This window comes from Microcaecilia unicolor, chromosome 11 (genome assembly GCF_901765095.1).
Source record: "Microcaecilia unicolor chromosome 11, aMicUni1.1, whole genome shotgun sequence".
Taxonomy (NCBI): domain Eukaryota; kingdom Metazoa; phylum Chordata; class Amphibia; order Gymnophiona; family Siphonopidae; genus Microcaecilia; species Microcaecilia unicolor.
In genome coordinates, this window is record NC_044041.1 from 108,965,250 (window position 1) to 109,037,338 (window position 72,089).

At 43.9% G+C, this 72,089-nt stretch overlaps 2 protein-coding genes across 3 annotated transcripts in view; both read left to right on the forward strand.

Annotated features, from left to right (window-relative positions):
* Positions 1 to 14,792: 14,792 nt before the first annotated feature.
* LAMTOR5 (late endosomal/lysosomal adaptor, MAPK and MTOR activator 5) lies at positions 14,793 to 42,198 on the forward strand. 2 transcript variants are annotated; one of them, XM_030218992.1, is made up of 4 exons: positions 14,793 to 14,911; positions 26,063 to 26,124; positions 38,384 to 38,501; positions 41,583 to 42,198. In XM_030218992.1, exons 1-4 carry the CDS (start codon positions 14,877 to 14,879, stop codon positions 41,641 to 41,643), a joined length of 276 nt encoding a protein of 91 aa, XP_030074852.1. In that variant the 5' UTR covers positions 14,793 to 14,876; the 3' UTR covers positions 41,644 to 42,198. The 2 variants fall into 2 exon arrangements, with proteins under 2 accessions (XP_030074852.1, XP_030074853.1); XM_030218993.1 differs by lacking the exon at positions 14,793 to 14,911 and adding an exon at positions 22,666 to 22,718.
* A 23,585-nt stretch (positions 42,199 to 65,783) lies between these two features.
* Positions 65,784 to 72,089, forward strand: part of PRR22 (proline rich 22) — a 14,017-nt gene continuing 7,711 nt past the window's right edge. The window contains exons 1-2 of the mRNA XM_030219759.1: positions 65,784 to 65,847; positions 70,453 to 70,515. Coding sequence (XP_030075619.1) covers positions 65,784 to 65,847; positions 70,453 to 70,515 — 127 coding nt within the window. The remainder of the gene's footprint in view (positions 65,848 to 70,452; positions 70,516 to 72,089) is intronic.

A 72,089-nucleotide genomic window follows, 5' to 3' on the forward strand; every position in this document is an offset into this window, starting at 1 on the left:
GCTGGGATAAATGGTCGCACCTAAATGTAGTCATGGTTCCTGGCACTAAGCGCAATTTTTTTCAGCATCAATTTTTTTTAGGTGCCATTTATAGAATTTAGTCCTAAATTCTTTATTCAAATTGCTATACTGCTGTGACTGAAAACAGAACTAAGCGGTGTACAGACTAAACGTAGCAGGATCGGAACTCCATAAAGTAGACAGAAAACCATAATATTTACACCCTCTTGCCACTCCTTACCTCTACCACCTTCCTCCCTTACCCATCTTACTTACCCACTTTCTATTCTCCACCTCTTTATATATTATATTCAGCTGTTTTATCTACTTTGTGTTATCTTGTATACCTGTTATATTTGTAAGCCGCATTGAACCTGCTAATAAGTGGGAAAGCGCAGGGTATAAATGTTACAATACAATACAATATCCAACACAGGTTAAACTAAAGAAAAAACAAACAGAGCAAAAAAAAAAAAGAGAGAGGGAGACAGAAGAGAGGAGACAGATATAGAATCCCATACCGATACTTCTTACTGTATTTGTCACTGTAATAGTACCCCTATACTGTATTTGTTCACACTGGAGTCTGTAACCACCTCTCCAGAACTATGTAAGCCACTTTGAGTCTACTAATAAGTGGGGAAAGGTGGGATACAAATGTAACAAATAAATAAATAAATAATCGCTGCTATTCATTACACTCCACCAAAGGCTAACAAAGGGTGATATATGAAGTGCTGTATAAACATAAGTCTACTGCTCTGTTCCCTCTGTGGACACAGTGTTCACAGATGCCAGGTTCCAAGCAGGGGCGTAGCCACGGGTCACCCACTTTCCCTCCAGGCCCGCCCCAACATCGTCGTACCAAGGCGGGGCGATCCGCCCCGCCAGCGTCGCAGCTCCGTCGAGGAGCAGACCACCCGGAACCCAACCTTAAAAGACGAATCGGACTGTGAAGCGCCTCGCGTTAGCTGCTCTCTCTGCCCTGCTCTGCGCTGCTGCAGCTGTAAAGCGATTTGCTTGTCGGCCCTTCCTTCACCGTGTCCCGCCCTCTGATGTAACTTCCTATTTCCGCGAGGGGGGGACACGGTGAAGGAAGGGCCGACGAGCAAATCGCTTACAGCTGCAGGCAGAGCAGGGCAGACAGAGCAGCAGACGCGAGGTGCTTAAGATGGAGCATTAGCAGCAGTGGGGTGTCAGAGGGAGGGGAAGGGAAAGAGGTCAGATGCTGGAAGGAAAGGGGAAGATGGCAGAGGGGACAGGAGCTGGATGGGAGGGTCAGAGTGAGAAAGGGAAGGGACATGTGCTGGTTGGAAGGAGGAAGAGAGGGGCTGGATGGGATCCTGAAAGAAAGAGTCAGAAAGAAGGGGAGGAGGAAGATTTGGAAGAGACAGTTACTGAATGGAGAGTGGGAAGGGACAGGTGCTGGTTGGAAGGGAGAGAGCTACTGGACATGGGAGGGAGAGGAAGAAGGGACTGGGGGGAAGGGAGAGAGCTGCTGGGACATGGGAGGGAGAGGAGGAAGGGGCTGGAGAGCTGCTGGACAAGGGAAGAAGAGGAAGAAGGGACTAGAGGGGAGAGAGCTGCTGGACATGAGAGAACAGGGAGAGAAAGAGGGGAGATGGATGAAAGGATGCAGAGAGAAAGGGGAGAAACTAGAAGGATGTGGAGAGAGGGAGGAGACTGAACAGAAAAGGGTAGAGAGATAGACACTGGATAGAAGGAGAGGGGAGATAGAGACACTAGATGGAAGGATCAGGAGAGAGGGTAGATGAGTGGAAGGATAAGGAGAGAAAGAGGGAAGACACTGGATGGAAGGGTAGGGAGAAAAAGGAGACGCTGGATGCAAAAGAAAGAGGAGAGACACTGGAAGGATGGGGAGAGAAAGAGGGGAGCTGCTGGATGGAAAGAGGGAGAGGACAGAGTAGGGAAAGACTGGAGAATAAGAGAAAGGGGCATGTGGAGATCAAGGGTGAGGAAAAGATGAAAAGCCATAGGTGACGAATGGACAGGAAACCCTGGCAAAAGAAAGACGAAGGAAAGCAGAATCTAGAGACTGGGAGCAACACAATGAGAAAAAGTAAATGGCCATACAACAAAGGTAAAGAAAATAATTTTATTTTTAATTTAGGATAAAGTAATATGGTACCTGTGTTAATAAAGGTTCAGAGACCAATACTTCCTTCCTTAGGTCAGGAGAGGATACCATAACAGCGTTATACTGACCTGAGGCAGGAGGTTTTGGCCTCTGAAAGCTCATTGAAAAGGGTGTTAGGCTATTAAATAAATTATTTTCTGAAACCTGATGCACTGAAAAGCAGCACTTTACCCCTGTGTTACAAATGCATCTGATTAGTGTGACTACATTTTGCTGGGGAAGGGGGGTAGAGAGAAAATTTTGTGCCCACCCACTTTAGGTTCAGGCCCATCCAAAACTGGCAGTCTGGCTACGCCACTGGTTCCAAGAGGGACATTAAGGACTGGCCTGGATTTCTGACAACCCCATTCTGACAAAGTACCTCATGAAAGACTCCAGAGGAAACTGGAGAGTCATGGGATAGGAGGTACTGTCCTATTGTGGATTAAAAACTGGTTAAAAGATAGAAAACAGAGAGTAGGGTTAAATGGTCAGAATTCTCAATGGAGAAGAGTAGATTGTGGGGTTCCCCAGGGTTCTGTGCTTTTTAACATATTTATAAATGACCTAGAGATGGGAGTAACTAGTGAGGTGTATATCACATAGGCCATGGCAAGATGCAAACCATCCATATTTCTAGTTTTTATTTTAATATAGCTATTTTGCTTTTCTTGAGCTGGGAGCAGACCTGGAATTGCAAGACAGCTAGAAGTGTATTTTTCTGGTAACTACCCTGTAGATAGAATGTATTTGGATACAGGCAGCAGATGATGTTTTGTATATTCCTGAGAATCTAGCATGTGATGTTTTTGTTCTTTCCTGAGAAAGTAGCAGAATAGCAGGTGATGTTTGTACATTCCTGAGCAGGTTCACGAGCTGTTCATGTAGAGTTGTTCTTGTAAGCAATGCATGATCATGGTTGTGTAAGCAAAATGTAACCAATAGTAATGATAATACATGTAATATCCATGAATATTCATAGAGTATATAAGAAGGGGATTGACTCCCAAATAAAGAGTTTTTTGCCCAGACACACGAGAGGAGAGTTATTTTGCAACATCTGGTGATCCCCGACGTGATCGGTGAAAACGTGACGTACTTACTACGACTGGAACAGTCAGCGCGCCATTCCTTCTACGGAACACTGTAAGTATGGGGGGAAATTTAACATCATCACATAAACAACATGCACAGGAGCTATATACTATAACGCAAAGATATGGTTCCTCCCGAAATCCAATAACTCTTAAAGATATAGAGCGTTTAATTGAGGAAATAGTTTGTCAATGTCCCTGGTATCCAGAGAAGGGATCATTCGATCCTCAAACATGGGAAAAGATAGGGCAGCAGTTTCGTTTAGAGCCTAGAGTTTCGACTCCTATATTATTGACTTGGAGAGAGATATATTCTACTATAGTAATTCTCTCTTCTGGATTGACAGGCATTACTAACGAAAATATATCCAACAAATTGCCAGGCAAGACCTGGTCTCTTTTACCTCCCGCGACTCTTGGACCTACACCTTCTCCTCCTTCTTGTCGGCTGGCCACCGATATGGGAAGGGAAGAGCAAAACAAAACTCCTGACTTTACTACTACTACCCCTAATAAACCAATTGAAAATATCCAAAACAACAACGCTAATGATAGCGTTATTATTACCAAAACACCAAAGAGCGTAGAACGACCTAGTTTAATTCAATTAGGTATACAGCAAGCACGAAAAAATGGTGAATTCATTTGGAACGATGATCTATGGGATAATTCGGAACCTAATCCTAATTTATACCCAGTTACTAGAACTACAACAATAGAGGCAGGGAACGAAACACATCATGCAGAATGGACTGCTCTACCTTATCAAGTTTTGAGAGAATTACGTAGAGCTATCGTAGAATCAGGTTTAAAAAGTTCATTTGTTCAAGGCATGATAGAAGGGATTAGTAACGGTTACTTAATGACTCCAAAAGATTGGAAAGACCTTTTCCGTATGCTGTTAACTCCTGCGCAATATGTAGTGTGGGATAATGAATATAAGCAAGCAGCACAACTTATCACTGGGACTAATTTGGTGCCTGATCAAATTTATGGATCGGGACCATTTTCAACCCTTGATATGCAAATTCAACAAAACGATACCTGTTTTCAAGCCATAGGCACTTGTATCTTGCGAGCATTTAAAAGAACACCAGAAGGGAATAAACCAACAAAATCTTTTGCATCAATTAAACAGGGTGCAACCGAATCTTACCTTCAATTTGTTAATCGATTGCAGGAAGCTGTAACTAGGCAAATTGATAATCTTGATGCGCAAACAGAGTTATTGATTAAATTAGCCCAAGAAAATGCAAATTCAGATTGCAAAAAGGCATTGCAGACTGTAGCTCATCGCCCAGGAATTACTTTAGCAGATTTATTGAGCGCATGTGCAGATGTGGGGACTCATGGTTATTCTATGAATTTGTTAGCAGGAGCTATACAAAAAGGTAATAAGCCACAGGGGACGTGTTTTAATTGTAAGAAACCAGGACATTTTCGAGCTCAGTGTAGAGCCCCAGGAGGGGGTGCCAACTTTGCAAAAGGACCTTCTCGACCTTCTCGAAAATGTCCTCGATGTCAAAAAGGATATCATTGGGCCAATCAATGTCGCTCTAATCCAATTAATTCCACACCGCCACCCCCAAAAAACTTTGCTCCGGGTTAACTCCTAACCTCGGTCCAAAGGGAGTGCAAGGGTCTTTTGCTCATAGTACTACTGCTACACAAGGTAGTGCAGGAATTGACCTTATTGCAGCGGAATGTAAAACTGCCATCTTACCTCATGAAGTTTTGGTATATAATACTACCTTTAAAGGACCCATTCCAGCGGCTACTGTAGGTTTAGTATTACCTCGCTCCTCTGCATCGAAGGCAGGTATTCATGTTATCCCTGGAGTTATTGATGCTGATTACACAGGCATTGTTAAAATTCAAGTATGGTCCTCATCACCTTTAACAATTTCTCCCGGGGACTCGTGGGCACAATTAATTATTTTACCATATTTTACAGCACCTATTCCTTCTACTGTCTCTCGTACAGGGGGCTTTGGATCTACGCGACAGGTAAGTGCAGTTTTAAAACCGGTTTCTAATGCACGACCCACTGCTCAATTTTTATTGCAACAAAAGCCCTTTGTTGGTATATTAGATACCGGGGCGGATGTTTCTGTCATAGCTTATAAACAATGGCCTGTGGAATGGCCCATTGAAGATACTTCACATGTGACAGGAATAGGGGGAACTCAGTCAGCCTCCCAAAGTTCTCAATGGTTATCTATTACATATCCTAACGATACCAAGGTTCTAGGACATATTAAGCCCTGTATTTTACAAGTACCCTTTAATTTATGGGGTCGTGACCTTTTGGAACAATTAGATGCATCATTGATCCTACCTGATTAACAGTTCATAAATATGTCTTTTTCTCTTCCTTTGGAATGGAAAACTGACAAACCTGTTTGGGTAGAGCAGTGGCCGATTACCAGAGAAAAACTGTTGATTTTACATCAATTGGTGGAAGAACAATTACAATTAAATCACATTGAGCCTACCAATTCTCCATATAATACTCCGGTATTTGTGATCAAGAAAAAATCCGGAAAATGGAGATTTTTACATGACCTACGAGCTATTAATGCGATTTTAGAACCAATGGGCCCGTTACAATGTGGTATTCCAAATCCTAATTTGATTCCTTATGATTATCAATTAGCTATTATAGATCTGAAGGATTGTTTTTTTTTCAATTCCTCTCCAGGAAAAAGATTATAAATACTTTGCTTTTACTGTACCTGTTTACAATAATGCACACCCTACTACTAGGTATTGTTGGAAAGTTTTGCCCCAGGGAATGTTAAATTCACCCACTATTTGTCAATACTATGTTCATCAAGCCTTGCAACCATTTCGTGCCTATTTCCCTCAACTTTTGGTATATCATTATATGGATGATATACTAATTGCAGGGATAACTCTTCCCCCTTCTTGGAAATCTACTTTAATTTCTATCTTGGCCTCCTCAGGATTAACAATTGCCTCAGAGAAGGTTCAAGAAAAGGAACCCTATGTATATCTAGGTTTCCGTATGACTAAAGCTGCAGCCCAACCTGTCGCTCCTCATCTCAATTTACAGTCTCCCACGACATTACATCAATTACAAGAGATTTTAGGAAATCTCAATTAGTTACGTCCCTACTTGAAACTTCCTACAGAATTTTTACAACCCCTGTTTCTCGCATTAAAAGGTCATAAAACACCTGCTGAATTAATTACACTCACTGCATCGCAACAAACAATTCTGTCACAATTGGATCAAATCTTACAAACAAAATGGACAGATAGACGAGATGCATTTGCCCTTTTTTGTTTTTGCGTTCTCAAAGACCCCACCCACCGACAACCGTTTGGTGTCTTATATCAAGATACAACTCCTCCGAAATTGATAGAATGGGTCTATTTACAGAATACTCTCCATTCTACTATTACACAATGGCCCCAGCAACTAGCCTTGCTGATTACTAAAGCTCGAGAGCGAGCAACATTCATGACTGGTTTCGACATTCTTAAACTCATCATTCCTCATTCTTTGTGGCAGTGGGAAAAAATGATTCAGTTCTCCGACGACTTGCAATTTATTTTAGCCACTTATGTTGGTATTATAGATTGCCACTATCCTAAAGACCCTCGCATACAGGGCACATCCATTTTGCCAATCACTCTTCATGATCCCATTTCTTTACGTCCACTCCCTACTGCTCTCACCGTCTTTACAGATGGTAGTCCCACTCGTGGGGTGGTTACTTGGTACAATCTGAACAAATGGCACGTCAAATTTACCTCTCCACAAACCTCTGCTCAACGTTCAGAGCTTGCTGCCATCATCCTGGCTCTTTCTTTATTTTCAGATCAACCACTGAATCTTATTGTTGACAGTCAATATTGTGCTAATCTTGTCCGTCGCATGCCCGACAGTTATGTATCATTCAAAATGGATGCCTCTTTTATGCTTTACTGTTAACCCTCCAAGGTTACTTGGAGAATCGCCTTTCTTCTCTCTTTATAGGTCATATCCGCAGTCATCAACCTTTTCCTGGTGGTCTGTCTGAAGGGAATGCTCGAGCGGATCGCCATCTTCATTTTTTCTCCACAGCACACTGCAGTCATGAACTTCATCATCAAAATGCACCTAGCCTAGCTCGCCAGTTTCAAATTTCTTTAGAAGAAGCTAGAGCTATTATCAAAAATTGTCCACAATGTTCCTTTTCAGCTCCTACTACCTTTTTTCCTGGAGTTAATCCTCGTGGTCTGGAAGTTAATAGCCTCTGGCAAATGGACGTTACTCACTTTCCCCCTTTTGGTCAATGGTCTAAGCTTCATGTGGTTGTTGATACTCATTCTGGATTTTTGTGGGTCACTGCACAAAAAGGGGAAACTACATCTCATGTCCGCTCTCATCTTCTCCAAGCTTTTGCGGTCATGGGTGTTCCTAAAACTCTCAAGACAGACAATGCCCCTGCTTATACTTCCACCTCCTTACAGGAGTTCCTGACCCTCTGGCATATTGAGCACCTTTTTGGTATCCCCTATAACTCCACTGGTCAAGCTATTGTTGAACGTGCTAATCGCACACTGAAAACTGCTTTAAGTAATCTGACTACAAAAAAAGACGGTATTCTCCGTCATAGAGTAAGCATTGATGAATGCTTAGCACAAATCCTTTACACACTGAATCATCTCAATCTCATCAATAATCCTGCTACAAAAACTTTTTCTTCCAGATTTGAACAACATTTTCGTACTCCTGCCCCACCTTTATCTCGTCCTTTGGTCATATACCGACAACTACCTTCTGATCAGTGGAGTTCCCCTGTGCCTCTCCTTACCTGGGGTCGTGGTTACGCTGCTGTTCAAACAGATTCTGGCCCGGTGTGGATTCCAGCAAAGTGGGTGAAACCTCATGTCGTGGCATCAAGGTCTTCACAACCCAATTCCCAATTTCACACTCACCCTTCAAGGACCGCAGATGCAAACACGCAAACGGTCAGTGACTCGTCAACCTAATGCTCCTGTTACTTGGGGACAAATTAAAGCCTTGAGTCAACAAGCTACAGAGACTTTAGAAAAAGCTCATATTGAAAAGACTGATGATAACTTCGTAGTGGCTATTATTGCAGCGCTTAATGCTAATTCCATTACATTGCTTCTACTGTGTTGTTGTTTGTACATACCTTGTGGACAGTCACAATTACTTCCCACAAAAAATATTTGGGAAGCGTTTGCAATTTCACTGAACCAAACTGATTTCTGTCTTTCTCATCAAAAGGCAGTTGGAGAAGTTTTGGCAACTTGCCTGATTCCAGTATGTCATGATCCTAAAGATATGCAAAATGATACTTGGTTTTATTCACAGCTTCCTGTTAATTCATCCTATCGAAATGCTTCTTATGAATACCATAATTGGGGAACACAAACCCTGTTGCCGCCTACTTTGGCAATGCATGTGAGAACCAATCAAATAGCTAGTATCAATATGACATGTGCTCGTATGGTTAATTGTACCCGATCAAATTGTGTTAATTTTGGACCAACTTTGTTAAATTGTAGCTCCTACGAAAATGTTTCATATATTTATAAATTTACTCATTTACCCCCTGGCTGGTTTTGGTCATGTGGAATGTATACCTTTAATTATATTCCAGCTAATATATCTGATGGTACTACATGCTGTCTAAGTCGACTCACTATGGTACTTCCCAGTAAACATATTTTATTTTCTAACTCCTCACATATGCGATCCAAGCGTATGACCCTTGCTGCCAATTGCAATGATAATGTTAAATTTCTGAGTCAAACTGAATATCTGGCACTTGCATTTTCATTAATAGGTGTCCCTGCATTGGCAGCGGCAAATGCAAAAAATATTCGTGAATTAGCCTGTTGGGCAATTAAATCAATCAATGCAACCTCCACTGCTATTAGTTTACTTAATGCTGAGCAACAGCAATTACGTCATGGAGTTTTACAAAATCGAGCAGCCATTGATTATCTTTTATTACTTAACCATCATGGTTGCGAAGAGTTTCAGGACATGTGCTGTTTTAATTTATCTGACAATTCAAAGGCCATTGACAAACAATTAGCTTTCCTACGGAATTTAACTACTCATATTACTATTCATAATAACCTACTCTCTGATGTATGGGATCAATTGTGGCAATGGATCCCTTGGACCTGGCTCCGCCCTATTATCCAGTATTTAGTCATTGGTATTTTTGTTTTCACTATTTTTTGCTGTTGTATACAATGCATTCCTAACCTTTTTTCTTTATGTTTTCCTCGTCCATTCGCTTCAACACGTCACTCTGCTCAATATGTTTATAAGCTATTACAAACATCTCCACCTCCATCTCCAGCTGGCACACCACGGAGATTTCATTAAAAAAAAAAAAAAAACAAAAAAAAAAAAAAAAAAAAAAAGGTGGAGATGTAGATAGAATGTATTTGGATACAGGCAGCAGATGATGTTTTGTATATTCCTGAGAATCTAGCATGTGATGTTTTTGTTCTTTCCTGAGAAAGTAGCAGAATAGCAGGTGATGTTTGTACATTCCTGAGCAGGTTCACGAGCTGTTCATGTAGAGTTGTTCTTGTAAGCAATGCATGATCATGGTTGTGTAAGCAAAATGTAACCAATAGTAATGATAATACATGTAATATCCATGAATATTCATAGAGTATATAAGAAGGGGATTGACTCCCAAATAAAGAGTTTTTTGCCCAGACACACGAGAGGAGAGTTATTTTGCAACACTACCCTTCTGAGGCTGTAGAAATTTGTGGGTTGACATTTGGCCTATGCTAATGTGATAAGTTGCTGGTCAGCAACTAAAAGACAGAGACTCCTATGACTAAGGACACCTGCAGTATTCCAGATAAACAATCAAAAGGAGAAGTAAGTGGGTGTGGGTGAAATTGCAGCTTCAGCAAGAGGGTGGAGGCATTAGCATGATTACTATGCTTAATAAGGACATAGGTCAAACCATTATCTAATGAAAAAGTATGCTTATGTACAGGACAGGCCCTAACTGTTCATGCAATTAGGGAATAAATGATAGGAGTTGGTAGATGGTAGAAAGTGCTGGAACAGGATTCACCATAAAAGGAAATAGAATGTTCTGGAAAGATGCATATTCATTAGGTATGAAGGGTAATTATAATTAAGATACTAAAGAAAGAAAGGTATATAAGAGGGAAAAGAATTGAGGATGGCGAGCCTACACTAGCAGGTGGACATATTGACAGCTCCCAGGGAAAACTCTGTTTGCTTATTTGCTACATATTATACTCAATTGGGGGTTTTATTTTCTCTAATATCTGAATAATTACTTATTGGCTTCTTTGACAATTTGAATAAACATTTATTAAGGCTAATACTTATTTAGTAGCCAGAGTTTTTCTTGCCTGGGGTTCTGCCTGGGTGAGATAAGATTTACTCGATGGTCCACCCTAGAGGAGACCTCCAGAAGGCTACTCCTGTCCCCAAGGCAAGGGCAGGATTGCAGAGTTAATTAAATCTGCTGACAACACAATGTTATTAAAAGTTGTTAAATCGCAAGAGGATTATGAAAAATAACAAGAGGATCTTACGAGACTGGGACACTAGGCATCTAAATGGCAGATGATGTTTAAAATGAGCAAGTGCAAAGTGATGCATGTAGGAAAGAGGAACCCAAATTATACCTACATAATGCAAGGTTCCACATTAGGAGTGACCGACCAGGAAAGGGTTCTAGGCGTCATCGTTGATGATACATTGAAACTCTCTGCTCAGTTTGTAGCAGCAGTTAAGCAAATAGAATGTTAGGTATTATTATTTGGCACACCATGGATCTGTATGGCTGAAAAGGAGAATCTGGCACATCCCACTGAGCCTGAATTATGTCCCAAATGTCCTGATGCATTGGAAAAGTTTTCCCAGAACATCTAATGCCCTTCACCAGCAGATCCACCTTACAAACCTCAGGAACCAAAGGTGGCTCATCCTCAAAATGCAGGGTGGAGGCCACCAAAGAAATACGTTCCTGAAGATCCTCCTTATGGAAGATCCAGACACAGAAGGATCTTCTCCCAGGGGAAAGGAGTCTACCCCTGTCTCAGAAGAGGCCAGGTCCTCCAGGCCTTCAATCTTCTCCAAAGAGGGTATATCTAAATCTGTGTCCGAAGCCAGGTCTTCCTCCAGATCCCAGGATCCCCTAGTCCTCTAAGCAGGGGCTACCACTCTGGACAAGGTACCCTCCAAAGCAGTAGCCCCAGTGCCCAACCTCTTTAACAAAAAAGCCTGATACATCTGGAGGACAAACTCAGGGGGAAATCCTCCCTCTTGGGGTCCCAAAGAATAAAACTGCTGAACTCTCTGCTGGCCTGTGGTAAGAAAGAAGCGACCCAGCACCCCCAGGCACTGGCAAAAAGGCGTTTTTTCCCACCAAGAGAGAAGAGCTGGCCAACTCCACAGTGGGAGCCGATGGCGCCAATGGAGCCGCGACCACTGGAGGGGCCAAAGTACCAGCCACGGGGTTGACGGCAGTTAAATACTTGCAAACGCCATTCATGCCTATCTCCCGCCACTGACAGACACTGCACCTCCTGAGTTTTTCAGCCATAGCGCGGCTTGAGCGTTTTTTTTTTCAAACAATGAAGAACCACACCACCGCAGTAACCAAAGGGGGAATCCAAATGGTGCTACTCGGGGCGACGACAGGGAAATCTTTTTTTTTTCCAATTTAGAAAGTGGCTACCTCTCCCAAAGCTCCAACACCTTTCCGCCGAAAGGACTGAGCTCTTCCCTGCATAAAAGCGACAAACGCTTGAGGGAAAAAACGGGAGGAAGGAGGGGGAAGGACCCAAGAACCTTCCCCCCCCCCCCCCCCCCCCCCGAGTTTAACACCTCTGAGGCTCAAGAAGATCCCCACGGACCTCAGCCTCTACAACACAGAAGTCCCTGGTACACAGAATAGCGTTTTATTTTTTTTTCAACCCTAAAGAAAACAGAGAAAATAATAGAGAGAGAGACTAAAGGGTCACTTCCTTCCACCTGTTGGAGACTGAAAATACTGAATCTAGGGTCACATGGTCAGGGTTCTTATTGGCTCTCTAAAGTCAGAAGTTCTCAGTCTCCACATGCTGGAAAGAGTGTATAACCCATCAGTCTAATCCTGGGCTGGTCCGGAGAGATGCTAAGGAAAATGGACGGTGAAGCACATAAGTATTGCCATACAGGGAAAGACCAAAGGTCCATCAACCCCAGCATCCTGTTTCCAACAGTGGCCAATCCAGATCACAAATACCTGGCAAGATCCCAAAAAAGTACAAAACATTTTATACTGCTTATCCCAGAAATAGTGGATTTTCTCCAGTCCATTATAAACGGTTTGTGGACTTTTCCTTTAGGAAGTCGTCCAAATCTTTTTTAAACTCCGCTAAGCTAACCGCCTTTACCATATTCTCTGGCAACGAATTCCAGAGTTTAATTACACGTTGAATGAAGAAAACATTTCTCTGATTCGTTTTAAATTTACTACATTGTAGCTTCATCGCATGCCCCCTAGTCCTAGTATTTTTGGAAAGCGTGAACAGACGCTTCACATCTACCCGTTCAACTCCACTCATTATTTTATAGACCTCTATCATATCTCCCCTCAGCCGCCTTTTCTCCAAGCTGAAGAGCCCTAGCCGCTTTAGCCTTTCCTCATAGGGAAGTCGTCCCATCCCCTTTATCATTTTCGTCACCCTTCTCTGCACCTTTTCTAATTCCACTATATCTTTTTTAAGATACGGCGACCACAATTGAACACACTATTCAAGGTGCGAATATTGCCAGGTACTTGTGACCTGGATTGGCCACTGTTGGAAACAGGATTCTCTTGATCGACCTTCGGTCTGTCCCAGTATGGCAATATTTATGTACTTATGTATTGGGGAGAGCTGCAGAAGTGCTTTCAATACGTAAAATCAGGGGCTACAAACACAACACTATTTTGGGATGAAAAGTTCCAAACCAGAACTAACCAAAAAGTGTTCCTGCTGGAACTGAATAGCTTGGCAGCTCTAAATACCTGTAATTGTTGGTTTAATTGATTATTTGCATCTGATATTTTCCATTCCGTAAAGCTTTAAAAACTTATGTGTTTAAAAAATATTTCTCTATGTAATCATTAATTGTAGAATTATTATTCCACTATATATACACTGTTATATTCACTGTTTTATTGTAAGCCACATTGAACTGAAATTCACTTTTTGGATAATGTGGGATATAAGAAAGAATAAATAAAGAATTACCATAGAGTTACAGATCTTCAAGAACTGCCTGAATCATCTTAGTTAATGTCCACCCTGTACCTGGTGATTTTATTTTAACATTAATAATACTAACACTTTATCCAGTCAATATTCAGCCAGCATTTCTTTAAACACTGACTGCTGCAGGTAGAAATAGGCTCAAGGTAAGGTATACAGAAAAAGTAGCACATATGAGTTTCTCTTGTTGGGCAGACTGGATGGACCGTGCAGGTCTTTTTCTGCTGTCATCTACTATGTTACTATGTATGTAATGCCAAGCTATGTCCGAGCACTGACATTGAATATAAGTGTCTGGCCAGGCTTGCTCAGGTCGGTGGCTCTTATGCGGGTCCTGGCCAATATTCAGCTGGGACCCCATAAAATACTTATGCAGGTCCTGGCTGAATATCGGTTGAGATTCGCCTAAATGGTGTGTGCATGCCCCCACCTCCCATGACAAAATGTCAGACCCCACTCCTATGCTCTAACACAATCTCAAGGCACTCTCCCACACCTTAGTCTCTGGTGGTCTGAATCCCACTTCACATAAGTACATAAGAATAGCCATACTGGGTCAGACCAATGGTCCATCTAGCCAAGTATTCTGCTTCCAGCAGTGGCTAATCCAGGTCACAAGTATCTGGCAGAAACCCAATTAGTAGCAAAATTCCATGCTATCAATCCCGGAGCAAGCAGTGGCTTCCCTCATGCCCATCTCAATAACAGACTATGAACTTTTCCTCCAGGAACTTGTCAAAACCTTTTTTAAACGAAGGGATCGAAGGAAAACTAATGACACAGAGGGATACAACCTGCATGGAGCAGCAGGTACTGACCTAAACATAGGCACAGAGTTAACCTTCATGTTCTACAGAGCAGCAGCAGGTTCGACTCTAGCCACCTTGCTAGGCAGACTATAGACGATGCTGATCTCTGTCTGCCGAGTATTACTATGTCGCCGTCAATACAATGACGGAAAAAATGTTAAAGAAAATAAAGCCCTGGAACCATTTTACGGTATGTTTATAAACCTGTGAGAGCCTGTTAGCGCCTACAGGTGGCAATGCCGGGAGTGCGAAATGTTTCTCCCCACACATTAAAAAACAAACAAACCCGCCAATTCCCTCCAAACTTAATGCCACTTGAATAAAAAAGGGAAAAGTCAGCAAAAGTTCGATTATGCATCTCGGAAGTATACTTGGCAACGCAACATCACTCTTACCCGGAAACGGAAAAAGTAATGGAACGCGTGGGGGGTGGGGTCGGCGTAGGGCGACTGTTGACTTGACAGTGGAACCCCGGGGGCCGGAAGTGAGAGCGGGCAGCCAGGGCAGGCACAGGCAGGCATCTGAGGCTTAGTCGGGATGGAGTCGGCGTTGGAACAGCACCTGGAGGAGACGTGAGTGTGGGCTTCGTCTTTGGTCCTGGGGCAAGAGGGATATTCTTTAACGCTTGCTCATAGCTTGGCAACTGTTCGAACGTTTTACAGCTCTGACTCTGGGTGAATTCGGTGTTGATTTTCTCATTTCTTGTTTTCATTAGCTCAGGATTTTCTTCACCCGTTGCACATCTCCTGTGTTATGTCAAGTTGTATTCCCCCTCCGCGTCTGTTTTATAGCCGCACCATAAGTGCAAACCCTTTCCCCACCCGCAGCTACGTGCTAGAGCGCTATAGAAATAAGTAGTAGTAGGTACAAAATCCCTTTTCTTGCTTTATAAGACTGTCCTTTCAGCCTCAGAGGTATGGATGTATTATTCCTCAATTGTAAACTACGAATGAAAATGGCTATCTAAGTCATTATTGTTATATTATTATTAAACAGAAGGTTCCTCAGGGATTAGATGGAGAGAGGACTGGTTCTGTTCAGTAGTTTCTCAGTAGTTTCTTAGCGAAGGGGCTGATAGGAAAACATAGTATAGCAGATAAGACTAGTTCTTTCACCAAGTCTGTCTATTTGTATCACACTTTCCTTAGCATCCGTACTAGATCGGCCCAGGACCTGTGGATTGTGTTCATCAACACGCAGATAAAGACAGTCCAAAGACTTGTGGTCTCTGCTGGACCTAGTATTTTGGGTGGGCCTAGAGTTAACTTGGATGGGCTTTCTCCCTCCACCCATAAATGTATAAAATACAGGTTTTTGTTTTTTACCTTCCCCTCAGACCCCATCCCACACATCCAACATCTCTTCCTCGCCCTCCCACCCCCACATCTCTTCCTCACCCCCACATCTCTTCGGCTCTCTTCCCAAGGAACGGCAACTCCTCTTCTCTCTCTCTCTGAACCCCTTCACCATCTCTTCTCCCAGTGTACCTTAGAGGCAGTCCCTGGTGGCTGTAGTGATTAATTTTTGCTGCCTGCACTAGTCCCGCAGGCTTCCCTCTGTTGCATCCCACCAGTGAGGAAACAAAGATTTTAAGTGATGTCAGCAAGGACAGGATGTGGCAGAGGGAAGCCAGTGTGGCCAATGTAGGCAGCAAAAATGAATTGCAGCCACTGAGGATGCCTCTAAGATACACCGGGGAGGGCATTCAAAGACGGGGAACAGATACCGGGCCACTGGTGGAGGAGAGGAAGAGAGAGGAGTGTGGTACCTTAATTGGGTGGGCCTGAGCCAAGAGTTTTGTTGCGGCCAATGTGCCTGAGGAAAGGCACAGATACAGTGAGCATAAAGGCATTGGCACAGCATGTGAAGCACTTCCGCAGTTGCAGGGGCCAAGTTGAAACTGTTTTCAGAAATACAAAAAAGAAATACAAAAAAACTCAAGACGAGGAACACGGGGAGGAATACCGGAGGAAACTGAAAGAAGCCAAGAGAGAGGTACGTCTGGCGAAAGCGGAAGAACAAATGGCTAGAAAGGTAAGGAGGGGTGACAAAAATTTCTTCAGGTATATTAGTGAAAGGAGAATGACTAAAAAAGGAATTGTGAGACTGAAAGATACTGCAAACCGCTATGTAGATAATGATGAAGAAAAGGCAAATTTGCTAAATAGATACTTTTGTTCTGTTTTTACTGAAGAAAATCCGGGAGAAGGACCACGATGGACTGGCAAAAGTTCATTTGAGAATGGAGTGGATATAGCACCGTTCACGGAAGAGAGTGTGTATCAACAACTAGAAAAACTAAAGGTGGACAAAGCCATGGGACCGGATGGGATCCACCCCAGGATATTGAGGGAGCTCAGAGAGGTTCTGGCGGGTCCTCTTAAAGATTTGTTTAATAAATCCTTAGAAATGGGAGAGGTTCCGAGGGATTGGAGAACGGCGGAGGTGGTCCCTCTTCACAAAAGTGGTGATAGGGAAGAAGCTGGAAACTACAGGCCGGTAAGCCTCACTTTGATTATTGGAAAAGTAATGGAAGCGATGCTGAAGGAAAGGATAGTGAATTTCCTGGAAGAAAATGAGTTGCAAGATCCGAGACAACATGGTTTTACCAAAGGGAAAACGTGCCAAACGAATCTCATTGAATTCTTTGATTGGGTGACCAGAGAATTGAACCGTGGACGTGCTATAGACGTGTAATCTACTTAGATTTCAGCAAGGCTTTTGACACGGTTCCCCACAGGAGGCTCTTAAACAAACTGGATGGGCTGAAGATAGGACCCAAAGTGGTGAACTGGATTAGGAACTGGTTGACGGATAGGTGCCAGAGGGTGGTGGTGAATGGAGTTTGCTCGGAGGAGGGAAAGGTGAGTAGTGGAGTGCCTCAGGGATCGGTGCTGGGGCCGATTCTGTTCAATATATTTGTGAGTGACATTGCTGAAGGGTTAGAAGGTAAAGTTTGCCTATTTGCGGATGATAGTAAGATTTGTAACACAGTGGACACCCCGGAGGGAGTGGAAAACATGAAAAAGGATCTGAAAAAGCTAGAAGAATGGTCTAAGGTTTGGCAATTAAAATTCAATGCGAAGAAATGCAAAGTGATGCACTTAGGGAGTAGAAATCCAAGAGAGGCGTATGTGTTAGGCGGTGAGAGTCTGCTAGGTACGGATGGGGAGAGGGATCTTGGGGTGATAGTATCTGAGGATCTGAAGGCGATGAAACAGTGTGACAAGGCGGTGACCGTAGCTAGAAGGTTACTAGGCTGTATAGAGAGGGGTGTGACCAGCAGAAGAAAAGAGGTGTTGATGCCCCTGTACAAGTCGTTGGTGAGGCCCCACCTGGAGTATTGTGTTCCGTTTTGGAGGCCGTATCTTGCTAAGGATGTAAAAAGAATTGAAGCGGTGCAAAGAAAAGCTACAAGGATGGTATGGGATTTGCGTTACAAGACGTATGAGGAGAGACTTGCGGACCTGAACATGTATACCCTGGAGGAAAGGAGGAACAGGGGTGATATGATACAGACGTTCAAATATTTGAAAGGTATTAATCCACAAACAAACCTTTTCCGGAGATGGGAAGGCGGTAGAACGAGAGGGCATGAAATGAGATTGAAGGGGGGCAGACTCAAGAAGAATGTCAGGAAGTATTTTTTTCACGGCGAGGGTGGTGGATGCTTGGAATGCCCTCCCGCGGGAGGTGGTGGAGATGAAAACGGTAACGGAATTCAAACATGCGTGGGATAAACATAAAGGGATCCTCAGGAGCTTAGCCTAGAATGGGTGGCAGAGCTGGTGGTTGGGAGGCGGGGCTAGTGCTGGGCAGACTTATACGGTCTGTGCTGGGGCTGGTGGTTGGGCGGCGGGACTAGTGCTGGGCAGACTTATACGGTCTGTGCCAGAGCCGGTGGTGGGAGGCAGGGATAGTGCTGGGCAGACTTATACGGTCTGTGCCAGAGCTGGTGGTTGGGAGGCGGGGTTGGTGGTTGGGAGGCGGGGATAGGGCTGGCCAGACTTATACGGTCTGTGCACTGAAGAGGACAGTACAAATAAAAAAAGTAGCACATATGAATTTTTCTTCTTGGGCAGACTGGATGGACCGTGCAGGTCTTTTTCTGCCGTCATCTACTATGTTACTATGTTTTTCTTATCACAGCCAACCTCCTGGATTGTGGGGTGGGGGAGGGAGCCCCATTGAGGCAAAAGTAGAACTGGAGAGGTTATTTCTCTGTCCAGTCTCATGGTTATTGTGTAGAAACTGCAAGAAAGGCTGCTATTCTTAATCATGATTTATTTACTGCCTTTTTGAAGGAATACACTCAAAGGCGGTGTACAATAAGAATAAATCAAACATGAGCAATAGTATACTACTTACAATGTCAACATAATGCGCAGTACAACATTTTAATTGACAGTGTAGGGTATAAGCAAAGATGGAACATATAGATAGATAAGAGAGTAAGAGTAGTTAGAAAGTAAGGTGACTAACTTAAAGAAAGTTGCACATGAGGTCAGAGAGATGGTTAAATATTATTTTGTCACAGAGCTATTCTATATCTTTGGTATGTGCAGTATTCCTGGATGAAGAGCCCACCATTCAGGCTATGGGTAAGAGCAACCTAAAATGCTAAGGTGGAATCAGCAGTTTCTGGAGATTTTGGCCATTCTATAGAACCAGAGTTGCCCTATTCCCCAGAATTATATGATTTCTTTATAAGGCGTTTCTCATGAAGCACTCGTAGTGAACCCAACGTTCGGAAGGCCTTCCTTCGCTTTCTTTGGAGGCAAGGGCACTTCCTGCATCAAGAATGAGTTGTTTCCATATGCTGATTGATTGGTATTCTCTTCAGTGAATTCAGTTGCAGTCTTGGACCATGGAGGATTACTCAGAACTAAAACAGACACCTTACCAGAGCAGCTAGAAGAAGGAGAACTTCCAGGGGAGGACAGAGATAATCCAATTTTTATTTGTCTTCTCAAGAGAGAAGCGCTCCCAGGTGTTAGCACCAAACTGTGCAATCTGCACCGCAGATGTGCTTTAAGATTTCAAAAGATTCTGGCATCAGCGTATCCCATAAGTTTTGTAGGTACCAGGAAATCTTCCATGTTTTTCTTCCATCCATAATTGCAGTCTGTTATCTCAGCAGAGTGGGAGATTCTGGAATCCAGCCATAGAGTGGGCAGATAAGCTTTACCCTCTTCTACCAGAACTAAATGAGTGCTGGTTAGGAAGTTGGAAACCTTAAATAATCATTTGAGGTAGAGGCCAGCTGAGTTTCTGTTACAGTGCCAAAACTGATCCAGAATCCTTTTTCTGCCCGGTTTTGGTTTGGGTCAAAAGGCTACCACCATGGCTTCAGTTTGGGCCAAAACTGACTGTGTGCTTTTGGTTGAAACTGAAAATATGTGCTTTGTCTTGTTTGTCTCTCTCCCCTCCCCTCTCCTCCAGACAGGAGTTGCCTTTCCACCCTGCCCACCTATAGGTGCCCCCTTTGGCTTATCTTACTATCCCTAGCGGACTATGGGTGTAGTCAGGGCAGGTGTGATCCCCAGTTGCTCCTGCCTGTGCTTGGTCTACTCTCAAAATGGCTGCCATGACCTCTAATAGCAATCTTACGAGACTGGCGCAAGAGGTCAGGGCAGCTGACATGGCGGCACCCAAAAATCACGCTTTCTTAGACTTAATGCCAGCGCATGAGTGGAGGCTGTGTTTGAGGCCGAAGTGATATGAATAGGAATGTCAGAGCGAAATCCTTCTTAAGAATTGCTTTGCTATGTTCCACAGGTCCTGTACTAGTATAGTAAGGATCTTAAGGAAGATACCTGTTAATTTTCTTTCTTTTGGTCCTACCTGAGCAGTCCAGAGGCTCTCCCAAGTTTGGCTACAGTAGTTAAGATATCTGTGTTGATACTGTGACAGTTTTCATTCCAAGTTAATAAATATAAGATTATCTTCTCATGATTTTCAAGGTTTAGCATAAATATTTAAACATTTTATTAATTCTACAAGTTGATGAGGAAAAAATGCTAATCTCCATTGATTTCTCATTCGGAATACTGAAAACAGGCTGCACAGTGCACTTAGAAGGTAGAGTTCAAAAGTCTTTAGTCTCTTTTTCCATCTGCTGGTTGATGCACAGAACCCAAAGGTCCTAGACTGTTTTGGAAGGTCTAAAGAAAATAAATTGACAGGTAAGCATAATTTCTCCTTCAAGGATATGTCCTAGCTGGCAGCCATAGAAGCTCAACCACTTGTAGGATATTACTGCTTATTGATGTTCATTTTTATTTTCCTCTTTGTTGGTTCTCTGCCATTCTGTATAGATGATTGTACAGAATACCTTACTTGATCCAACACCCAGTTTGCCCCCACCTCCTTACTATAACTTTGTAGTAATATAAATAGCTGATAAAGAGACTATTGCTGGACAGCCTTGTAGGTTCCCATGGCCTTATAGTAACATAGTAAAATGTGCTACTTTTTGTGTATACCATACCTTGATTTGTACCTGTCCTTTTCAGGGCACAGACCGTGTAAGTCTGCCCAGCACTATCCCCGCCTCCCACCACCGGTTCTGGCACTGACCGTATAAGTCTGCCCAGTACTATCCCCGCCTTCCACCACCGGCTCTGCCACCCAATCTCGGCTAAGCTCCTTAGGATCCATTGATGTAATGCACAAGACCAAAAATATTATACGAAAGGATAATGGATGATACTAGGAGGTAGAAGTCAATGGATTGTTATGAAGCAGTCTTTGGGAAGAGAAAGGTTTTTAGCCTCTTCCTGAAGCTACGGTAGCTGTTTTCTGTTCTGATGGCAATGGGTAGAGAGTTCCATATTTTAATTCCAAGCACAAAGAATAGAGAGCTGAAAATCTTCTGATTTCGAAATGTCTTTTGAAACAGTGACGCTAGCATCAGTTGTTCTTTCAGTCTGTTAGACTGGACCAAATATAGTGAAATGGTCTTAGTCAGTAGTTCATTGGACAGAACCTAGCCACATTTGGTTTGTGCTCTCATTTTCCACCCTTAGTTTTGGCTTTATCACCTCGCTCCCTCTACCGTAGAGGGCATGAAGGACGGTGTGAGGAAGTATCTAAGCAAACCCTAGTTCCCCTTAGGAGCACTCCCCTCACCATGCCACATTAAGAATATGTTAGCCTGCCTAACCAGGAGGCTGGGGCTCAGGCAGGGAGGAGTTAAACCTTTAGAGTGGAAGTAGAAGAAGGAGGCCTCAAGGAAGGAATCCTCCCAAGTATGTTTCAAGTTGGCTGCAGTCCTAGGAAGGGAAATAACTGGGAAGAGAGGAGCAGCCTCAAGCTTAGGTCTCCACAATCTATAAGTTAAAAAAAAACTGCAAATGTATAGTAGGAGGATTGCCTTGATTCATTAGTGAAGACAGGGTGTCCATCTGGAACCAGGCCTAGGTTTTATCCATGAGTGCTTTGGAACTTCTGTACACTGTGTTTGGGCTTCACTAGAAGCCAGCTCTAGTAAGACTTTTCCTATTGATTTGCAATAGACGTATTGGCATAATATTAAGCCTGTGAAGCAACAGGCTTCTGTAGATCTGAATACAGTAATAGACCTTTTCTGTTTATTTTACCCCTGTTTGGCTATGTTTGTTAAGGCTCCCAAAGCCTGGCTGCCACCCATGCTACCACAGGTGGATAATTTGCAAATTGGAGTTTCCTGACTGTGTTCCTGCCACTGTCAGCGAGTGTGTCATGAGACAAGAAGAATGTGACCCATCTATTCTGCTTCATCTTGATCCCAGAGGAATGCCACAGACCCCTGCTAAACCTTAAACTTCCCTTCACTGCCTTGCCACTAGCAGCTCTCTGTGCTTTTTCTATACTTTTTTGAGTTCTGCTACCAATTTTTCTCCACTACATCCATTGAGAGTCCATTCCTTTTGTCCACCAGCCTTTCCATGAAGAAGTATTGTCTGGTGTTTTAATTTAATTTTGGCGTTTATAGTCTGTTTAACCTTGAAGTTCTACCTCATAGAACTTCAAATGGTGACCGTTTGTTCGAGACAAGAAAGTATTTCTTCTTTGCTTGATTCATACCGTTGAAGAATTTTAATCTCTCTTTTATATTCCCATCTTTCCCTTCCTCTAGAGTATACATAAATAGGTTTTAATTTTTATCTTTTAGGTTTAGGTGCAGACCCTGCCTAAATCTGGTAGCCTTTCCCCTGGCCTATATTCCCAGATTTTTAGGATATCCATAATAAATATGCATGATCTAGGTTTGTTTGTATGCTACCTTCATTATATGCAGCTCTAACTCATGCGGATTCATTAGGGATGACCTGAAAATCTGACGTGTTTGTAGCCCTCCAAAACTGAACTTGTGCATGCGCTGTAGATAGTTTAAAGGTAGGTAAGTGAAATAGTATAGATCTATTACAAAAATCATATGACATTATATTTATAAACCTAGGAGAGATGGAGGGGATATTATAGAGACATTTAAATACCACGAATATAACCCAAAAAATATTCCCCCCCCCAAAAAAAAAAAAAAAACTACAAAATTGTATCTCAGTTTAAATTTGAGCTTCTCCCCCTCCTCAGTGAGGATGTGCAGATGCTCAAGGCCTCACACTGGTCGACGGTGATCCTTTTTTGCGTCGGCTGACCCAGAAGAGGAGGCAAAGAGAAGAAAACTATATACTATGGGGGAGGGAGGGAGGGATGCCCGGATACCTCAGGAGAAGGGGAGGAATTCCCAGATGCCGTAGGGGAGGGAGAGAAGGTGAGGCATGCTGGAATATAAACCCTTGGTTTATATTCATACTAGTAAAAAAGGCCCGTTTCAGACACAAATGAAACGGGCGCTAGCAAGGTTTTCCTCGGAGTGTGTATGTTTGGGAGAGTGACTGTGAGAGTGACTGTGAGAGTCAGAGTGAAAGTGTGAGTGTGTGAGAGAGAGAGTGTGTTTGTGAGAGAGTGTGTGCAAGTGTGTATGTGAGACACAGTGTGATAGAGAGTGTGTGTGTGTGTGCCCATCCATGCTCCTCTGTCCCCTGCCCCCTCCATTCATCCCTATCCAGCATTTTCCCTCTCTGCCTGAGGCCTGCCCTGCAATCCATATCCATCCATGCCCATCTGTCCCCTCCATTCATCCCTATCCAGCAATTCCCCTCTCCCTGAGTCCTGCCCTTCCAATCCATGCCCATCTATGCTCATCTGTCACCTGGCCCCTCCATTTTTCCCTATCCAGCATTTCCCCTCTCTGCCTGAGGCCTGCTCTGCAATCCATATCCATCCATGCCCATCTGTCCCCTCCATTCATCCCTTTCCAGCAATTCCCCTCTCCCTGAGTCCTGCCCTTCCAATCCATGCCCATCCATGCGCCTCTGTCACCTGGCCCCTCCATTTTTCCCTATCCAGCAATTGCCCTCTCTCCCTGAGGCCTGCCCTGCAATCCATTTCCATCCATGCCCATCTGTCCCCTCTATTCATCCCTATCCAGCAATTTCCCTCTCTCCCTGAGTCCTGCCCTCCCAATCATGCCCATCCATGCTCCTCTGTCCCCTGCCCCCTCCATTCATCCTTTTCCAGCAATTGCCCTCTCTTCCTGAGCCCTGCCATCCCAATCCATGCCCATCCATGCTCCTCTGTCCCCTGCCGCCTCCATTCATCCTTTTGCAGCAAGTCCCCTGTCTCCCTTTCATGACCCCCCCTTGCATCCATGCTCCTCTCTCTCCCATGTCCCAGCCTGGGCCGCCCTCTTCTTCCCCCCCCCCCCCCCCCCCCCCCCCCTTCGCATCCATGCTGTCGTTTCTCCCCTGCCCTCCCGCTCCCATTGTTGTTCTTTAGTGGCCACCCTCTTCTCTCCCCCCAACATGGTTGTTTTTTTTTTTTTTTTCTTGTTTTCAAATTTACCTCCGTGCCGGTTACGGCAGCGAAGCGTCAGGGAAGGAGGCGGCGCTCCCGACGTCTAGGTTTCCCTTCGCTGTGTTCCGCCTTCTTTTGACGTCATCCTTGACGTCAGAAGAAGGCGGAACACAGCGAAGGGAAGGCTAGACGTCGGGAGCGCCGCCTCCTTCCCTGACGCTTCGCTGCCGAGCGTTGCGATTGGTTGAGTGTCATTGCTCCGCCCTCGACGTCATCACGTTTGACGCGTGGGCGGGGCAGACAATGCGATCTCACCCCCTTCACTTTAGAATGTTGGCTAACAGAGGCTTCATTAGAACGTTGGAGGTGCGTTTTATATAGAGAGATATTCAAGTTAACATTTTTCCCCTGGGTGTGTTATCTTGATTTTTATTTGGATGGGATTATATTTGAGTATATAGGGTACCCGAACAGTACTATAGGTCATAAGATGCTCCACAGAGTAAACTCAGGAACAAGGTCAGGGATCTTTTTTTTTTTTTTTGGAAAGGGTGGTGGATGCCTGGAATGCCCTCCTGTGAAACAAGTAATGAAAGTAAAATAGTAATGAACTTCACAGTAGTGGATTAAGCATAGAGGACCCTCATTGTAAAAAGTGAAGAGATAGTGGAACTATGACCTAGTGGTACCACGTCAATGGGGGGCATCCTAGGGTTAACGTGTAGTTATAATAGTATATATATTAATAGCTATAGTATGAGTATATCGAAGTTTCAAGAAAAGTATTGAAATAACATGCATGGAATGGCCACGGTTAAAACACGAAATTTGATGACCATGGAAAGACTGAATTGTTAGAAAGTTTGATACTAACATATGGAGGAGGACATTGATGTTGGAATAAATGCTGGTCTTATAAGAATCAGAGGAAAACTACAAGGCCTGAAATGGAGATAATAGAGGCCAGTACATTAACTGATTCTAAAACATGCTTTTAATGGGTATAGAGCAGGGGGTTTTAACTCAGTCCTCGGGATACACTCAGCCAGTCATGTTTTTAGGATATCTGTAATGAATATGCATGAGAGAAATTTGCATGTACTACCTCCATCTCATGCACATTCATTGTGGGTGTCCTGAAAACCTGACTGGCTTGGTGTATTCTTCGGACTGAGTTGTGAACCTACTACTACTACTACTATTTAACATTTCTAAAGCGCTACCAGGGTTGCACAGTGCTGTACAATTAACAAAGAAGGACAGTCCCTTCTCAAAGGAGCTTACAATCTAAAGGACAAAAAGTGCAGTCAAATCAAGATTGAACCCTTGGTGTAGAAAAGGATGATGGGAATCAATACTTTTCTTTTAGTTTCTACATTATAGGATTATTATTAACACTATGCAAATGCATAATAACCTGATACAGTAGTATATCTCATGCATATTCATTAGGGTTATCTTGAAGACTCAACTGGCTTGAATAGAGATTTAAACTTTTGTAGTCCTTCTTTGATAATGTTCTATGAAAACTAGTAATATTTGCTTGTTAGTGTGCTTTCAATTTAACGTGCCTTAAAAAAGTAATGCTTGCTAAATCAGTTTTAACACGAGTTAATATGTGAATTACTATAGGTTAAATCAATTAAGGAATGTTAACTTCTTTTTTTTTTTTTTAAATTTGTAAAACTGTAAAAAAAAAAAAAAAAAAGTCTGAAAATTGGAAAAAAGCCCAAACAGACTGAAAACAAATCATAATTATTTGCCTGGTACACATCCCTAATGAATATAGCAACAAAGCCTCCTGCAATTTTTTTGTACCTATGAGTTTTTGACATTCTTACTTTTAGGTATTTCCCCGTTTCTTTTCTTGTCTCCTGCAGAATGAAGAATCCTTCTATCGTTGGTGTTTTATGCACTGATTCTCAGGGGCTGAATCTGGGCTGTGAGTGAGAGACCGTAAGATAATGTCACCTGATATAGAGAGAAGGGTATAATCTGATAGGATTGTAGAACACTCAAAGTGAAATCAACAACCTTTTTCCGGGGCTAACTCAATGGCTGTGCAGAGGACCTGGATTTGATTCCCAAATCAGGTTGTCTGCTTCCTGGGATGCTGCAGAGACATGGATCATACCTAGAGGCTGGATTCAGGGCCCATGATTGCAGGGTGCTGTAAGGAATTCTAGTGCAGGGTCTCTGGCTGAGTGCTGTTGCTATGAGGACTGGCCTAGGTGAGCTGTGAAGGGAGTATAAAATAGAGGGAAAATTCTGGGTAGAAGTGAATTTTAAAGATTTATAGTGCTGGATATCGGCTTTGATTCTAATTGAGCTGGAAGCTGCCTTCCCCTCCCACCAAAAAAGGTCTTTATGTGACTGACAACAAACTGTTGTATGGCCACCATTGATATTACCAACTTTACAGATGAAAGTGTATTTACAAGTATCTGAAAAAACTGTATAGATTATTGTTTTTACATTGCATGACCAACCATTGTAATGAGGAACTTAATTCACAAAATACTTTTTGTCAGCATAGCAAAAAAAAATATTTATTGAATAAGGGTTAATGTTACTTAAAATGCCTTTCATTCTTTTGGCCAGTATTGGAGGTTCATTATTACAAAGAGAATTGGGCTAGATCTTTTTTTTTTATGTATACATGAACAAAAATTGATTGACCAACAGGTTAATACAGACAGAAGCAAATCACAAAGGACCATAAATCTTATGTGCTTTAAAAATGTCCAGGATCTTGATTGACTGGCAGCAGTTATGGGCCCTTTTATTGTACAGCTGAATGCTTGGTGGTGATTTTTAACCACCAAAAAAAGTGGAAAACAAAGGCTCAACAAACAGGGGATACTTCAAAAATGATATATTGAACTTTAATACATATATGATAGAAAGATTACATGAAAAGAACTTGTATTGCTGTTACATAAGGCTCTTGCCGTTACATGAAAGACTCGACACAGCACTGTGTTTCAGCACTAAGGAGCACATTCTATATATGGCGCCTAGATTTCCATGTGGAAAACCCAAGTAACTTAATTGGCATAACAAGCCAGTCAGCGTTTAACAGCACTTAATAAGTAATAATGAGCACTAAGTGGCAGTTATCACAATTTATGCGCAGAAATCGCAAAGCGTATTCTATAAAGAACTGCTCCTAAATTTTAAAGCGCACAATTCAAAAAAAATGCTTGTAGTTTAAAAGGGGCCTGTTTGTGGGCATTCCAAAATTTCTGCACGTAATTACAGAATATGGGTCAGTGCGCCCAAATCTACATGTGCAGATTTACTCCAGGTTTTTAGTGATGTAAATGGGCACGCATAGATTTGCATGCTACAGTATTGACTAGGCGTATTCTATAAACCAATCCTAAATCTTATAGAGTACGCTTAGTTCCGCGTTGATTTTTTAGGTGCCTTATATAGAATCTGACCCTAAGTGCCTGCCTCATGAGTCTGCAAGATAAATATAAAATAATAAAATCCTACATAAATAAAACCTTGAGCGCAAATTAATGTAAGTAACATTTGCTTTGAGACTTTAAACATTTAAAAAACATGAATATACATTTCTCTAAAAAATGAATGAATAATAAATAAATAATAATGGGAAAAATGACCAGTAAGCAATGAGAAAACATATGTATAAAATAATGTAGAATAATAAAATTATGAATAACAAATATACTTCCTTGTCAACAACAGCAGATGAATCCATTAACTGATGGGGTTCTATCCGCTTACCAGCAGGTGGAGATAGAGAGCACTGAAAAACCACAGTGACCTTGGACAGCTAGTCCCCTTCTGCCTTCAGTATATCTCTTATCTCCCAGCAGGTGTGGATGTCGCTTGATCAGCTCCTGGAATTCTGCCTAGGGTGGATCCTATGCTTTGCCAGTAGAGCGGGGGTGTTGTGGCTGGTGGTGCCCACTTTGAAGGCATACTTGGTTTTGTTCCCTGTCCCTCGTTTGCTTCCTGCCTCCAACTTTCCTCACAGTGTGGAAAACAAAAAGCACGCTTTTACTGCGTGGCTGTTCTGAGGCTTTCTCCAGAGATTCTGGTTCTGTGCAGCTTGACCGGAGCTCGTTGACTCGGTCTTCTGAGGTGAGAGTGGTGTCCAGCTCCTCCGGGGAGGTTCCCGCGGACAGCGTTCTATGTGGGGTAAGTTTTGGCGTGAAACCGCCATTTTATTTCTATATTTCCGTCCGGTTGGATGATGGCTGCTGAAGGCGTTAAGCGCTGCTCCCGCTGTGGTAAACGCAGGTCGGCAGCGGGGCTTTGCAGTACGTGCTCCTTAGTCACTCCTGCTAGTAAGGGCATGGCGAGCGGCGATTCTTCCCGCTCGATGGAGCTGGCAGTGGGTGCCATTTTGGAAGGTTTCGTGACTCGGCCTTCGCGGTTGCGGAGGAGTCTGAGTGCAGGGGGACGTCTCGTTCTGAGGCTGCTAAAGGAGCTCCTTCCTGCGCTTCTCCTAATTCGGGGACGGAGGACCCGAGTGAGTTTTTCTCCCCTGAATTTTTGCTGCTCATGCATAAGGCCTTTATGTTAAAAAGGACTCTGCCGGAGGCGTCTGACACCGCGTTTCGGGCTGGATTCCCTCCAGGTTTTGATAGTCCATTGTTGGCTCCTGAGTTTCCTTCTTCCCCCGAACATTGGACTGACGCTAAACATAGCGAACATTCCCCGTCTGAGGGTGGCGCCTCTCCCTTTTCCCCCCCTCTGGTCAGGCTGTGGGGAGTCTGAGGAGTCTGGTAGGCCCTCATGGACGGATGATCCAGATGAGGGTTCCTGTTTGCCACAGGATTTAGATGATCCTAAAGCGGTGCGGATTTTCCACCGCGAAGGGCTGCTAGTGCTCATTTCTGACGCCTTGCAGGCCCTTTCTATTGAAGATCCGGCCGAGGGCGATGCCTCCTCTGTTTATCCTAGGATGGCTAGTACCAAGAAGCCTTCTCGGGCTTTTCCTGTGCATGACTCCATCCAAGAGCTTATTTCTGCTCAATGGTCTGTCCTTGATGGGCCTTTGAAGGTAGCCAGGGCTATGAGTCAGCTTTACCCTCTGAGTGAGGATCACTTGGCCCCTTTTCGGATGCCTAAAGTGGATGCGTTGGTCATGGCTGTGACTAAAAAGACCACTCTCCTGGTGGAGGGAGGGGTCGCTTTGAAAGACATGCAGGGCCGGCGGCTAGAATCCGCGTTGAAGCGGTCCTTTGAAATCTCGGGCCTTTCCTTAAGGGTGGCTATTTGCTGGTCCTATGCAACCCGTGCCTGTCTTTCCTGGTTACAGCAGGTGGTTGATCAGCCCGAGGGTGGTGCGTGTTCCCTCTCTGAGGTTGGCCCGCGTATGGAGTCTGCTCTGTCATTTTTGGCTGATGCCCTTTATGACCTGGTCCGAGCTTCGGCTATGCAGATGTCTGTGGCGGTTGCTGGCTGCCGCCTTCTTTGACTGCGGCATTGGGCGGCTGACATGGCCTCTAAGCAGCGGCTGGTGAGGCTTCCCTTTCAGGGCCTTCTGATATTTGGGGAGGAATTGGAGAAGATTGTTAAAGACCTAGGGGACTCTAAATCCCAATGGTTACCTGAGGATAGGCTGCGGCCTTCTTCCAAAAGTCCTGTTTTTCCCTCCTCTTCCAGGCCACGTTTCCGCGATGCTCGCAGGTTTCACCCGGGGCGCTCTGCTGGGTTTTCTCAATGTGCCCGTTTTCAGCAGAGGAACTCCTTTCACTCGGACAAACGTTCCGCAGTGGCCGGTCAACGGCCAGGAGTTCAGGGGCGTCTTCCACAATGATGGGACGCCGGTCCACTCGTCGATTCCTGCAGTAGGGGGTCGTCTTTCTCTTTTCATCGAGGAGTGGACCAAGATTACTTCAGATCAGTGGGTCCTGGACCTGATCAGAGAAGGCTATCGATTGGAATTCGGTGCCCCGGTGAGAGACGCTTTTTTGGAGTCTTGATGCGGCACTGCCATCAAACGGGCGGCGGTAGAGGAGACCTTGCTACACCTCGGAGCAGTGATGCCGGTGCCTCCCGCCAAATACGGCTGCGGTCGCTACTCCATTTATTTTGTGGTCCCTCGGAAAGGCGGGTATTTCAGACCGATCCTCGACTTACGAAGAGTCAACGAGGCCCTAAGAGTGCGACGCTTTCGCATGGAAACCCTGCGCTCCATCATTGCGGCGGTACAGCCAGGAGAGTTTCTCATGTCTCTGAACCTCAAGGAAGCTTATTTGCATATTCCTATTTGGCCTCTGCATCAGCAGTTTCTCCGGTTTGCGGTTTTGGGCCAACCTTTCCAGTTTCGGGCCTTGCCTTTCGGCCTAGCCACAGCTCCCCATACCTTTTCCAAGGTGGTGGTGGTGGTAGCTGCCTTTCTCAGGCGAGAGGGTATCAGAGTTCATCCGTATCTCGACGACTGGCTCATCAGGGCGGATTTAGCAGACGAGAGCCGACTCGCCACAACCAGAGCTATAACTGTTCTTCCGTCTCTGGGCTGGGTGATCAATTTGCCCAAAAGTCACCTGACCCCCTCTGTCTCTTGAGTATTTGGGGGTCCGGTTCGACACGGCCTCGGGGTTCGTCTTTCTCCCCGACCACAGGCGGTGCAAGCTTCAGAATCAGGTCCGTCTGCTCCTGCGGATGCCTCGGCTTGGGACTTTGTTCAGCTCCTGGGGTCAGTGACGGCCACCATGGAGGTGGTTCCCTGAGCGAGAGCTCACATGAGACCGCTGTAGATTGCTCTGCTTCAGCAATGGTCTACGATCTCCCAGGAGTACCACGCAGACTAACGTGGCTCCGTGCGGCCCGGCACAGTGTGGATTGGTGGCTCTCCGACATGGAATGCTGCTCGCGCTTCCTTCTTGGTGCCTGGTGATAACGGATGCCAGCCTTTCAGGCTAGGGAGCTCATTGCCAGGGAAGCTATGCTCAGGGTCAGTGGACACCCGTGGAAGTGGGATGGTCCATCAATCGCTTGGAACTGAGAGCGATATTTCAGGCTCTGCTGGCCTTCCACAAGACTCTGAAGGGGCTTCCTGTCCGGGTGCTGTCGGACAACACGACAGCAGTGGCATACATCAATCATCAGGGCGGCACTCAGTGCAGGGCCCTGGCCAAGGAGGCTGCTCAGATTTTCCACTGGGCCGAGCTCCACTTGGTTTTGCTGTCCACAGCTCACATAGCAGATCAGAGCAACGTGCAAGCCGATTTCCTTAGCAGACATCAAATCGACCCGGCGGAATCGGAACTGGGAGAAGAAGTTTTTCTTCAGATTTGTGCCAAATGGGGGACTCCCGGTTTGCATCTAATGGTGTCAAGTGCAAACGCCAGAGTCCCTCGCTTTTTCAGCAGAAGGAGAGATCCTCGCTCGGCGGGGTTGGATGCTTTGGCTCAACCCTGGCCCTCCGGCCTCCTATATGTGTTCCCTCCTTGGCCCTGGATAAGGCGAGTCCTTCTGAGGATTCGACTGCACCAAGCATTGGTGATCCTTGTCGCTCCGGATTGGCCAAGGCGTCCAAGGTACGCGGACCTTCGTCGGATGCTGGTGGAGGCTCCACTTCCGTTGCCTCTGGTGCTGAACCTGTTGGTTCAGGGGCCAGTGACTATGGAGGATCCCTGCTGATTTGGTCTTACGGCCTGGCTCTTGAGAGGGCGCAATTGAGAGACAAGGGCTACTCTAACAAGGTCATCTCCACTCTCTTGCAGGCCCACAAGCGGTCTACCTCTGCAGCTTATGCTCGGATCTGGTGCAAGTTTGAGGCGTGGTGTGCTTCCAAAGAGGTCACACCCGCGCGGGCTACAGTCTTGTCGGTCCTGGACTTTTTGCAGGACAGCTTACAAAAAGGCTTGGCTTACAATTCCTTCGGGTTCAAGTGGCAGCGTTGGCATGCTCCAAGGGAAAGTCTCTGGCTTGTCCCTTGCTGCTCATCCAGACATTGTCCGATTTATCAGAGGGGCGCTTCAGGCTCCGTCCTCCTGTGCGGTCACTGTGTCCGGCCTGGAACCTGGGGCTGGTGCTGCAGGCTCTTCAGCGTTTGCCCTTTGAGCCGCTTAGGCGAGCTTCTGAGAAGGATGTGACTCTCAAGACAGTCTTTTTGGTGGCCATGACATCGGCTAGACGCGAATCTGAGCTCCAGGTGCTTTCCTGTCGAGATCCTCTTCTGCAGTTCTCGGAGTCTGGGGTAACGGTACGTACAGTGCCTTCCTTCCTGCCTAAGGTGGTTATAGCGTTTCACCTGAACCAGCCCATTTTTCTACCCTCCTTCTCGAGGGAGGACTTTCCGGATTCCTTTGGGCAATTGCGTCTTTTGGATGTCCGCAGGGTCCTGTTGCAGTATCTTCAGATGTCAAATGACTTCAGGACTTTTGATTACCTTTTTGTATTGTTGACAGGTCCTCGTCGTGGGTGTTCCGCGTCTAAGGCCACTATAGCCCGTTGGCTCAGGGAAGTCATTTTTTCAGGATGGTCGCCGCCTGAAGCGTTCAAAGCGCATTCCACGAGAGTGATTTCCTCCTCGTGGGCTGAAACGGGTGTCCTTTCTCTTCAAGAGATATGTCGTGCAGCTGCTTGGGCTTCTCAGCTCTCGTTTGTACGGCATTACAGGCTGGATGTGGCAGAGAAGCAGGACGCGCATTTTGGGGCGCAGGTGCTTGCTCGCGGAGTAGCCTGTTTTTTTTTTTTGTTACATTTGTACCCCGCGCTTTCCCACTCATGGCAGGCTCAATGCGGCAGGCAATGGAGGGTTAAGTGACTTGCCCAGAGTCACAAGGAGCTGCCTGTGCCGGGAGTCGAACTCAGTTCCTCAGTTCCCCAGGACCAAAGTCCACCACCCTAACCACTAGGCCACTCCTCCTCCTCCCCTACTAGGGAGTGCTTTTGTACATCCCATCAGTTAATGGATTCATCTGCTGTTGATGACAAGGAAGGGAAAATTAGGTTCTTACCTTGGTAATTTTCTTTCCTTTAGTCGCAGCAGATGAATCCATGATCCCTCCCTCTCTGACTTTGTTTTTTTGGTTCAGATCCTTCATGCAGATATCGTATCGTATCAGGAGGAGTTGAAGATCAGTTCTCAGAGTTTCTACATGCAGTTCTGTTGCAGGAGGTCAAGAATGCCCCTCCTTTGTTGGTTATTGCTCCGGTTCTGGGGCGTTTGTTCACTGTGAGGAAAGTTTACATTATTTTACCTTTCTTTCTCACTCTGCTTTGGAAGCAGTGGCGTAGCCAGACAGCCGATTTAGGGTGGGCCCAAGGCCAAATTGGGTGGGCCAAAAATTTCATCTCCACTCCTCCCCCTACCTGTGCCCCCCCTCCAAAGTAAACAAAATACCTGTGCTGGCAGGGATCCTCCAAGTCCCGCCAGCTTAAGACTTCCTCCCTGCCGAAGAACCTTACCTCTTGGGTGGCCAGTGGCAGTGTCTGCGAGCCACAGCTGTCAGCCACTGGCTCTATCCTGTGCGTGCTCAATTTTTGCACACGTGCAAATCCTGCCTGCCCTTAATTCTTCTCCCCAGGCTCCACTTCGCTCCATCGCTCCCTGCATTCTTCTGCTCGCCTGTCACGCAGCGCTGCCATTCACACAGGCAGCTGCGCTCCCCTTTGCCGCGTCCATCCAGTCCTCTCTGATGCACTTCCTGTTAGGACCAGATGGACGTGGTAGGGGGGAGCGCAGGCAGCACTGCGTGACAGGCGAGAAGAATGCAGGGAGCGATGCAGCGAAGTGGAGCCTGGAGAGAAGAATTAAGGACAGGCAGGCTACGCTGAATGCTGCCTCCCGGACAGCCGTACCCGGCGGAGCCGCAGGAGAAAAGACAGCGAGAGAGTCAGTTAGCAAGGAAGTGGATGGGTGGGCCTGGAGGGAAAGTGGCTGGGCCTGGGCCTGTCCAGGCCCACCCATGGCTACGCCCCTGTTTGGAAGTTTCATTTACTGAAGGCAGAAGGGGGCTAGCCGTCCAAGGTCACTGTGGTTTTTCAGTGCTCTCTATCTCCACCTGCTGGTAGGCGGATACAACCCCATCAGTTAATGGATTCATCTGCTGTGACTAAAGGAAAGAAATTTCCAAGGTAAGAACCTAATTTTCCCTTGAATGTGTATGAGAGAGGCAATGGAACAGTTAATGTAAAAAAGAAGAAACTGACCTTTCGTAGATATAGTCCTATGTAAAACTGAACAGCTAAAAAAAAAGGGATATAACATGTTCTGTGTAAGTAAAAATACATAATGAAAATATTAAACAATAAAAGGAATGGAAAAGTGCACAACAAGACTTTAAAAAATATGAATAAACATACCTTTAAAAAGACCGTGCACAAAAAAGGGCACTTAGTTTATTTGTTGCATTTGTACCCCACATTTTCCCACCTATTTGCAGGCTCAATATGGCTTACATAGTACCGTCAAAGGCATTTGCCCAGTCGGTGGATAACAAATACAAAGTTGTATAGTGATCGTATGAGTTGAAACGATCCACAAATAACTCAGAGGGCACTATGAAATAACAAAAATAATAGTGTTAAACCTCAGAACAAGAAAATAGTGTGTGTAACAGTATTAAAGTTCAACACAGCATTTTTGAAGTATCCCTGTTTGTTGCGCCGCCTTCCATTTTCCACTTTTTTGGTGTTTTGCATTCATTACTTGGGACTCTTGTGTTCAGCTACCGTTTGGTGAGTTTTAACCTACATAGTCATAACATTATGCTGGAACATACTGGGTCAGTCTGAGAAGTTTTATAATATTAGACCATGTTAAACAATTCTAATTAGATAAGGAGGGCACTAATAGAATCTGTAGAACTACAATTCATATTTTTAACACAAGTAGGATTCTTGGGGTTTGAATACCATGTACTACATAACATAAGAGTAGCCATACTGGGTCAGACCAATGATCCATCTAGCTCAGGTATCCTGTGGCCAATCCAGGTTACAAGTACCTGGCAGAAACCCAAATAGTCCCAGGAGCCTTAAAATAGGCACACAGTTTCTTTAATCACACGCCTTTTTGGAACAGTCTTTGAAAATGACCCGACACAGGCCTTGTTTCGGCGCCACAAAGGTAGCAGGAACAGTGTGCAGCGATGTAAATTAACTCAACAGAAGTATTGGAAGTTATGTGCAGCGATGGTATATATTCCTCCGCACATATAGTAAAGTAGAAACACTCCTTTAATTTTGGGTCATTTTCAAAGATTGTTCCATAAAGGCGTATGATTAAAGAAACTGTGTCCCTATTTTTAAGGCTCCTGGTACTGTTTTTTGCTGATTGGTCCTTTGTTTGTACTTTGCTCCCTCTCTTTTCTGTACTACAGAAACCCAAATAGTAGCAAGATTCCTTGCTACCAATCCCAGGGCAAGCAGTGGCTTCCCCATCTGTTTGAACAATGTTTGAAGACCCATCTGTTTGAAACAATTTATGGCAAGAGCCAAAACACATAGAGTCCACACTCACTGATTATCAATGCATCATACATCCACTTCTAACCCTCATCCCCCGTAATTCCACATCACTCATACATTTACTCACAGGACTATGTACACCATATGTCTCTGTGTCTTAATACTGCCCTTTAAGCTTCCCATTGTCTCTTTCCAACGTTTCAATGTTGATGTCCCATTGTTATATTCTTAATGATACTTCGATGGTTTCACATAACTTGTACAATGTAACCCATAACCAAGTTGTAACAAATGTATTTCCATTATTCATATCTTATTGTAAGCCACACTGAGCCCGCAAAGAGGTGAGAAAATGTGGGATACAAATGCAATAAATAATAATAATGTCTATCTCGATATCAGAGTATGAACTTTTTCCTCCAGGAACTTGTCCAAACCCTTTTTAAACCCAGGTACACTGACTGCTGTTACTGTGGCAGTGAGTTCCAAAGATTAACTATTCATTGAGTAAAGAAAATATTTCCCTCTATTTGTTTTAAAAGTATCTCCATGTAACTTCATTGAGTGTCCCCTAGTCTTTGTACTTTTTCAAAAAGTAAAATCGATTCACTTCTACTCGTTCTACACCACTCAGGATTTTGTAGACCTTGATCATATCTCTCCTCAGCTGTCTCTTTTCCAAGCTGAAGAGCCTTAACCTCTTTAGCCTGTCCTCATATGAGAGGAGTTCTATCCCCTAATTTCTGATCTTAAAAATAAAATGTAATATTAGACAAAGGGAATCTGAGTAAACACCTAGCACAGTTTTTAAACTAATACTTTATTGAAGGAAAAAAATCTATCCAACACGCATATCGCCCATGTGAAAAGTAACTGCCCCCTCAGTTACTTATTCACCCTATTGACAAATTTAATTGATAATTGGATTTAGGTGATTGGACACTGCCAGGCTTGATTACAGCCAGCCCTGTTGAATCTAAACCTCACTATTGGGCTCATTTTCAAGTGCTTTGACAATACACTTCCGCATATTCAATCCTACCATGAGAGTGAAGTAGTCACCACAAAGTTTCTACAAAAACATTATGCCACAATCAATGGAAATTCCAGAATAGATGAGAAAAAAAAAGTTATTGCAATGTATCAATCTGGAAAGGGTTACAAAGCCATTTCTAAAGCTCTGGGACTCCACTGAACCACAATGAGAGCCATTATCTCCAAATGGAGAATTGGAACAGTGATGAATCTTCCCAGGAGTGACTGGCCAAACAAAATTTCTCATGGGGTGCAGCAACAACTCATCTGGGAAGTTGCAAAACTTCCCAGAAGAACATCAGGTCTCAACTAAAATCAGCGTTCATGACTCCACAATAAGAAAGAGACTAGGCAAAAATGGGATTCATGGGAGAGTAGCAAGGTGGAAACCACTGCTGTTGTAACATCAGTACTTGTCTCACATTTGCAAAAATGCACCTCAGTGGTCCCCAATCTTTTTGGGATAATGTTATTTGGACATACAAGTCAAAAGTGAGACTCTTTAGACAACACAGATCCCATTATGTCTGGCATAAAGCAGATAACAAAAGAGAGGGTCCAAGGGTACAGAAACAAGAACAGCAAAAAAAAAAAAAAGTATACAAGTACATTCAAGAGTAGGACAGTCAGAAAGTGGATTTTTTTTTTTTCGTTGTGTATATGCCTGTGTCAGGGGTCATTCGTAGTCCAGTCACTTGAGAACAGCCAAAGAAAAAAAAATCCTTTTTCAAAAATGACAAAGCTGGCAGTTTTTACTGCAAATTACTGTGCCAGTAAAACATTTGACTCTACAAGTGCTGACTGTTATTTTGGAGCAAGGATTTTTTTTCTTTGTAAAATTTGATATACCACCTTTCAGCAATTATTGAGGCAGTTTACAAAATAAAAACATGGTAATTTTCATAATAAAAACTATAGGGCCCTGTTTACTAAGGTGCATTAGCGTTTTTAACGCACCTACAATTAGTGCGCCTGCTAACCGTGTAGGCGCCTATAGTGATATTATAGGTGCATACACGGTTAATGTGCGTAAAAAATGCTAACACGGCTTAGTAAACAGGGCCCATACATCGCAAAAAAACAACAATACACGGGAGGACAAAATATCCATGACATGAAACAAAAGGAAGGATAGAAGTTACACAACAATAAAAATTGGTTACAGCGTTTGAACTGTGAAGCATATAGGTAGGAAGACAAAATATATACTCCCAGAAAAACTCTTTGCTCAGTACAGTGCCTCTCTGAATAACATATTTCCTCTATAAACCAAAATTTATACCACATACGCATAAAAACCTATGAATGTGTCTGAATTAAAGCAGTTCTGCAAAGAAGAGTGAGCTAAAATTCCTCAGCAGTGATGTAAAAGACTGGTTGCAATATTGCTGGTAAAGGTGGTGCAGCCAGTTATTAAGTTTAGGGAGCAGTTACTTTTTCATATGGGTGATATAGATGTTGGATAACTTTCTTCCTTAAATAAATGAAGCAATAATTTAAAAACTGTGTTGTGTTTACTCAGGTTCCCTTTGTCTAATATTACCTTTTTGTGTAAAGATCAGGAATCGTTCAGTGTGACATATATATACAATAATAGGAGAAATCATAAAGGGAGAGGAAACTTTTTTTTTTTTTTTTTTTCATATCACGGTATCTCAGGTCTTGGGCCCCTTTTGAATGAACATAAGTTGATCTCGGTAAATACAATGCTTCTGGGAGCCAAAATACTGGCGCGATCTTGGTAAATCTTTGTGTTGTAGGTCGTGGGAGCCTATCGGACGAACATGCTGGTGTGATCTCAGTTCTTGCTCAGCAGGCTGCCAAATTAACCGCTGACTCTACTGATGTTCCTGTTGTCTGTCTGGAATGTGACAGTGGGTAAGCATCATATTAGGAAATGGTATGTCACCTGTCAATAAGGTCACTTGTTAATAGATTTGATATTTTAAGATACAAGCCATCTACAGTATTACAGAGGCAACTCAATAATTTTCTCCTGCTTGTAAAATTCAAAGTTAAAATGACAGGAGATAGAGCAGTGGATCAAGACGACTTGATCCCCTTCTACTTGTGGGCTAATTAAGTGGAATTGTTGGCTAATTAGGTGGAATTGTTTTATAGATTATGGTATATTTTTAACTTCCTGAAATTTTTTATTTTTTTCCTTTTCCTGGTCAAAGTTTTCTTTGTTTATTCACAAATAAGACATAATAATACAAAAATATATAATACAAAATAATGACAGGAGAGCCTTGGGAATTTTCTGGCACTTGTCCTGACTTTAAAGAGAGACAGGTAGGATTAGAAGCCAGAATCTTTTGGGGCTGGCCTGGCGGCTCAGTGGCTACTGTGGGACCTGGGTTTGGTGCTTCTCAGTTCATCCACTCCCTGAGCCGGCTGAAAATGCCACAGAGACTGTATTTGGTGTCACAGTTAATGTGTAAAGGTGACAAATATGGGCTGCATTTAGAGCCTATGTTGTGGGGTTCTGGATGGAATTCTATTGGAAGGACACATAGAAAAGAGGGAAAAAATCTCATATAGCTGCAAGTTCCTTGCACCAAATCTCAGCCAGGTTTTGATTGAATAGAAAGTACAAAGGAAACTGGATCCCAAACTGTCCCCTCAAAGAAAAAAAAAATAATATTTTTTAAATTTTAAATTGTTTCATGATTACAGAAAATAAGTTTAAAAAAATAATTGAAAAGCTGTTCCCATACCTAGCGTACAGCCAAATAGTCAAGGTAATACTAACATAAACAAACAACCTCCATTATTGGAGAGACAGGATATCTAGAAGAAAGAAATTATACCATATATAGAAGAAAAAAAAAAGAGAAAATCCTTTAGAACTCCTAATCTATACTTATTACCTAAATCCACCCTACCTTTTTAAGACAAATTAGATTATTCCAGAATAATAACAGACTAATAAAAATTTGATCAACTAGTCAACTTTCCTTGTATCATCAATAAATACCTCCAGTTGGGTGGGTTCAAAGAAAAGAAAGTCATTCCCAGAATAGGTAATCAAACGTCTGTAAGAGAATCATAAAAAAGTAGCACCCACTGAATTGAACATGTCACTTCTGGGAAAAGCTAAAGTCTTTGGACACAAAAAGGTACTTCCTTTTTTTTTTATTTCCATTTTCCTCACACCTTTTTCAGTAGTAGCTCAAGGTGAGTTACATTCAAGTACACTTGTTTTCTCTGTCCCAAGAGGGCTCACAATCTAAGTTTGTACGTGAGGCAATGGAGGGTTAAATGACTTTCCCAAGATCACAAGGAGCAGCAGTGGGATTTGAACCGGCCACCTGTGGATTGCAAGACTGGTACTCTAGCCACTAGGCTGCTCCTCCACTCCTTATATTATATTCCTTATATTGAAAATAAGCTTTCAGGACATCATTTTTATCTTTTTTAGAAATAAATGAAACCAGAAAGCTTGCCGTATTAGGAAAAGTATATTGAGAAGTTTCCAAGAAAGCTGTGAGATCAGTGCTCTCAGCTTTTTCTAAAATATGAGGCCTTCCTCTATTCTATCAGTTTTCAGGATATTCCTAGACAAGATAATATAACTTTCAGATACCAATCTCTCGAGCAATAGAGAGCTTTAGTATATCAGAAAAATATTGCCAAAGCAAAATCGCTGGGGAAAGGAGATGAGTAATTGAAAAATTTAGCAATCCTAAATTCCTAGAATGAGTATTTTTACCATATATTCCAAATACATATGAAGCATCAGGCTATCCTTAATAGAGGATACCCAGTTAAATTAAGAGTTATAACTTGACTAATCTAATACAGAATTCCACTTTGCCTATCGATTTCATCTAATTTACCAACTGATGCCATGGAGAAGTCACACAACGGGGGAACAGTGCCTCTTGGAATGCCATCATTATGAGTAACAACATTCCAAATGTCCATTATAAAAATAACAGATTTTGCACTTCCTACTGGTTGGGTGAAAGAATCAGGAAATTTCACAGGAAGCAAAACAGGTGACCTTTGAACACCCAAATCTGAAGATGAGGTGTTCTGCACAGTAGATTCCTTCAAATAGGCCCAGGTTTTGTGACCAGTGGGTGGAGAGGAGCAATATTCCCTCCTGGACTTAAGGAGGGGCTGGTTCCAAGGAGGAGGCACTAGATAAATTCAACTCGCCAGATTTAATGACATGTTTATACATAGGCCCCATAATTTTAGGAGAGGAACATAAGCGTTGCCATACTGGGACAGACAGAAGGTCCATCAAGCACAGCATCCTGTTTCCAACAGTGGCTAGTCCAGGTTACAAGCACCTGGCAAGATCCCAAAACAAGAGCAGAAGAAGAGTGGGAACAGAATCAGGCTCTTCAAAAAAACAGACCAAAGGCATCTGTGTGACCACAACTTTGTAAAGGTTTACTTCTGAAGATATTTATTCATAAGGATTGCTTTAACACGTTTACCAAGACTCCTGAAGAAGGCACTTTCAGTGCTGAAACATGATACCGTGTTGAGCCATCCCTCAATAAATATTTTATATCTACATTGGACGCCTTTGGTCTGTTTTTTTTTTTTTTTTTTTTGAAGAGCCTGAATCTGTTCCCACTCTTCTACTTCTGTGACCGTTCTTGGGACATTGTTGTTCTTTCCACCATTGTGGTTGTGTTTTCAAGATCCCAAAACAAGCCATTTTATGCTACTTATCCTAGAAATAAGCAGTGGATTTTCCCCAAACCCATCTTAATAATGGCTTATGGACTTTTAGGAAGTTATCCAAACCTTTTTTTTAAACCCCGCTAAGCTAATTGCTTTTACCAAATTCCTAGTGGAGAATGAAGTGAAGCCAGGATGTTTTTCTGTGATAATCTTTACTACATGAAGTGAGCTCAGGGTATGGATTTTGCAGACTGATTATTCTGGAATGTTTGTTATGAAAAGCATAAATCTCCTTTTGTTTTTTCTTTATAGGAACATTATGATCCAAAAACATGATGGCATTACTGTGGCTGTTCACAAGATGGCATCATGACAGAATTCTGCTTTCCCCAAATGTAGACCTTGGGGTTCTTCCTCCAGTGTTTTCTGATCGATAAGAAAGTGCTTATACAATACGCTTTAAAAGGCTGAAGATGTGTATTAGTGCTTCTCTAGCAAAACAGCTTATCAAGGTAGTCAAAATTGTGCATACACAGATTTTTGAAGCACTTTCAATCTACCCTATTGAAAATTATCTTAACTTTCTCAGGTTCAAACCATTTTAATTAGGATGAGCTCCAGGATCATGGTTGACCTTTACATCAACTTTGAAGGTAATCGGTCCAATGGAATGAAAGTCATTGGGCCTCCAAATGGATGGATTGACTCAGCTACCATGTAGCTGCCTTTCAGATGCCTGTTAAAATGAGTTAGGAACAATGTGTAGGTTTGAGCTGCTTTTGTGTTTGCCTTCCATATTGTCCTGTACTTTGGAGTGAAATGTTGTTCCTTTCAAGAAAAACTGTTAGTGCTTGGATTTCAGGAGCAGCTGGAGTTGTATTTATGCAAATAAAATAATCTGGATTGTCATTCAGTAAGTTTGAAATAAGCAAGCTCAAATTTTCTGGAGGAGTTTTACTCAGAAACACTCAACTGTGTTTCTGCACCTTGTGTAACAAATCTTCATACCCCATAACAATGCTAACTACCAAGACCCAAACAGCAGTAATTGTTCCTTTGTAAAAGCAACACTTCAGATGTTACACTGGACCCTAGAAATACAATACACCCCCACTGAGAAAAAACAAGCCAGGCTGCTGCAAATATTTACACAGAGACTATCTTACCTTGGTCACACACATATAACATAGATAGACCCTTCACTAATACAGAATAAAGGACCAGAGATTAGAAGTAGAAACTCCAAAAAGCCAGAATCTGAAGCAGAAATGTATTTTGTCCTGAACTGTGTTAAATACAAAGCTAAGCTGATAGGGAAAATAAGAAAAAAGAATGTTCAAGAAAAACTGTACAATCCTGAAAGCATAGTCAAAAATGATTATCAGCAGAACCCAGAAAGTGTCTTAGATTAATTCTCTTCTCTGTACTAAGTACTTCTTTGACAGTGCATGCACAGATTGTCATGCCAATAAAGTTTCTTTTGAATTGAACAGAGAAGCAGAATGCCTTTATAACCCAAATTCAGTAAGAGTGCAGAGATACCAAGTCTCCCTCATAAGGTGCATCATGCTTTTTGAGTTTTTTCTCTCACACAAGAGCCTCGGTATCCATGCACCGATCCTGTTCATTGCTTTCAAGCCTAAGAAAAGAAAGATCAAGTGGCCCCACCTGTAGAAGGAAATCTGAGCACATCTTCTCGTCCTATCCCTTATTCCTTCACTTAAAAATGCATGTGCTGTGAAACTTACTTGCATATTTTTAGCCAGTGAGTGAAGTAGTTTTCAGCCTGGAGACTTTACCTAGGTAACTGCTTAGTTACCCAAGCAAATTTCGTTTGAAATCTTTGGGAATGGTTCACCCTTTTATCTCTGAGAATGCCATCTTCAAATTCTTCTGTAAAAGCAAACCCTGACTTCCAGGTCACATCTAACCATTATTTAAGCATGAGAGCATCTGGCGCCTAAAGCTTAGCTTGGGTTTTGTTTGCAGCTAACATCCTGAAACAGTTGGGCAGTCATTAATAAATGGCTTCATTTGTTTAACAGCAGCAGAGAAAAGAAAGCCTGGGCATTCTACACATAACCTGGTCTAGTCTGATTTGAGTCCATCTTCCATTTAGCAGAACAATTTTTTTTTTAACTTACTTACAATCAACAATAAGGAAACAGAAATATCAAAAGATAAATAATAAAATATCTAAATAAAATTTGCCAGTCCACATCAAGGAGAAAAAAAAACATCTTAAAAATAATACTGAAAATGCAGGCTAATCAATCTAAGTGGAGCCTATATTACATTCTTCAGCAGCTAAAATATATAATTTTCACACCCTATATTTAGCCACAGGTTTATTTACTAAGAAAACTTCCAATTGGGCAGGATCCAAGAAGACATAATGGTTGTTCTCAAAATCAGTTAGGCATTTGTAAGGAAACTTAAGGAAAAAGGAGGCTCCTATAGCCAAAATGTTTGGTTTTATCTGTAGGAAAGCCTTCCTATGAAATTGTGTTGGCTTAGAAACATCAGTAAACATTGTCAATGCTTACCCACAAAATAATAAGTTCTTCTTAGGAAAGTAAGCTTTAAGAATTGATAATTTCAGCTCTTCTGATTCCAATACAAAAGTGGCCCTCTTACTAATAATATCCTGAAAGGATTCTAAAAATCCAGACACATCTAAACTATCAGGAGAATTTATGACATCCATTGCGCCTTTCTCCTTGGCCTCTTCAGAACCTCTGGTTATATAATACAAATTTGATACAGCAACCATTTCAGAAATAGGAAACTGCAATACATCACAGATGCATTTTAAGCAGTTCTAACAGAGAGAAGTAATATGTGACTGGAAAAGTCAATAGTTTCAAATTACGAGCTCTAACCAAATTTTTAAATGATTCCATTTGCAAATGAATTAGCAAATTGTCCTTAGTAGCTGCTATCACAGCTGCTTGTATTATTTTTAATTGAGTCCTTCTTGGAGGCAGCTTGCTCGAGAGACCCAATCTGAATTTCCTGCTCAGTCAATTTAAGAGAAATATCTTCTGAAAACTTAGACAATGATAAATTCTCTTGTAAAACTTTCTCCATTCTTAATATAGCACATCCTATGGTTTTTAAAGTAAATTCCTCTGGATTAGCCATGTCTTCATTCAATTTTGAAGACCAGGGAAAGGAGAACGAAATTAGGGGAAGTCACAGGCAATAAATCATTAGATTGTGAGCCCATAAAAGTGGGAGTGGACCTCATCAAGAGCTGAGCTTCATTGGGCATTAACTTGCCTCCATCATTAGGGGTCGATTCCATCTCCCGTGAAAAAGCTGGCTGGGCAGATAGGGTTCGACCACTAGAAGATAAGGAGACGGGGGTTCTGCATTTAGTTGTTACAATCAAAGAGGCAGCACTTTTAAAATTATTATCCATTAGACCTCTTTCTGATGTCATCTTTGTGCCGCCTTGACCTCCCTTCCATTTCCCCATATGGAGAATCGGGCAGCACCTCCTTCTCTGAAGGGGCGAGACCTGCAGAACCTGTGCGCATTAAGGTTAAGTCAGGTCTCCCACCATCAGTTCCATAATATACTCTACCAGAGAAGTCTGGAAACTTTGAATTGGACTTTTTCAGATTGCCCAGGGATACTGGTTACAGCTTGGCATCAAGTAAGAAACATTTTTCTTACTATAGTGCAGTGTGTGGCTGGGTTTTCTCTGCGGTCCTTTCAATGCTTCTTTTGCTCTCACTTTTCTTTCCTCCTCCTAGTAGAAAGCCAATATAGCATTATAGAAACTTTGAAGGTGGTTTATTTAACTGAATAATTTGGCCAAATATTTCAGCTTGCACTTTTGTTACTTCCATCTCACAGCTGGGAATTTTTTCTCACTCTCGGGGTTGGTTTCAGGAATACCCTTCTTTTAAGTCTGAAGGATCCTCGAACCCCTCTGGATGACATCCCTCTTTCCTTGTTGAGGGGCTCCCGGTCTGTCTCATTAAGCAGAAAAAGCCGCCTGTATTGCCTGGAAATCTCTTTTTATTCTTAAAGTTTTAAAAATATGGGAGAAAGTCTGTAAACTGGCTGAAGTATCTCCGTATCCTACACCATACATCCCATTATTGGAATTTCTATTCATCGTGAAAATGGGAAAAGGTCTTTTGGAGGTTCCTTATGAATTGGGGACTCTTTCATCGTTGCAGGAATGTAGAGTGCAAAGTGTACAATTAGGTAGACGATCCGTTCAGCTATTTCAATTTTTTCAGATTGTCAGTTTGCTTCCCATCCCAACATGGGGGGGGGGGGGGGGAATCACGAGAAAACTCTATTTCAGAAAACGGCATGCAAGAATTCCTTAGATGTACCAATCATTCTTAATATCCTTGGCAGCCGTCCAACATCCCAATGTAGTACAGTGGGATAAAGACCTTGGCTCATTAGACTTGAGATGAATTTCCTGTCTGGTTCAAGGTTTTTAAATATTCAATTTCTGCAGCTCTTCTAAATAAGCAGATCCAAATACTCATGAAAGATTTAGGTACACCACAGAAGTTTCTTGTACTACAGTGGTTCCCAAACCTGGTCTTGGAGGCACCCCAGCCAGTCAGTTTTTCAGGATACCCACAATGAATATTCATGAGATAGATTGGCATGCAGTGGAAGCTGTGCATACAAATCTCTCATGAATATTCATTGTGGTATCCTGAAAACCTGACTGGGGTGCCTCTGGGACCGGGTTTGGGAACCACTGTTGTACTGGAGCCACAGACCCCTCAGTCTGTGCTTGAGGCTATGTAATCAGATAGGGTCCTTTCTTCATATGGTGTGAGAGTGCTCTTATATTCAGAGTTTCTGGATTCATGTCCAAACAACTCTCTCTCTCTCACATATTATAGGAGTGGCTCCAGCTCCTGGGAGAAGATCAGACTTGATACCATATTAGTATGTGAAAATAGTAATTGGTATCTTGTTTCTCCGAGGACAAGCAGGCTGCTTGTTCTCACTGATGGGTGACGTCCACGGCAGCCCCTCCAATCGGAACACTTTCTAGCAAAGTCCTTTGCTAGTCCTCGTGTGCCGATGCGCACCGCGCATGCGCAGCCGTCTTCCCGCCCGAACCGGCTCGTGCCGGCCAGTCTTCTTTTGTCCGCGCTCGGTACGGTCGTGTTTTGCCGTTCGCACCCCAAAGTTGACCTCGCGCGTCGTTCATCGACTTTGTTCTTTTAAAAAAAAAAAAAAAAGGGTGTCGGGAGGAGGCCTTTTGGTTTTCTCCCTTCCCGTACTTCGAGTTTTTTGCCCCGGTAAGTTTTCTTTCGTCGTCGGGGTAGGCCCTATTTAGGCCTCGGTCGAAGTTTTTCTTCCCCCTATTTTTGTGGTGCCATTTTCACCATTTCGAGTTTTGATCTCGCCGGCGCGATTTTTCCGCCCATGACATCGAAGTCTTCCAGCGGCTTCAAGAAGTGCACCCAGTGCGCCCGGGTAATCTCGCTCACTGACAGGCACGCATCGTGTCTTCTGTGTCTGGGGGCTGGGCACCGCCCTCAGGCCTGTAGTCTGTGTTCCCTCTTACAAAAGCGGACTCAGGTAGCGAGGTTAGCCCAGTGGAACATTTTGTTCTCGGGCTGTTCGTCGGCATCGGCACCGGGAGTATCGACTGCCTCGATGTCGTCCGCGCCCTGACCTTCATCCTCGCCCCCGATTGCATCGAGTGCATCGAGGCATCGGCCCTCTGCATCGGGGCGACATCGGAGGGCTGCGTCGGTGTCGGTGGTATCGAGACCTCCTCGTCTGCTGATGTCGTTGGACGGTGGTGCTTTGTCTGGAGTGCAGGTGAGGGCTGTCCATTCCCCTGCTGGTGGCGGTGAGCCTTCGGGTGGGTCTCCCCCTACCCTGAGGGCTCCTGCGGTACAGCTCCCCCGAGACCGACCCTCTTCGGCCTCGGCCCCGAGGAAGAGACGGCTGGATTCTACGTCCTCCTCGTCGGTGCCGGGAAGCTCCGGTGACGTGCTTCGTTCCAAAAAATCGAAGAAGCATCGTCACCGGTCCCCTTCCTATGTCGGCACCGAGAGCTCTGGGTCGCCGAGGGAGTCGGCACCCAGTAAGCATCGGCACCGAGAGGACCGCTCGCCCTCTGTTCAAGAGGTGTCGATGCGCTCCCCTTTGGACAGCCCGGAACAGCCTCCACGCCCGGAACAGGTTCTGACATCGACTCCTGCATCGGCTTCCATGTCTTTTTACACAGCCGCTCTGCACGAGAGCCTCCGGGCCGTTCTCCCAGAGATCCTGGGAGAGCTGTTGCGCCCTTCCCCTCCGGTACCGGGGGTGCTTGCGCCACCGGTACCGTCGAGCGAGGCGCCGGCTGGCCCATTGTCCGGGGTGAGGTCTCCGACATCGGTGCCGCTTGCGGTACCGACTGCGGTAGCCTCCCAGGAAGGCTCCCCGACTACGTCAGCGGAGGGAGCTTCGCCGGTACGGGCGAGGGAGTCTACCTCTCGACGCTCCCGCCGTGGTTCCACGGAGTCGAGCCGGGCACGGTTGCAGACACAGGTCCGTGAACTTGTGTCTGACACCGATGGTGAGGCCTCGTGGGAAGAGGAAGAAGACATCAGATATTTCTCTGACGAGGAGTCTGAGGGTCTTCCTTCCGATCCCACTCCCTCTCCTGAAAGACAGCTTTCTCCTCCTGAGAGCCTGTCTTTCGCTTCCTTTGTCCGGGAGATGTCTACGGCCATCCCCTTCCCGGTGGTTGTGGAGGACGAGCCCAGGGCTGAAATGTTTGAGCTCCTGGACTATCCTTCTCCACCTAAGGAAGCGTCCACAGTACCCATGCATCATGTCCTCAAAAAGACATTGCTGGCGAACTGGACCAAGCCTCTAAGTAATCCCCACATTCCCAAGAAGATCGAGTCCCAGTACCGGATCCATGGGGACCCAGAGCTGATGCGCACTCAGTTGCCTCATGACTCTGGAGTTGTGGATTTGGCCCTAAAGAAGGCCAAGAGTTCTAGAGAACATGCTTCGGCGCCCCCGGGCAAGGACTCTAGAACCTTGGACTCCTTTGGGAGGAAGGCCTACCATTCTTCTATGCTCGTGGCCAAGATTCAGTCCTACCAGCTCTACACGAGCATACACATGCGGAACAATGTGCGGCAGTTGGCGGGCTTGGTGGACAAGCTCCCCCCTGAGCAAGCCAAGCCATTTCAGGAGGTGGTCAGGCAGCTGAAGGTGTGCAGAAAATTCCTGGCCAGAGGGGTGTATGACACATTTGATGTTGCGTCCAGGGCCGCTGCTCAAGGTGTGGTGATGCGCAGACTCTCATGGCTGCGTGCCTCCGACCTGGAGAATAGAATCCAGCAGCGGATTGCGGACTCGCCTTGCCGTGCGGATAATATTTTTGGAGAGAAAGTCGAGCAGGTGGTAGAGCAGCTCCACCAGCGGGACACCGCATTCGACAAGTTCTCCCGCCGGCAGCCTTCAGCCTCTACCTCTACAGGTAGAAGATTTTTCGGGGGAAGGAAGACTGTTCCCTACTCTTCTGGCAAGCGTAGGTACAATCCTCCTCGACAGCCTGTGGCCCAGGCTAAGCCCCAGCGCGCTCGCTCTCGTCAGCAGTGTGCGCCTCAGCAAGGCCCCTCGGCTCCCCAGCAAAAGCAAGGGACGAGCTTTTGACTGGCTCCAGCAGAGCATAGCTGCCATCCAAGTGTCAGTGCCGGGCGACCTGCCAGTCGGAGGGAGGTTGAAAGCTTTTCACCAAAGGTGGCCTCTCATAACCTCCGATCAGTGGGTTCTCCAAATAGTCCGGCAAGGATACACCCTCAATTTGGCCTCAAAACCTCCAAATTGTCCACCGGGAACTCAGTCTTACAGCTTCCAGCACAAGCAGGTACTTGCAGAGGAACTCTCCGCCTTTCCCAGCGCCAATGCGGTCGAGCCCGTGCCATCCGGGCAAGAAGGGCTGGGATTCTATTCCAGGTACTTCCTTGTGGAAAAGAAAACAGGGGGGATGCGTCCCATCCTAGACCTAAGGGCCCTGAACAAATATCTGGTCAAAGAAAAGTTCAGGATGCTTTCCCTGGGCACCCTTCTCCCCATGATTCAGGAAAACGATTGGCTATGCTCTCTGGACTTGAAGGACGCCTACACGCACATCCCGATACTGCCAGCTCACAGACAGTATCTGTGATTTCAGCTGGGCACACGTCACTTCCAGTACTGTGTGCTACCCTTTGGGCTCGCCTCTGCGCCCAGACTGTTCACCAAGTGCTTGACTGTAGTAGCAGCGGCACTTCGCAGACTGGGGGTACACGTGTTCCCATATCTCGACGATTGGCTGGTGAAGAACACATCCGAGGCAGGAGCCCTGCAGTCCATGCAGATGACTATTCGCCTCCTGCAGCTACTGGGGTTTGTGATAAATTACCCAAAGTCCCATCTTCTCCCAGTGCAGAAACTCGAATTCATAGGAGCTCTGCTGGATTCTCGGACGGCTCGCGCCTATCTCCCAGAGACGAGAGTCAACAACTTGTTGTCCCTCGTCTCGCGGGTGCGAGCGTCCCAGCAGATCACAGCTCGGCAGATGTTGAGATTGCTGGGCCACATGGCCTCCACAGTTCATGTGACTCCCATGGCCTGCCTTCACATGAGATCTGCTCAATGGACCCTAGCTTCCCAGTGGTTTCAGGCTGCTGGGGATCTAGAAGACGTGATCCACCTGTCCACGAGTTTTCTCAAATCCCTGTATTGGTGGACGATTTGGTCCAATTTGACTCTGGGACGTCCTTTCCAAATTCCTCAGCCACAAAAAGTGCTGACCACGGATGCGTCTCTCCTGGGATGGGGAGCTCATGTCGATGGGCTTCACACCCAAGGAAGCTGGTCCCTCCAGGAACGCGATCTACAGATCAATCTTCTGGAGTTATGAGCGATCTGGAACGCTCTGAAGGCTTTCAGAGATCGGCTGTCCCACCAAATTATCCAAATTCAGACAACCAGGTTGCCATGTACTACGTCAACAAGCAGGGGGGCACCGGATCTCGCCCCCTGTGTCAAGAAGCCGTCAGCATGTGGCTCTGGGCTCGCCGTCATGGCATGGTGCTCCAAGCCACATATCTGGCAGGCGTAAACAACAGTCTGGCCGACAGGTTGAGCAGGATTATGCAACCTCACGAGTGGTCGATCAATTCCCTTGTAGTGCGACAGATCTTCCAGGTGTAGGGCACCCCCTTGGTAGATCTCTTCGCATCTCGAGCCAACCACAAAGTCCCTCAGTTCTGTTTCAGGCTTCAGGCCCACGGCAGACTGGCATCGGATGCCTTCCTCCTGGACTGGGGGGAGGGTCTGCTGTATGCTTATCCTCCCATACCTCTGGTGGGGAAGACTTTGTTGAAACTCAAGCAAGACCGAGGCACCATGATTCTGATTGCTCATTTTTGGCCGCGTCAGATCTGGTTCCCTCTTCTTCTGGAGTTGTCCTCCGAAGAACCGTGGAGATTGGAGTGTTTTCCGACCCTCATCACGCAGGACGAAGGGGCGCTTCTGCATCCCAACCTCCGGTCCCTGGCTCTCACGGCCTGGATGTTGAGAGCGTAGACTTTGCCTCTTTGGGCTATCAGAGGGTGTCTCCCGCATCTTGCTTGCTTCCAGGAAAGATTCCACTAAGAGGAGTTACTTCTTTCTATGGAGGAGGTTTGCCGTCTGGTGTGACAGCAAGGCCCTAGATCCTCGCTCTTGTCCTACACAGACCCTGCTTGAATACCTTCTGCACTTGTCTGAGTCTGGTCTCAAGACCAACTCTGTAAGGGTTCACCTTAGTGCAATCAGTGCATACCATTACCGTGTGGAAGGTAAGCCGATCTCAGGACAGCCTTTAGTTGTTCGCTTCATGAGAGGTTTGCTTTTGTCAAAGCCCCCTGTCAAGCCTCCTACAGTGTCATGGGATCTCAATGTCGTTCTCACCCAGCTGATGAAACCTCCTTTTGAGCCACTGGATTCCTGCCATCTGAAGTACTTGACCTGGAAGGTCATTTTCTTGGTGGCAGTTACTTCAGCTCGTAGAGTCAGTGAGCTTCAGGCCCTGGTAGCCCAGGCCCCTTACACCAAATTTCATCATAACAGAGTAGTCCTCCGCACTCACCCTAAGTTCTTGCCAAAGGTTGTGTCTGAGTTCCATCTGAACCAGTCAATTGTCTTGCCAACATTTTTTCCCCGTCCTCATTCCTGCCCTGCTGAACGTCAGCTGCACACATTGGACTGCAAGAGAGCATTGGCCTTCTATCTGGAGCGGACGCAGCCCAACAGACAGTCCGCCCAATTGTTTGTTTCTTTTGATCCCAACAGGAGGGGAGTGGCTGTGGGAAAACGCACCATATCCAATTGGCTAGCAGATTGCATTTCCTTCACTTATGCCCAGGCTGGGCTGGCTCTTGAGGGTCATGTCACGGCTCATAATGTTAGAGCCATGGCAGCGTCGGTAGCCCACTTGAAGTCAGCCACTATTGAAGAGATTTGCAAAGCTGCGATGTGGTCATCTGTCCACACATTCACATCTCATTACTGCCTGCAGCAGGATACCCGACGCGACAGTCGGTTCGGGCAGTCAGTGCCTCAGAATCTGTTCGGGGTTTAGAATCCAACTCCACCCCCCTAGGCCCATGTTTGTTCTGTTCCAGGCTGCACTCTCAGTTAGTTGGTAAATTTTTTAGGTCAATCTCAGTTATGTCCTCGCCGTTGCGAGGCCCAATTGACCATGGTTGTTGTTTTGAGTGAGCCTGGGGGCTAGGGATACCCCATCAGTGAGAACAAGCAGCCTGCTTGTCCTCGGAGAAAGCGAATGCTACATACCTGTAGAAGGTATTCTCCGAGGACAGCAGGCTGATTGTTCTCACAAACCCGCCCGCCTCCCCTTTGGAGTTGTGTCTTCCCTTCTCTTTGTCTTGCTACATATGAGACTGGCCCGCACGAGCCGGTTCGGGCGGGAAGATGGCCGCGCATGCGCGGCGCGCGAGGACTAGCAAAGGACTTTGCTAGAAAGTGTTCCGATTGGAGGGGCTGCCGTGGACGTCACCCATCAGTGAGAACAATCAGCCTGCTGTCCTCGGAGAATACCTTCTACGGGTATGTAGCATTCGCTTTACTGCAAACACAGTTGTTGTGAGATACTGGAAGAGACCAACCCCTCTGGCTACCTGGGAGATTGTTGGTATGGAACATGTAACCTGTGAGCTAAAATATCAAAACACTAGCAAAAAAGGCCAGTTTCTAAAAAGGCTATCATCTAATGGCAATTGTGCCCTTCCATCCCATCCATGTCCCACGATTCTCCCCTCACCTTTCATCCCATCGATATCCAGCGATTCACTTCTGCCCTGCCCTACCATCCCATCCATGTCCAGTGATTGATGTACATTCCGTTGGAGTGTCCCTCTGCTTCTCCTTTCTTCCCGGCCCTCCCCTCCATGTGCAGCGATTCTTCCTTCCCATCCCATTTATATCCAGTGATTCTCCTCTGCCCTGCCCTCCCCTCCACCTGTGTCCTGCGATTCTCCCCTCTCCTCCCATCCCATTGATATCCAACAATTCGCTTCTGCCCTGCCCTGCCCTCCCATCCCATCTATGTGCAGCGATTCTGTGCCCTGCCCTCCCATCCCATCCATGTCCAGCGTTGGCGTGTCCCTCTGCTTCTCCTGTGCCCTCCCCTCCATGTCCAGCAATTCTTCCCTCCCATCTATGTGCAGCGATTCTCCTCTGCCCTGCCCTCCCATCCACCTGTGTCCTGCGATTCTCCCCTCTCCTCCCATCCCATTGATATCCAACAATTCGCTTCTGCCCTGCCCTCCCATCCCATCTATGTGCAGCGATTCTGTGCCCTGCCCTCCCATCCCATCCATGTCCAGCGTTGGCGTGTCCCTCTGCTTCTCCTCTGCCCTCCCCTCCATGTCCAGCAATTCTTCCCTCCCATCTGTGTCCAGCGAGTCTCCTCTGCCCTGCCCTCCCCTCCGTGTCCCGTGTTTTTGGCTTCCCCTCCATGTCCAGCGATTCTCCTCTGCCCTCCCCTCCGTGTCCTGCGATTCTCGCCTCCCATCCCACCAATATCCAGTGCACTTCTAGAAGCTAAAAGTTCCAAATCTGGCCCCAAGCATAGGATATATTTGCATAAAATGGAGGTCAATTAATTCCTTTACGACTTTGTAATTCTTCATATTGTTACTATGTAAGCCGCATTGAGCCTGCCATGTGTGGGAAAGCTCGAGGTACAAATGTAATGTAATAAAATAAATAAAAATAAATCTATCTCATGCATATGTGTATATACATTGACAATATCCTGAAAACTAAATGGCTAAAATAATCCTCAGGGTCTGGGAGGAGAACCATGGCATCATGTGACTTCCTTTGCTATTTGAGTATGAGACTTGAGCACTTTGTGACAGTACCTGCAGAGGCTCTGTTAAGAGAGCTGGGAAACTCTGTCATATGTCTTTGGCTATCATGAAATACTGTGGAGGTTTTGATACTGTGTATATTGTCACAGGAAAGGGATGTGCATTCATTAGCTTGCTTTTTTTAAAAATTAATGTGTGCAAAATTTAATATCAACATTGATATTCTGCCACTTTATTCATAGAAAATACAGAGTGGATTAGATGTGTAATGCAATGTTATAATTTTTTAATAAGACAAATGTTTGAAAGAAACTGCAAAGAAATGGCTAAATATCAAAAAACAAACAAAAGCTTTTATGCCTATGGCAGCTTTTTTCAGCTGCAGAAAGAAACCATGTGATATTACAGCACCACCTGCTGGCCAACCTCTTAACACTGAGAACAATTTTCCACACCATTTTCTTGGGTAAATTGTGCTGGCTATAACTTGCTACACTCATGCAGTTAAAAGCACACATGGGGCTTGACAGCACAAATATTTTTAGCTGGATGGACGAGAGGTATTCAGTAAGGTGTATTTTGAATGAGAGTAAAATCCAATAGATGCAGATTGGATCTACACACCCTGTTTGCTGGCCAAAATCTGCCTGCGGGAAGAAGCTTTGCCAAAATTCATGAATCGTGTGCATCCGTGAGAAATGTCCATATGGGGAGATAAACATATACTTTCCCTTTTGAAAATTAGGTACAAGGAAGCTGCAGACTTCAACCTGGATAGGTTGGTTGAAAATTGCAACTTAAATGAAATTCAGAACCTGACTGCACTATGTGACTCAGGGTACCACTGGCACTGATTTTGGTAAGCACAACTCCTAAACTGCAAAACGTCCAGGCCCAATTTCACTGCAATCACTTGCTGAAATTAGTCACTTCAGATTCAGATTAGCATAACAGTTTGTACTGCTGACCATGTAATACATTCTGAGGATAGTTTTCATCACCTTTTATTAAGATAAATAATGTTACCTCAGGGAAATACTTGGTTGAACATCGCCCTCTGGCACTCTAGTCAAAAGTAAGTGCCACTGGCTTTAAAGCATGTTTTATTAGCTAGCTTGCAAGGAGGTGTAGGGGAGGGAAGATTTGGGAAAGTGTGCACACAGATGTGATTTTCAAATTTACACCTGTTATTTTACAGAACAAGACCTGTAAATTTTTCTTATAGCTATTTGTTCATCTAGGAAAATTTCAGAATTATAGGCCCTTGTTCTGTAGAGAACCTTTTTTTCGTCTTTAGCAAAGACAAGGTTGCACTTAGACCCGCTTCTATCCTTCCTTGTCTTTTAAAGTTGTGGAATCCCAAGACTCAAAAGGAAGATGAACTAAAGTAGAAAAGACCAAGTTTAAATCCCAGGTGGGAATCAGTGGATGGCATAAAAACAGAAAAATGAAGGGAGATAAACCATGTGGCCTATCCAAACCTTTTTCTAGAATATAACAAGGTAGCTGTTACCGTACTCAAATAGCCTTTCTTCAATTTTGCCCCTCAACAGCTAAACTGTAAGACAAAATAGAGACATCATCTGGCATGCTGACTTAAAGGTCTTGAACCAACAGACATGTCCTGCTCTACAGAGATAGTGGATCCTCTTTTTTTCAGATGCTTCAAGGCCCCGTAGCAGGGTCTTTTGAGACAATTCAGAGCAATCAATATTACTGCATCCTAATGCTTCTCTGTCCTATGAGCAGCCATGGTGGAAATACATGAATGAATTAAAGCACATATTCCTTTTGACTTCTAATCTTTTCTCCAACTGAAACGGACTAAATCTTTAACTTCTAGCATGTTTCCATGAGATTCATGATCATAAAACCACAATGGTGTACTAATTCCAAGAAAACATTCTCCACCTGATTCCATGTCCTGGATCTTCCTGCTAGGGTAATCTGCTCAAATATTTTGGGTTCTGGCCACTGAGACATCTACCAGATTTTCCAGCCAATCCAAAAACATCTGCACCACTTCTTGTTCTTCCTTGTTTATTAACATTAAAACTGTGACAGCAATAGCCTGAGAAAATCCTTACTGCTTTGTTGTGAAGTAGCTGAGAAAACTAAAGGAAAGGTAAGTGAATTATGTGCCTTGTGCCCATTTGCAAAGATAGTGTGCCCCCAACCTGTGAAACTTGCATTTATTGTCACAATGATTCAATTTGGGGTTTCCAAACTCCTTTAGACAGATTGTTGCTGCATAGCCACCAGTCAGGACTCTGTGTGATCTCTGGTGCTAGTGGTTATAAAAAGTAGAACTGAAGACTCTGTAGAGACCATCAGGAGAAAGAAGAGACCTCTGTAAAGATCTGTGCATTCCTGGCCTATGTCGCTAGCTCTAAGGTAACAGCTATTGATCCATATATTTGAAAGTAATGTTAAACCATTGGTTTGTGAAGAGTGATAATGTTTGGATCTGATAATTGTAGCCTTTTCCTTCTCACCCTGGGAAGAAACACTTTGCCATGGAGAGCGTTGATCTTTGCCTCCAATAGTCCCACATTTGGGACAAGGTAAGGTTGCTCTTGAAGAAACCGACAACCCATCCCAACTTGTAAGACGTGTACCACGCGCTGTGTGACTGTAGCACTTTTTTGGAATGACTTTGCTCTTCTAGTTATGTAAATAAGGGTGGACCAAACTTTCCTGTTTGTGTAAGGTGGCTGCCACCATCACCATCATCTTTGTATATGTATGCAATGCCATGGCCAGTCCAAAAGGTGGAGCACACAACTGGAAATGCTGTCTCAAGATCATGAACCTCAGATAACATTGATGAAACATGGGGATCTGTAAGTAAGCTTCTGTTAAATCTAAAGAAGTAAAAAAAAAAAAAAACCTGGCCTTGCTGCACTACATAATCACCAATCTTAAAGTTTCTATTTGAAAACTTTGAACCTTGTGAAATTTGTTGTCTGCATGGAGATTGAGAATTGGACAGAGACGGTACCTTCTTTCTTTGGAACTATAAAATAAATTAAGTAATGTCCTCACCGCTTCTAACTGAAATAACCTGAATACGGACTGTTGCCACTTTTAGGTGAGAACAACAAAGCAATTCAAGTTTCAGGTTTATTAAAAATTGATATACCACCCATCAGAAGACTATCTAAGCCAGTATTTCCCAAGTCGGTCCTAGAGTACCCTCTTTCCAATCAGGTTTTCAAGATGTCCATCAATGAATATGCATGACATTAATTTGCATACTCTGCCTCAATTTAATGCAAATCTTTTTCATGCATATTAATTGTGGATATCCTGAAAACCTGACTGGCAAGGGGGTACTTCAGGACCAACTTAGGAAACGCTAGTCTAAGCTTTTCCAGAAATGCCTCTAGAAGAGGCTGAGCAGACTCAAGAGTGTAGCTATCCTAAATAACTTCTAGTACCCATATGTTCGTGGTTATCTAGGCCCACCTCTGGTAAAATTCAACTTCTTAACAAAGGCACCTGAGAGCAGGCCTGCAAACCTTCGTTGTCAACTCTTGGTAGTACCCAACATTCTGGAAGAGACTTCTTGGCCTCCTCTACATTAGCCTCAAAAGGACTGACCTCTGAAAGGAAATCTATTATGTTAAGTAGCATGCAGTCTGCCTAGTGTATTACTACTACTACTACTACTTATCATTACTTAAGCGCTACTAGACGTACGCAGCGCTATACACTTGAACATGAAGAGACAGTCTCTGCTCATCAGAGCTTACAATCTAATTAGGACAGACAAATAGGACAAACGAGATAAGGGAATATTAAAATGAGTATGATAAAATAAGGGTTCTGAACAAGTGAATAAGGGTTAGGAGTTAAAAGCAGCATCAAAAAGGTGGGCTTTTAGCTTAGATTTGAAGATGGCCAGAGATGGAGCTTGACGTACCGGCTCAGGAAGTCTATTCCAGGCGTATGGTGCAGCAAGATAAAAGGAACGGAGTCTGGAGTTAGTAGTGGAGAAGAAGGGTGCAGATAAGAGAGATTTACCCAGTGAACGGAGTTCCCAGGGAGGAATGTAGGGAGAGATGGGAGTGGAGAGGTACTGAGGAGCTGCAGATTGAATGCACTTATAGGTCAATAAGAGGAGTTTGAACTGTATGCGGAAACGGATAGGAAGCCAGTGAAGTGACTTGAGGAGAGGGCTAATATGAGCATAACGACACTGGTGGAATATTAGTCGTGCAGTAGAATTTTGAACAGATTGAAGAGGAGAGAGATGGCTAAGTGGAAGACCTGTGAGAAGCAAGTTGCAATAGTCTAAGCGAGAAGTGATAAGAGTGTGGATGAGGGTTCTGGTAGTGTGCTCAGAAAGGAAAGGGTGAATTTTGGTGATATTTTAGAGAAAGAAACGTCAGTTTTTAGCAGTCTGCTGAATATGTGCAGAGAAGGAGAGGGAGGAGTCGAAGATGACCCCCAAGGTTACAAGCTGATGAGACAGGAAGAATGAGAGTGTTATCCACAGAAATAGAGAATGGGGGAGGAGGAGAGGTTGGTTTAGGGGGAAAGATAAGAAGCTCAGTCTTGGTCATGTTTAGTTTCAGATGGCGCTGAGACATCCAGGCAGCAATGTCAGACAGGCAGGCTGATACTTTGGCCTGGATTTTGACTGATATTTCTGGTGTGGAGAGGTAGATCTGGGAGTCATCAGCTTAAAGATGATACTGAAAACCATGGGATGAGATCAGAGTACCAAAGGAAGACATATAGATGGAGAAAAGAAGAGATCCCAGGACAGATCCCTGAGGTACACCAACTGACAGTGGGATAGAAGTAGAGGAGGGTCCACTAGAATTTACACTAAAGGTACGCTGGGAGAGATAAGAAGAAAACCAGGAAAGAACAGAGCCCTGAAATCCAAGTGAGGACAGCATATCAAGGAGTAGGCTGTGATCAACAGTGTCAAAAGCATCAGATAGATCGAGAAGGATGAGGATAGAATAGAGACCTTTGGATCTGGCCAGGAACAGATCATTGGAGACTTTAGCAAGCGCTGTTTCAGTTGAATGAAGGGGGCGAAAGCCAGGTTGAAGTGGATCAAGAATAGCTTGAGATGAAAGAAAGTCAAGGCAACGGTGGTGAACAGCACGTTCAAGTATCTTGGATAGGAAAGGGAGGAGGGAGCTGGGGCAATAGTTGGAAGGACAGGTAGGGTCCAATGAAGGTTTTTTAAGGAGTGGTGTGACTACGGCATGTTTGAAGGCATCAGGAACAGTCACAGTGGACAGTGAAAGATTGAGGATATGACAGATAAAAGGGATGACAGTAGGATAGAAAGTGTTAAGTAGATGGGTGGGAATAGGATCAGAGGAACAGGTAGTTAGTTTTGAGGAGGAAATAAGATGTGTAGTTTCCTCTTCAGTGATTTCAGAAAAGGAAGAAAAGGAGGCAGGGGTTGGAGGGTTGAGAGAATGGACTAAGGGAAGGAGAGGTGGAGGTGACCTGGTTGAGAATTCAAGTTTAATCTTGTGAACCTTATCATGAACTTTAACGCACTACCACCTTATTTCTCACGCCGGAAATGAACACGCTGGAAAACAAACTCTGGAATTCGTTGCCAGCAAATGTGGTAAAGGCAGTTAGCTTAGTAGAGTTTAAAAAAGGTTTGGACGGCTTCCTGAGGGAAAAGTCCATAGACCATTATTAAATTGGACTTGGGGAAAATCTGCTATTTCTGGGATAAGCAGCATCTAAACAGGTGCAACCTGGATCATCCCTCACTGACAAGTGCATAGTTTTCTCCACCAATTGCTCTGACCTCCTAAAATACACCTGAGCTACATAGCCTTCCTAGACAGCTGCCTGCAGGGCTAATGCAGACTTCAAATGCTGCTTCAAAAGATACTCCAACCTGCGGTCCTGGGGATCTTTGAACACTGCACCCCGCCCCCGAAAAAAACCTGGATAATATTCATCACAGCTGAAATCACTGAATCTTCCAGATTGCTGAGACGCTACTGGGTAAAGCCTAGCCATAGATTATTTAACACAAAAACTGGCATCTGGAATATCTCATTCTACAGAAATATCATATGTCACTTGAAGGATAGGGAACAGGGGTGTAACTACCATTGAGCATGCTTGGCAAAGTGGCAAGGGCCACCTGTAGCTAAACACTCCCTCTCATTACATCTAGATCGGCATTTTTGCAGTTCCTCACTCATCCACCTGCCGGTCCTCCAAAGGTTGCAACGGTGCACAGCAGAAAGAGAAACCTTGGATCATGGAGGGAAACAGAGAAAGAAGAGATGCTAGACCATTGAGAAGAAAGGGAGGTCAGGGTTAGGAAGTGCAGAAGGTAGGGAAGAGGAGATAAAGAGGACATAGGGAAGAACAAGGATACAACAAAGAGATGTTGGGCATGTATGGAGCATAGAAACAGGCATACAGAGGGATGATGCTGGATACAAGGGGAGGGATAGTGATAAGGGGGGATGCTGGCAAGAGTAAGATGGAGACACAGAGAAGAGATACTGAACATGGGGGGGAATAGGGATAGGGACACAGAGGGGAGACATTGGACAGGATGGATAGGGATGAAAGAAAAAATTGGATAATAAACACACAGAGCAAAGAAATGTCAAAAGGATAGGAGACCCTGGAGAGAATAGAGAAAAAAGTAGGAGACACGGGGACCAAAACAATGATCAAATCACAAAGGTAGAAAAAAGTATATTTTGTTTCTCAGCTGATATCTTGGATTTCAATTTCTATATAGGTGTGGAATGCGTTTTCTTTTTGCAGGGTTTACTGGAGCTCTGAAAGGGCTCTAAGTTTATTTAGATCTTGATATATCTCTCAAGAGTGAACTTTCTGAGTGGTTTACAATTAATAAATATTAAATATGGAAAGAAACTACAAACATTTGACAAGAAAGAAATAGCCAAGTATAGAGAGTGTAGAGTTATAAAATTATTAAATGAGAAAAAACGCAAAGACAAAACCTTCAGCAGTGGTTTGTGCCCTACCCCTCAAGAGGGGCGAAGGTAGGAGTGTTTAAAACAGGGAAAATGCTATAAATCAGTGGTGTCCAACCTCAGTCCTCAAGCTCCACAATCCAGTCAGGTTTTTAGGATTTCCCCAATGAATATGCATGAGATCCATTTGTATGCACTACCTCCATTATAAGCACTACCTTGGGAGACCTGGAGGGGCATTTTCGAAAGAATCATCTAAGTCAGAATTTGGACGTTTTACAAAGTCGTCCAAACTCCGAAGCGGGGAGAAGTTCATTTTGAAGATGGACATCCATCTTTTGTGTTTGAAAATACCATGGACATCCTTGGATCTAGATGTTTTGCGATTTGGGCATCTTTGATTTTCAGCCATTTTCAAAAAAAACCATCCAAGTCTAAAATGTCCAAATTCAAGCCATGTGGGTGTGGGAGGAGCCAGCATTTTTAGTAGACTGGTGTTCCTACAGCAATCGGGCACCCTAGGGGGCACTGCAGTGGTCTTTATAAAATGCTTCCAGGTACACAGCTCCCTTACCTTGTGTGCTGAGCCCCCCAAACCCCACTACCCCCAACTGTACACCACTACCATAGCTCTTACGGGTGAAGGGGGCACCTATATGTGGGTACAGTGGGTTTCTGGTGGGTTTTGGAGGGCTCATAGTTTCCTGCACAAGTATAACAGGTAGTGGGGGTATGGGACTGGGTCCACCTGTCTGAAGTCCACTAAACTACTCCAGAAACCTGCATGCTGCTGTCATGGACCTGAATAAGACATCTGAGGTTGGCATTGAGGCTGGCAATTAATGTTCTTCAACACACTTTTTGGGGGTGGGAGGGAGTTAGTGACCACTGGGGGAGTAAGGGGAGGTCATCCCTGATTCCCTCCAGTGATCATTTGGTCATTTGCAGCCACCAGACATCACCGCAGAGACCCAGGCAAAGGTATCAGCCTGCCTATCCGACATTGCTGCCTGGATGTCCAACCGCCACCTGAAACTGAACATGTCCAAGACCGAGCTCATCGTCTTTCCACCAAAACCCACGTCTTCTCTTCCTCCATTTTCTATCTCAATTGATAACACCCTCATCCTCCCCGTCTCATCTGCCCGCAACCTCGGAGTCATCTTTGACTCCTCCCTGTCCTCTGCCCCAATTTGACTGCCCCTATCCGTTCACTTGTCTCTTAGATTGTAAGCTCCTTGAGCAGGGACCGTCCCTCTATGTTAAATTGTACAGCGCTGCGTAACCCTAGTAGCGCTTTAGAAATGTTAAGTAGTAGTAGTAGTACATTTTTGTGCCTTATTCGTAAGACAAACAGGTCCAGCTCAAAACGTTGAAGTTTTAGTGCTGGACTTTTTTGCTTTGTTCCATTATGGTTCAAAGATGTCCAAGTCTTAGGAACGCCCAGGTCCCACCTTAAACACTGTAGACCAGCAAGGTGAAATACAAAGGGAAATATCCCTACAACATGCCTCCGATACGCCCCCTTGAGATTTGGAAGTCCTTCTGATGGACTTCTGAGAAAGACGTCCAAAATGCGGTTTCGATTATACCGATTTGGACGTTTCTGTGAGATGGACATCCAAATGCCGATTTATGTCACTTTTTGGAAGTCCATCTCTTTCAAAAATGAGCCCAATAGTGTTATACGGGAAATTTCTGTCTGAGGTCCATTCAGTCCTAGCTATGCCACTGATAGGGAATACCTTGGAAGGCTTTCTCATACCAACCAAAAGGATGTCCTGGGAACCAGAACTAGAACTGGGTTTATTCATCAAAATCTTTGATGGAAAAGCCTGAGAAATTAAAGTAGCCAAGTGCTCCTTACCAATAATATAGACCACAGAGAGATCCTTTTTCTGTGGAAATTTATTTCGCTCAGAGAGGATTCTTCCTGTAGTCCAAACTGCTGCTATGCCAAATTTAAATCTAACTTCTCCTGTGCTCCAGGGTCAGGGACTACAGAAAGCCTATCACCCTAATGTTCTACCCTTTCCAACCTGGGCTGCTTAACAGCTACATTAGGAGACAATGCAGGGACATTAGGTAAATCAAAAGAAGTAGAGGGTAAATCTGCCATACAAAAGGTTCTGTGCAACGAGAGAATAATTTCAGGCAAGAAATATTTGAACAAAACCTAAGTCTTGTAACCTACTCATAAGAGAAGGGTCAATCACTGCCAGCAGGGAGGGAGACAACTGAGGAAGCTCGTCTCTGGCAGCAAGCATCATAAGCACTGGAAACATGGCAGTAGTTCCTGCCAAAATTGGGTCTGCTGCTGCTTGAGCCACATTAACTGCTGGCTGTGCTTCGCCAGAGGAACCAGACCATTGCTCATCTGATGGTCCTGTGGCACTGAGAGAAAAGGAAATCATAACTTTTTGCTCACACTGTTGGCATTTTTCCACTTCTGCAGTAGATAACCTTCACAGTCCACAAACAAATCAGTACCTGTTTTTACCCTACAGTGCTACCATAGTGAAAACACACCAGCAACCCTGCACAAAGGCTAGTCTGACAAAGAAAAAACAACAGAGTAAAAAACAAAAGCCATTCCAAAGCAGCTTTCTCTCTTTTTGTTTTCTTTAAAAAAAAAAAAAAAAATGGGTAAATAAAGACCAAAGAAGCACTAATACAGGCAATTGCTAGTCTGTCTGTTAAGCAGTAATTAAGTTTGGGCACTCAAGGTTTTTCCCCCAAGAGAAAGGTCCACGGCGCAAGAAAAACCTAACCCTGTAACAAAGCAAACAAACAAACAAACAGAAAAAAGGGTTAGTCGGGGACAGGGGGAAGGGACCTGGTACGCCCAGGTGTTACATCCCTAAAATGTATTTCTTTATTGATAAAGACAGAACCCCCTCCCCCCAGGCTTCTGCTGCTGCCCTTTTCTTTTTTTAATAACTTACCAAGGAAATGAAAATAAAGTCCTACCAGACCACCAGAGGTTGCATGGGAAGCTTACCACCTGCTGGAGACTCAGAAATACCAACTGGTCAGGGGGTAACACAGGGTTTTTAAGTGATGACATCACGGCTCAGTAGTTCTACTGATAGGAAAGCACACACCCAAGCTTCTGGACTGGTCTTATGGGATGATAAGGAAACTACATTTTTTTTTGGGGGGGGGGGTACCCTTTGCTGATAATAGATGTCATTAAGAGTGTGCCCTCTTTGGAAAGTGTGCACTATTTTCAAAGAGGATGCACTCTTTCCTGATAGTGTGCACTTGCGTGCACTATCAATAAAGACTGTGTAATCTTTCCAAAGAAGTACACCCTCTTTATAAATTGTGCACACTACCTCCAAAGAGGGAACAGTCTTAATAATATTGCTTCTGTAATGACCAAGAAAGAATCAATTTTGTGTCCTTGGCAGCAAAATGCTAACCTGGTTTCCAGAAACTAGACAGTCATCTAGATTTGAGTTCCATCTTTTCTCATCCCCTTACCCCAAACCACCATGGTGATAGAGATAACATTGTACAGCACATAAAAAGTGGAGTATCATAACATGTAGTGGAATTCTAGTGTTTGTGCTATATTATATTGTGTGTGTGTGTGTGTGTGTTGCCTGTGAGGAAAGAAGGAAGGAAGGGAGAAAGAGCTGGCCTTTTTGGGAATAACCATAATGAATATGTATGAGATATCTCATACATATTCATTATGCTTATTCTCAAAAAAACCAGCTTTCTCCCTTCCTCCATATTAGTATATATATATATATATATATATATATATATATATATATATATATATATATATATGCAAATGAATATGCTAATATGCCCCACCCCCTCCTTTGCCCCCCCCCCCCAATGAAACAGTCAAACTACGCCCATGATTTGGAAGCAGATACAGCTAGCTAGCTAAAAAATTTATTAGACCCTGCTTGGGACATAACATAGAAGGATCTAGATCAGGGGTTCTCAACCCAGTCCTCAGAAAACACCTAGCTGGTCATGTTTTCAGGATTTCTACTTCTATTTTATACAAATCTATCTAATGCATATTCATTGGAAAGGAGGGACAGGGGAGATATGATACAGATGATTAAATATTTGAGAGGTATTAGTATACAAACAGCTCTGATGGAGAAGACATGAACTGAGGTTGCAGGGTGGCAGGCATAGGACTAACGTTAGTAAATACATTTTCATGGAGAGGGTGGTGAATGCTTGGAATTCCCTCCAAAGGGAGTGGTGGGGTCAAAAACCAATGAAATTCCAAAATGCATAAAATAAACACAGAAGATATAAGAAGAGGATGAAATCAAAGCAAAACTTAAATAACATTCACCTTTAAACAAGGGATAGAGGAGAGTAATCTGCATGGAGCAGCAGATTCAATTCTGGCCACCATGTTGAGCAGACTGGATGGACCATACAGGTTTTTATCTGCCATCAGTTACTTGTTAGTATGTTTACTATGATTAGGTGTGTCCCAAGGACTGGGTTGAGAACCCTTGATCTAGATAAACTACAGTCGTAGATCATCCTCCTTAGTCAAGTATGTAGTCATAGAGAGGCACTGTGAAGTTGAAAAGGCCCAAGGAAGGTAGCTGCTAGATGTCTTGGGGTCCTAGACTAGAGCTTGGGTGGGACAGATGTGGAGGGAGGGAGTTCAATGTCATAGACCTCCTGCAGTGTACTGAAGATGGTAGTAAAAGGTTCATCAATAAAAGACAAGAAGCTAGGCCCCTCAGTGATTCAGGCACTGGCTCATATTAATATGTTGGATTATATTGTAATATATTAGAAATATCCAGTGATTCAGTTCCATGCCTGATCTAGGTTCTCAGGATGAAAGTGGAACAATGGCTATGTCAGGTGTATTCAAGTTCAACTGTAACACAGTTATGGAGCTTAAAGCTTGTATATACTTTTTGATTGCAGCTTCCCTCTTATTGAGGTCCTTTTCATAGGATGGGGAAGCACAAGAGGTCAGACTGGTGTCCGGAGATGAGTGGGGCGAAAGAGAGAGTGGGTAATTGAGGGCTAAACTGTCTTAACTTAGATCATGAACCTCCAGGAACTCCAAGAACTTTAATTGTTCTCTAGAATTCTCTCCTGGGTAACCACAGAAAACAGAACTTCAAGAAGAGCTGTCGCACATACTCTTGGACCAGCATGCATGCCTTCCCCTAGGATTAAAAATGCAGCACAACATAAGCCCCTCACTCCAATCATTCGGTCTTCCTGAAACTCCTGTTCTGATAGGTAAGGGGAAGGTTTATGCGACATAATATAACTGTCATTTTAGTTCAGTTAAATCCATAGCAGTAAATGTCAGCAATTAAACTGAAGGTGAGACCTTCTCACTGGCTAACTCCCAACAATTGTGACTAGCCTTCCCACCTTTAGCATGTTTTGCACCCTTCCCCTGGTGGGTGCAAAATGTACTAGGGGTCTTGCTGGCTAGCTTACAACAGCAAGATATTCTTTTAGAGGCCAGAAAACAATTTTGGGCCTAATTTACACGATAAAAGGTTAGCAAGTAAGAAAATACATCTTGGTTGGATTGTGCCAGGATGATCTTTCCAGTTCGGGCTGTTAGAAGGGGTTGGTAATAAAGGGGTACCTTAGTTAGCCTGAATTTGATTTTTCAGCACAAAAATTTTAATGTTTGCAAAATCAACTTAACATGCATTAACCTATGAATTAACATATGTCATCGATTTGCATACATTGAAAAGTTCTAACACATATTAAAGAATTTTTATTAAATTGAATGTGTGAAACAAACTAAAAAGCGCCTCAAAATTGAAAATTCTGAGAATTAACTGAAATATTTTTGGTTGTGCACATTCCTAATAGATAAGCAGGGCAACTCTTTGGAGTGAGTCAACAGGCACATGAGTTCAAAAGGAATTGGGACACTGAAAGCAACCTTTGGCCAGTGGCTGTCCTGCTTCCAGTGAATACATTTCTAAAGCTTTGTGTGTTGACTTTGCATTGCTTTATCCAGCAACTACCTTGCTTCCAATCAGTACACTTCTAAAGCTTTATTTGTTGGTTTTAGTGTGGAATCTCAGGAGGCTATGAAACCATTGGAAGGACAAAAAAAAAAAAGATGTCCTTTCAAGAACCCACAGGTCCTTTTCCTTAGATGTGGTTATAGGGCTGCAAGGAAATTTTTATATCTGGAAGATAGTGTGGGTTGGCAATTTCTACAAGAGAGGACACAACAACTTATTAGGTGGAGACTGGATTACTATCAATTAGGGTCAATTAGCAGAGCTTAGTCACTGGAAATTTTGGAATTGAAAACAATATAAAAGTAACACCTTAGGATTTGATCAGATGTTAAAGATTCCCATAAAGAACCATGAATCATCTTGGTTCAGTCTGTAGAATAAAAATATTAGTTTCCCAATCCCTCCCTTCTTGCAAACATTTAAAACAGTCTTTAAGGACTAGCACAAGTAAGCCATAAACTGAATATCCCAGATAACATGCTGGTCAGATATAATGAAAAAATAAAGATTCATTCAAACCTGGAGGCGCTGTGGCCTTTCCCACCTATTGCTTGGTAGGGCATTTCTTGCACTGAGGATGCAGAAAGCTACTGCAGGCCTAATCATATGGTTATCAAAAGTTGTGCATGGTCAGCAATGCAGAGAGGGGTTGACTGCAGGTGTTAACCCACGCAGAATACATGTTTGCACATTGCATTAAATGTTGACATGTGGTTACCATGAAAATGTTTTTACCAGGTCTGGAGCTGTGTACAAAAGTTTGCGGAGAGAATTTCATACTAATTTTTCAGATTTATCTGCTGGTTTTATCTCTCTATGCAACCTGAATGAATCCCTGCAAGATTCTAAGGCAGTCAGGTTACAGACATGTGTGCAAGCCTGAACAAAACCAAAAGTGAAAACATACATTGGCAGTTGTTCTTCTGCACCTAAATATGAGCTTCACAAAATTTGCTTGCACAACTGTGGAATGACCTCCCTAGCTCTTATATCAGATATTTTCTATCAGAAATTTAAATCTCATTTTAAAACATTTCAATTTAGTTTATGGGTCAGCAAGTTCATAACCTCAAGTTAGGATTCAGTGAGCAATCTCTTGTCTCCTCCCCCCCAACCCCTTTGCCCTTTCTCTCCCTTTTAGCTTTTAGGGTTGGATGATATTATTTAGGGTGGTGATATTATGTGATTGTAAACGGTAATGAAAGGTACTTGGTCTAAATATAGGAGCCAACTTTTTATAATGATTGTGGGTGCTAAACCCATCATAAATTACCTTAGACAATATGAAGGCAATTGTTCAATATTGTAGGTGTTCAAGCACCCACAGCATCCAAAAGCTGACACCTATGAGTTTATGTTTTATTTTTTTAATTTTTCCAGTGATACAGGTTTCCTCTGAGTATGTGTATAGTTTTTATGTGTACTCATAGTGAGGAGTAGAAAAAACAGGAAACAACAGGGAACTTCATACTCTGATTTGAAAGAACATTGAATTTGTAAACTGATTTAGGATTTCTTGATGTACTGTACACCATACAATGTGGTAGTATTGTATTACTGTGTCAATCTCACTTTGATCATTCCTTATGAAAAGGCATGTAATACATGAACTAGATTGGATTGGACTGGGTAATGTGGAAGTAATAGCTAAAACAATGCTTTACTCATGGAACTAGACTTTTGCAAAATTGCCTGTTCCATGTGTAGGTAAATTTATGTGTGTTTTTAGCTTGTAATAGTACAAGTTTACCCACAATGAAAAGAAGTGTTCATGGGACTGGGGATGAGGAAGGATTTGCATTTACATACACATTTTTGCACTTTCAAAACTATGTGCATAATTTTAGGGATGTGCAGGCCAAAAATTTTAGCTTTGTATTGTTATATTTGTACCCTGTGCTTTCCCACTTATGGCAGGCTCAATGGAGGGTTAAGTGACTTGTCAAGAGTCACAAGGAGCTGTCTGTGCCTGAAGTGGGAATTGAACTCAGTTCCTCAGGACCAAAGTCCACCACCCTAACCACTAGGCCACTCCTCCACTCCCCACTACAGCAGAAATATTGTGGCAGTATGTCTTTTCAAAATACTGTGCACTCTTTTGGAAAAGTGCTAGCTTATAGGGAGAAAGGGTCTTGATATACCATATTTCTGTTGTAAAAATACACATAAATCAAAGTGGTTTACATATTATATACAGGTACTTATTTTGTACCTGGGGCAATAGAGAGTTAAGTGATTTGCCCATTCACAAGGAGCTGTAGTGGGAATTGAACCCACTTTGCCAGGATCAAAACCCAATGCATTAACCACTAGGCTACTCCCCCACTCTAGTTTAATAAATCAGATGTGAAGGTTTGGACCAAATGAAAATGTTTGTGAACAGAATTCAGATAATATCATCTAACTTTATAACTATACTAACTACAGTTTTGCATAGTGATTCCATTGCACAGAATTGATGGATCTGAATAACAGAATAAAAAGGAGTGATAGAGGAGATACACCAGTGGTCATTTTCACCTCCTTTCCTTGTCTTACTTGTTCCCAAGAGTATAGTTTAGGTGGAGTGGAAGTAGGGGTGTTTATTATAATATACATGTGTATACATGTAGAGTGCATGCACACATTTACACCTTCAGAGCACATGTACATTTCTGCATCAGCATTTGAGAGCTCTTCTATTGGTTATAGGCTATGAAAGGGAGCAACGGCAGCTGGTACAGTTTTTCTATTGATCAATTAATTATATCTCTAATTCCCCAACATAAACTAAAGTTTAAAAAGTCAAAGACTGAAGATGAAGTGTTTTAATTGGTATGCCAAATTTTCCATTAAGATCCCACAAAATTCTTGGCTAGCCCAGTGGTTCAGTGACACTGCTGTGCACTGTCTTGTGAAAGATCCCTGATGCAATTCCTATTAGTGTGTTCATGACAGAGAAAACATTTATAGGGGTCTGTTGGTCTTCAATTCCCCAGGCTGGCAGAAGCAGAAGATGCACTCACAGCCCCTGAGTGAGAGAAAGATGAACAGGAAGTCGTGATTATTGCACAAGATTCAGGATGTTTGTTTGATGTGTTATAGAAGACCTCCATGGTGCCTAGCCTCTGTCTCAGGACTATCTCTGCAATGACCACACTAGTTAGGTTGGGGTTTGAGAGGGCCAGTCCAAGAGCACTGGGCACCCTAGGTAAATCTTTGGCTTTATTCTGTTCCCCTAATTAACTTTCAGACCCCTAATCTGCCCCCAACAAGACATATTGTGTGTGTCAAAAGTCATTTACCCAGGTAAATGAGCTATTTGAAAACTGCTTACCCTTCATGCAAGTAAAAGTAACACACAGAACACAGATGATGGCAGATAAAGATCTGCAGGGTCCATCCACTCTTCCCAACAAGATAGCCAGAGTCATGTCCACCACTCTGTGTGGGGCCCAGCTACCCATGCTTGAACACTGGTTGTCAATCATATAGGCAGCCAAACATAATATAATCTTGGTTATAACTATATATCATCCCCAAGTGTTGCTGACAGAATTCAATTTACCAGCCAAAATTTCTTCCCTTTCCCCCCACCTCGAGATGTACAGTACACTCACTCACAGCACATGGCACTGGAGTTGCTGAAGCTTCATCTGTCTTTTGCTAAATACTTTTTATTATAAAAAAAAGATCTAATATCTTAGGTCTCATCCAGTTTTTTGTTTGAGAGAAAAAAAGACTGCAAGAGAGGGTGTGAAAGACTAAGCAACAGAGCAACGTGAACAATTAATTAAATTAATCATCTACCACCTAAAATATGTCAAATCCTTTATTTTAAAAGGTGGTATTTTATAATCTTTTCCAGGCCAGTCAAGTGAATATCTCCATCCCAGCCAAGAGAAAATAGATTTCAAGAACCATCCTGCAGGTATGTAGGTTCTAGGGACACCCATGCTTTCCCATTACCTGAACATGAGACTGCTTTTTTATAGGCATGTCCAAGGAATTGTTCACTCTATCATTATACTAACCTGAGATTGTCCCCTATCTGGTTGCATCCCAGGGATGTGAGCACTTTACCATTAACTAAGACTGAGATTATCATCTCTCTTTGTGCATCTGAGACATGTAAATGCTCTACTATTTTCCTAATTGAAGATCATCTCTTGTTTATATATGACCTATGGGTATAAGTGCTTTACCTGTCTTCTCACTTATGGGTCATTGGTACTGGTACAACTGAAGCCTTAACTTCAAAACCAACTGACAGAAAACATAGCTGCTCTTCTCCTATTATATCTCTCTGAACACCCAGCATTCCTCTGGCTTTGGTCAGTGTATTATCATGATGTTTCCCTATAACATTTGTCTAAAGAAAAATATATTTTCCATGATTTCAAAATGCAAGTAATTTGAAAAACACAAAATATTTGACAGATAACTAGAACTTATTTTTATTTAGTTCTTCAGGAGGTACTAATATTCAATGTTTGCGTGCAATTCTGGTCACCGCATCTAAAAAAAAAGTTTATAGCTGAATTAGAAAGCATACAGAGAAGAACAACCCAGCGGCGTACCAAGGGTGGGGCGGTGGGGGTGGTCCGCCCTGGGTGCACGCCGCTGAGGGGTGCAGAGAGCAGCCACGCACCTGTCGGCTCTGCTGGTTCCCTGCTCCCTCTGCCCCGGAACAGGTTACTTCCTGTTCCGGGGCAGAGGGAGCAGGGAGCCAGCAGAGCCGAGAGCTGAGCGGCTGCTCCCAGCAGCCAAGAATGCACCCAGGGGAGGGGGTTGATGCGCCGGGGGGGGGGGGGGGGGGGGGTTCTGCACCGGGGGAGGGGGGAAGGCGCATCGGTGATCTGCCCCGGGTGGCAGCCGACCTAGGATCATCACTGGAACAACCACAGTAATAAAGGGAATGGAATGACTCCCCTATGAGGAATGGCTAAAGGGGTTGCTTTCTTCAGCTTAGATAAGAGATGGATGAGGGGTGATATGATAGAGGTCTACAGTAGATGATCATCTGGTGATCACTAGGTGATGTGGTTCAATATTAAGACATACATAGAGAGAGTTTTTTCATAAGTGAAGGTCCTAGACTTCAAAAGAACTAACTTTGTCAAGATGGGAGAATACCTCAAGGAGTTGTTAGCTAGATGGAGGAAGTAGAAGATCAGTGGGCAAAACTGGCAGGAGCTATTTTAAAGGCGCAAACCTTTTTGTTAGGAAAGTAAATAAAAGTGAGAGGAAAAGACCACTTGATTCTCCAAAGTAGTAGCTGAAAAGATAAGGGGAAAGAGGTTAGTCCTCATAAATTACAAGAAATTACAGAAAGAGGAAGACAGATAACAATACCTGGAAAAGCTAAGAGTGTCACAACTGTGGCCGTGTTCCCTCTTTGACTCACCTTATTTCTGATGGTCAGCTTTTGAGCTGGCTACTGTCTGCATTGTTGTTTCTTTCCTGTGTGTTTCAAGCCTCACTTTGGTGTTCAGTGTGTTTCCT

Coding starts and splice junctions, on each gene's coding strand:
- LAMTOR5 (XM_030218992.1), top strand. CDS start 14,877: ATGGAGTCGGCGTTGGAACAGCACCTGGAGGAGAC. Junction 26,125..38,383: donor TCAGGGGCTGAATCTGGGCT/GTGAGTGAGAGA, acceptor TTTGTGTTGTAG/GTCGTGGGAGCCTATCGGAC. Junction 38,502..41,582: donor TGTCTGGAATGTGACAGTGG/GTAAGCATCATA, acceptor TTTTCTTTATAG/GAACATTATGATCCAAAAAC.